We start from the raw sequence: 72,089 nt of genomic DNA, 5'->3' as shown, positions 1-72,089 counted from the left end.
GAAACATGGCGCCACAAAAACGATGGAAAATGTATTGAGTACAGAGGAAGGCAAACTTTATCTCTCCTTAATATTTTAATTGGAAAAAGTAACTTGCAATGCCTCTGGTCAGTCTCAAACACAGAATTGTTATTGTGATACCACCAAAAGAAATGGGTGATCTTGAATGGTTTTGTGATACGCTCAACTCTGTGGTATTAAGCATATTATAACTAACACCTCAAATTAATGTAACTTTATTTAAAGTGTCTGTGCACACTCCATAACGGCCTATGGCATGGTTATGACACCCATAATTACAATGAATATATTAATGTGACACAGAGTTTGATCAATTCTATAACGCGCCTGTTATAACATCTGGTACGTAGACACTTATGTAGCATGTAATAACATATGAAATAAGTTGTCATGCAGACTGTGTAATATCAGTTGTTATTAAAAGGTGACATAAGCACATATGACAACAGGATGAACAGTTCTCTATAAAACACATTATAACTAGTGTTATAACATCTAATGCCGTTAATCATAACTATTTAAAACTACTCATGACATTACATTACTTATGACAAATGTAATAATGTGTTATATAGCTGTTATAAAGGCTTTATTAATATATGAATAAGGTCACCTATAGTAAACTGTTACCTTTGGGACTCATTGGAACAAGCACTAAAAGTTACCAATTGTGTACAATTATTTGAAGTAAGTACCTGAAAGTACCCACTGATACCTTATAATGTCCTAGCAAATGTGTAATTTATATACCCGTAAAATAAAGTACTACCGAAATCACTTCCTACTGTGCTAGTTCAATTCCAGAGACATTTCTAGAAAAGATTACATTCTAGAAGTGATTAGTTAGTGTTACAAAGGCAGTACTTCAGTCATCCTGTTGAAGGCTTGTCGTTCATGGATATTTCAAGTTGTCTCATGTCAAAATGATTATTGCTTAACCCACTAGTATAAAAGATGAAAGACACAGTAATAAAACAATAACGCTGAATGGTTAGTCAGCAAGGGGAAGGGGGGAGAGAGAGAGAGAGAGAGAGAGAGAGAGAGAGAGAGAGAGAGAGTGAGAATCAAGGAAGATTCATTTCAGGACACTATGGTGTTTATTTTTCAGACACTTACCTTGTGTATATATGAATGGCCTGTTTTGTTGTATATGTACCACCTATAGTCTCAAATATTATTCATTCCAACTTCCCATTTACCAAATTGCTAATGCTAAAGGCTATTGAGTAGCCATAATTATGAAACAGAAATATTTGATAATGAGACAGCATGCTCTAGCTCCTCTGGTTAATGTGTAACCAGTCAGTTGAACCTTCCAGCAAGAATCACGTAGGGAAACAGGGAGGGTCCAGGTTTTATCAAGACATCTGTATCTTATTGGCTTCCTCATTACACTACTTTATAGGAAAGCTGCCCCTCTCCATGGCCAGTTTAGTTACTGCAAGCCAAATATATACTCTATGCCAGTGATCCGCAAACTTTTTTGTCCCACGACACCATTTTGATATTTGAAAATTATCGCCTTAAAACAATTAAAATGAACACCAAAAATGTTTGTTTTTCTAAATGCCATTTGGTGCATTTTATTTGGTGCTGTGGCAGTCAATTGAAAAACATTCTAAAAGTATTTCTGATTTCTGATTTTCTCAACTCACCCTCACATATTTTTAATGTGGGGCTATGACAGTGAATTGCAAATGAGACTGACATAATCAGTGGCAATTTTAGCGTGTAAATAATGGTGTGACATTTTTTTACTTTTGATTTATGCATGCCAGAAAAGCCACTACACAACACAACACAACAATAAACAAAACATTAATTGCAATATAACGGTGACAAACCGTGCTCACAAACTGGTAGGGCCTACATAAAGCTGTCCCAACAGCAGAGTTCCAACAGCAGTCCCAACACCTTACCACTGCTACACCTGGCTATCAGCAGAGCCTTGTCTGGCAGCGAAACAGTTCATTCAGCCTCATTTACTGCCTTTTAAAAAAGCATAGCTGATATGGCTGACTTGCTAAACAGATGTGGTGTCTTCTTGCAATTGAGATGTACAAACTATGGCATAAGGGGACAATGAGCGGATAAGAGGCAATCCATAACATTGATTAAGACATTAATGAGAGAGCTAGGACTGACGTAGTCAATATAACTATTTGTTCAGCACTTTTAAAATGTACTGCGACAGAATTGAGAACATGGGCCATTCTTACAGTGTTCTCCCTGACAACCAAGTCAATATTTGATTGTTATTTAATACTTTTATATTTAATACTTACAATATTTGATGGTAACATTTCTCTAAAACAGGCTATAGGCTGAATGTGCACCACCAAGTCAGAACAGTAGGCTAAGTTATGAGGGGAAAAGGGAGCAAATTATTATGGTGAAGCACATGGGCTACTAACAGCTTCCTACACAACAGACATTGTTTGCAAACTGATGTGTTACCTGTATTAAAATAACATGCAAAGCAGGCCCCCCCAAAAATAGGTGGTGGATCACCTGTCGTGGCTTCTGCCCCACCTGCCCTGAACGAAGGGTCCCCACTGGACATGATGTGTCTTATCTCACCAGCACTAATGAGATGGTTGTGCTTTATGCATGTCGTGTTGGAGCTTCTCAAAGTCAGTGGGGGTTGTCGACAGTGCGCAACTCATCTCTGCTGTCACATCCAGCCTGGATTGATATTTGGTTTTAAAGCAGATGAGAGCATTGAGTCAAGCATCACACAGATATGGCCTGGCGAAGGGTACCATGAGTTTTATAGTGCTTTCACGACAACAGGGAACTCAGACAAATACGAGGTCAAATCATGATGTCAGTAATCTTCAAGTCGGAAAGACAGAGCATTAATATATTAACAAAAAATATGGACACAACGTTGATACCTGGTTAGATGACAGCAAATTAACATAGAAAGTAATCCACAATTCTGGATATTACTTAATAAAAAATGTTTTGCATAGCTTTAAACCATGACAAGCTATTGACAGACAGGGAATGCAATCATTTATGTTTTTCTATGTTGCTGTGATGGACAAAATTGTGATTGGTTTTGCATCATTGTTCCAGGGTGAGAAAAGTGGCTTGACATCATCCTGATAACTTGGTCCATTAATAAATGAGTAGATGAGTGAATCTTCTTCTGCATTAAAGAAAGTCACCTTCCTTTCCTGATAATCTAGATAGATACCAACTTTACCTGGAATACCTTTGTCAAGAACGTGTTCTTCATCCTCCATGGCTTTAAGTCTTTGCCCATTGGATAGTCTGATTACCCAGAAGCCATTAGTTGGACTGAAAGCCAACGGCCCCTTCCTGTTAGCCATTGCCTTGGCAACTCCAAGCACCCAGTCTTCCTTCTCCTTCACATTCACCTCCCAGTAAGTCTTCAAAGGACTGCCCATTTTGCCCAACACAAAAGGCTCTTCATTAAAACAGTTCTCATTGTCAATGTTTCTTTGTGGTGATTCATCTATCCACTGTAGTGAGTTCCCATGTATCTTCAGCTTAGGGTGAGCTGTGTCCACATCCAGAGTAACATCCACTGTGGAGAATAGGAAAACAATATATTTTATTCACTTATTATTTTCATTGTAATTTAACCTTCAGTGGTTTAAGTATTAGTATTATATTTTATTTTAGTAAGTATTTTAATTTAGTTGAAAAAACGATTATGTTGGCAGAGCCCATTACCTTCATGTGAGCGTGCTTGATTTATATCTGGAGAAATATATATATATATATATTTCAATATATACTCTACATTAATATATACTCTACATGAGTATCACATTTCATATTAATATTTTCTGAAATTATATTGTATTTAAAAGAGATGCATTACCGAACTCAACTCACCTTTTTCTGGAGATAGTTTGAGCTGAGTTTCTGACTGTGAAGGGTTTTCTTTGTCTGCAGTTGAGTCATAACATTCATATCAACAAAATAATAGAATTCTCCTTAAGTAATTTAAATAAACATTCTTCCTCTGAAATTTTTTGTCAGATCCTATGCTTTCCATCAATGTCATGTTTTTGTTGTTTATTAGTTAACAAATGTTAGGTTAAAACTTCAAACACCAACATATTAAATCCTTATGAGTCAGAAATCATGTATTTAAATATACCAACTCATGACTATCTTTTTGTAAAAAAATTCCACTAAAAATATTTAAATTAAGAGATTAATAGCTGACCCTTCGTTGTTGAATCCACCGGGCTCTGTACTGTATAAAGTAATATACTGTTGAATAACACATTTTCTTCTTTTGAAAGACAAATATGCATATTTTTATGGCAAGGACAAGAAAACTAACTTACTCTGTTCTTCTGTTTTTGATTCCAAACATCCTGTAAATGAAGGAAACAGTTTTTGACCCAGTGGTATATGTACTATAGCTGTAATCAATATTGTAGTCAGGGGTAAATTAATGTATTTAGGGTAATGATTTAGGTTTGTATACGCGAGCAAGCTCTACCCATGGTGATAGTGGCTATTGCCATGGTGATGGTGGCTGTTGCCATGGCTTGTCATGATGGTGGCTAAATGGTAACAGCTAACAGTCAAATATTCACCAATATATCACATAATGCATTTAGGGGTAATGATTGAGGGCTGGATTCAATCTATATTGCAGAATTATTGCGGATCGGCGTTATGGCTTGATAGAAATTTAACTGCAATGTTCCAGAATTTGCGGTGGCTGCATTCACGGTAAATGCTGCATACCGTATGTGGGCTCAATCGGAAATTTGCTTTTAAATTTGAACGTATAGCTTCCACGATACGGATTGAATCCAGCCCTTAAGTATATATATCCGGGCAGCTTTACCCATGGTGATGGTGGCTAAATTGTATTCGTTAACAGTCAAATAGTCCCAGAACAACTCTGTGTCTTGTCCTTCTCCAATACTCAGCCACGGCACCTATAAAGAAATGATCAGCCTTATTTAACGTCTGATAGGCCCGATTCACGATGTTAACAAAAAACCAAGAGACAAATGTAAAGGAATCATGATTCCACAAAAACTATGGAAAAGTTATTGAGTTGGGAGGAAGGCAAACTTTATATATTATTAATTGTTTAATTGGTGAAAGTAACTTGCAATGCCTCTGGTCAGTCTCAAACGCAGAATTGTTATTGTGATACCACCAAAAGAAGTGAGTGATGTTGAATGGTTTTGTGATACGCTCAACCCAGTACATTCATAACTGTTTTATAGCACCTCAAATTAATGTAACTTTATTTAAAGTGTCTGTACACACTCCATAACGGCCTATGGCATGGTTATGACACCCATAATTACATTTAATATATTAATGTGACACAGAGTTTGATCAATTCTATAACGCCCCTATTATAACATCTGGTACGTAGACACTTAAGTAGCTTGTAATAACATATGAAATAAGTTGTCATGCAGACTGTGTAATATCAGTTGTTATTAAAAGGTGACATAAGCACATATGACAACAGTTTTATAACATCTTATGCCGTTACTCATAACTATTTAAAACTACTCATTACATTACATTACTTATGACAAATGTAATAATGTGTTATATAGCTGTTATAAAGGCTTTATTAATGTATGAATAAGGTCACCTAAAGTAAACTGTTACCTTTGGGACTCAGTGGAACAAGCAGTAAAAGGCATTTGGTATCAGGTAGTTATCAATTGGGTACAGTTATTTGAAGTAAGTACCAGAATGTACCCATTGATACCTTAAAATGTCCTAGCAAATGGTGTCATTTAAATACTGTAAAAGAAGTACTACCCATATCACTTTCTACTGTGCTAGTTCAATTCCAGAGACATTTGAAGAAAGGATGACGTTCTAAACGTGAGAATTTTGTTTCAGAAAGGCAGTATAGTTATCCTGATGAATGTGTTCTGTTCCAGAGATATTTCAAGTTGTCTCATATCAAAAGGATTATTGTTTAAAACTTTAGTATAAAAGCTCTAAGACCCAGTAATAAAACAATACCGCTGAGTGAATCAAAGAAGATTGATTTCAAGACCATATGGTGATTATCTTTCAGACACTTACCTTGTGTACAAAACCTGTCCTGTTATGTTGTATATGTACCACCTATAGTCTCAAATATTATTCATACCAAGTACCCATTTACCAACTGACTAATGCTAAATGCTAGCGAGTGACCATAACTACGAGAACAGAAAGATTTGATAATGCGACAGCATACTGCAGCTCCTTTGGTTAATGGGTAACCAGTCAGTTGAACCTTCCAACAAGAATCACGTAAGGAAACTGGGAGGGTCCAGGTTTCATCAAGACATCTGTATCTTATTGGCTTCCTCATTACAGTACTTTAATAGGAAAGCTGCCTCTCTCTCATGGCCAGTTTAGTTACTGGAAGCATTATATATACCAGGGGTTCCCAAACTTTTTTGGCCCACGACCCCATTATGATATCTGAAAAGTATCGCGACCCCAACCATGTAAAAAAACATGCTATTAACAGCCTTTGTTTACTTTAGATTTTGGGGCTATGGCAGTCAATTTAAAAACATTCTAACAGTGTTTCTGAATGTCTTCTCAACTCACCATCACATATTTTTAATGTGGGGCTGTGACAAATCAGTCTGACATGATGTATCTCACCAGCACTAAGGAGATGGCTTCATGCATGTCGCGCTGGACCTTCTCAAAATCAGGGGATGTGGTCGATAGTGCGCACCTCATCTCTGCTGTCACATCCAACCTGGATCGATATTTGGTTTTAATGCAGATGAGAACACTGAATCTAGCTTCACACAGATATGAGCTGCCGAAGGGTACAATGTATTTTATTGTCCTTCTAAGACAACATGGACCTCGAGGTCAAATCATGACATCATTGACTTTCAAGTTGGATATTCATGCTCTAGAAAAAAGCCTGAGTTCTCGAGCTTGATGCCCTCAATCTCACACAAATTATCAATGAACCCACCAGGTACAACCCCAAATCAGTAAACACGGGCACCCTCATAGATGTCATCCTAACTAACTCACCCTCCAAATACACCTCTGCTGTTTTCAATCAAGATCTCAGCGATCACTGCCTCATTGCCTGCATCCGTAATGGGTCTGCGACCAAACAACCACCCCTCATTACTGTCAAGCGCTCACTGAAACACTTCTGCGAGCAGGCCTTTCTAATCGACCTGGCCGGGGTATCCTGGAATGACATTGACCTCATCCCGTCAGTAGAGGATGCCTGGCTATTCTTTAAAAGTGCCTTCCTCACCATCTTAAATAAGCATGCCCCTCTCAAAAAATGTAGAACTAGGAATAGATATAGTCCTTGGTTCACGCCAGACCTGTCTGCCCTTGACCAGCACAAAAACATCCTGTGGCGTTCTTTATTAGCATGCAACTTTTCAGGTAAGTTTGGAACAAATATACACAGGCAGTTAGAAAAGCTAAGGCAAGCTTTTTCAAACAGAAATTTGCATCCTGTAATACTAACTCAAAGAAGTTCTGGGACACTGTAAAGTCCATGGAGAATAAGAGCACCTTCTCCAAGCTGCCCACTGCTCTGAGGCTAGGAAACACTGTCACCACCGAAAAATACACTATAATTGAGAATTTCAATAAGCATTTCTCTACGGCTGGCCATGCTTTCCACATGGCTACCTCTACCCCGGTCAACTGCCCGGCACCCTCCACAGCAACCCGCCAAAGCCCCCACCATTTCTCCTTTACCCAAATCCAGATAGCCGATGTTCTGAAAGAGATGCAAAATCTGGACCCTACAAATCAGCCGGGCTAGACAATCTGGACCCTCTCTTTCTAAAGTGATCTGCCGAAATGGTTGCAACCCCTATTACTAGCCTGTTCAACCTCTCTTTCGTATCGTCTGAGATTCCCAAAGATTGGAAAGCTGCCGCGGTCATCCTCCTCTTCAAAGGGGGTGACATTCTAGACCCAAACTGCTACAGGCCAATATCTATCCTACCCTGTCTTTCTAAGGTCTTCGATAGCCAAGTTAACAAACAGATTACTGACCATTTCGAATCCCACCATACCTTCTCCGCTATGCAATCTGGTTTCAGAGCTGGAAATGGGTGCACCTCAGCCACGCTCAAGGTTCTAAACGACAGCATAACCGCCATCGATAAGAGACATTACTGTGCAGCCGTATTCATCGACCTGGCCAAGGCCTTCGACTCTGTCAATCACAGCATTCTTATTGGCAGACTCGATAGCCTTGGTTTCTCAAATGATTGCCTCGCCTGGTTTACCAACTACTTCTCTGATAGAGTTCAGTGTGTCAAATCGGAGGGCCTGTTATCTGGACCTCTGACAATCTCTATGGGTGTGCCACAGGATTCAATTCTCGAGCCGACTCTCTTTTCTGTATACATCAATTATGTTGCTCTTGCTGCTGGTGATTCTCTGATCCACTTCTACGCAGACGACACCATTCTGTATACTTCTGGCCCCTCCTTTGACACTGTGTTAACTAACCTCCAGACGAGCTTTAATGCCATACAACTCTCCTTCCGTGGCCTCCAACTGCTCTTAAACGCAAGTAAACTAAATGCATGCTTTTCAATCGATCGCTGCCCCCCCTGCTCGCCCGTCCAGCATCACTACTCTGGACGGCTCTGACTTAGAATACGTGGACAACTACAAATACCTGGGTGTCTGGTTAGACTGTAAACTCTCCTTCCAGACTCACATTAAGCATCTCCAATCCAAAATTAAATCTAGAATCGGCTTCCTATATCACAACAAAGCATCCTTCACTCATGCTGCCAAACATACCCTCGTAAAACTGACCATCCTACCGATCCTCGACTTCGGTGATGTCATCTATAAAATAGCCTCCAATACTCTACTCAACAAACTGGATGCAGTCTATCACAGTGCCATTCGTTTTGTCATCAAAGCCCCATACACTACCCACCATTGCGACCTGTATGCTCTCGTTGGTTGGCCTTCGCTTCATACTCGTCGCCAAACCCACTGGCTACAGGTTATCCACAAGTCTCTGCTAGGTAAAGCACCACCTTATCTCAGCTCACTGGTCACCATAGCAGCACCGACTTGTAGCAGGCGCTCCAGCAGGTATATCTCACTGGTCACCCCCAAAGCCAATTCCTCCTTTGGTCGTCTTTCCTTCCAGTTCTCTGCTGCCCATGACTGGAACGAATTGCAAAAATCTCTGAAGCTGGAGACTCACATCTCCCTCACTAGCTGTAAGCACCAGCTGTCAGAGCGGTTTACAGATCACTGCACCTGTTCTTAGCCTATCTGTAGACAGCCCATCTATCTACCTACCTCATCCCCATACTGGTATTTATTTATTTATTTTGCTCCTTTGCACCCCAGTATCTCTACCTGCACATTCATCTTCTGCCGATCTACCATTCCAGTGTTTAATTGCTATATTGTAATTACTTCGCCACCATGGCCTATTTATTTCCTTAACTTACCTCATTTGCACTCACTGTATATATACTTTTTGTTTTCTTTTGTTCTACTGTATTATTGACTGTATGTTTTGTTTATTCCATGTGTAACTCTGTGTTGTTGTATGTGACGAATTGCTATGCTTTATCTTGGCCAGGTCGCAGTTGCAAATGAGAACTTATTCTCAACTAGCCAACCTGGTTAAATAAAGGTGGGGAAAAAAAAGAGAGAGTGTGCAGAGGAAATGCTATGAAGCTCATCTGTTTGTACTGAGTTAGAGCCAACATTAGGCAAGTGTTCCCCCCCCCCAAAATACACACACACACACACACACACACACACACACACACACACACACACACACACACACACACACACACACACACACACACACACACACACACACACACACACACACACACACACACACACACACACACACACACACACACACACACAAACTATAAACTCAGATGCTCAACAGTTGTTCAGTATATAGACTTTTTGTTTTCTTTTGTAAGTTGAACTTTCCAGCAAAAATCACGTAGGGAAACTGGGAGGCTCCATGTTATATCAACACAACAGGATCTTATTGACTTACTCAGTACAGTGCTTTATAGGAAAGTGATTCTTGCTGGAAAGTTCAACTTACTGGTTACACATTGACCAGAATAGCTGCATTATGTTGTCTCTTTATCAAATCCAGAAGAAGTCGCGACCTCTAGTTTGTGAACCGCTTACTCAATGACGATTCAGGTATGCAGCTGAATGAGAAACAGTGTAAGATTTGGCTGGTTGACTGCTTAACCAGCATGGCTACCACAGCATTCTATAGTGATATGCCATCCCATCTGGTTTGTGCTTAGTGAGACTATAATTGTTTTTTCAACAGGACAATGACCCAAAACACACCCCCAGGCTGTGTAAGGGCTATTTGACCAAGGGGAGTGATCAGATGACCTGCCTCCACAATCACCTGACATCAACCCAATTGAGATGGTTTGAGATGAGTTCGACCGGAGAGGGGAGGAAAAGCAGCCAACAAGTGCCCAGCACATGCGGGAACTCCTGTTGAAAAAGCATTCCAGGTGAAGCTGGTTGAGAGAATGCCAAGAGTGTGCAAAGCTGTCATCAAGGATTATGATGGCTACTTTGAAGAATCTCAAATATAAAATATATTTTGATTTGTTTAACACTTATTTGGTTACAACATGATTCCATATGTGATATTTCATAGTTTTGATGTCTTCACTATTATTCTGCAATTTTGAAAATAGTACAACTAAAGAAAAACCCTTCAATGAGTAGGTGTGTCCAAACGTTTGACTGGTACTGTATAAATGTATATATAATTATGCTCTTTGGTTGTCAGTGTTCCAAACTAGACATTATTTTTCTTTTTACCTACACGTGCAAACACCGTCAGATGGAATTCATAGCAAGCAGTGGACTGGGTTAATCAGATTTGATTAAATAGAACAGAACAGATGAACTGGAATGATATTCACTCTCATGGGAAGGGTTTCCAAAAATACATACCCCCCCCCCTCCCCCAATAAGCCACGAATATGACTGCATTGAAGCATAGAGTGCAATCAGAAAGTATTCACACCCCTTGACCTTTTACACATTTTGTTGTGTTACAAAGTGTGATAAAAATTCTCTACTGTCAAAGTGGAAGAATGTATATATATATTTTTTTTAATTAATGGAAAATAAAACACGTTTATTTTGATTAGATTGGATATATAAGTATTCAACCCCCTGAGTCAAAACATGTTAGAATCACCTTTGGCAGCAATTACATCTTTGAGTCTTTCAGGGTAAGTCTCTAAGAGCTTTGCAGGCCTGGATTGTGCAATATTTGCCCATTATTCTTAAAGAAAATCTTTAAGCTCTGTCAAGTTGGTTGTTGATCATTGCTAGACAGCCATTTTCAAGTCTTGCCATAGATTTTGAAGCAGATATAGTCAAAATTGTTACTATGTAACTATGGAATATTCTGTGTTGTCTTGTTAAGCAACTCCAGTGTAGATTTGACTTTGGGTTTTAGGGTATTTTCCTGCTGAAAGCTGAATTTGTCTGTTGGAGAACAGACTGAACCTGTTGGAGAACAGACTGAACCCCCATTACGCTGTCTGTGCTTAGCTCCTTTCCATTATTTTTAACAAAAAAAATATCCAGGGGCAGCAGGTGGTGGTAGTGGTTAGAGCTTTGGGCCAGAAACTGAAAGGTTTCCTTGAGCAATGGAAAAATCTGTCACTCTGCCCCTGAACAAGGCAGACAACCCACTGTTCCTAGGCTGTCATTGTAAATAAGAATTTGTTCTTAACTGACTTGCCTAGGTAAATCAAGGTTAAAGAAAATAAATCTGGTCCTAGTCAATGAAAAGCATACCCATAACATGATGCAACCACCACTGTGCTTGAAAATAGGAAGAGTGGTACTCAGGGATGTGTTGTGTTGGATTTGCCCCAAACATAATGCTTTGTATTAAAGACCAAAATATACTTTCTATGCCACATTTTTGCAGTTATAAATGTGGTGCCTTTTTACAAATCGAATCTATGTTTTTGAATAAATGTATTCTGTCCAGGCTTCCGTCTTATCGATCTGGCATTTAAGGCAAGGGTTCTCAAACCTCTGCTCAGGGACCCTAAGCCATTCCATGTATTGTAACTGTTCCACAGCTAGCACACCTGATTCAAATGGTCAACTAATCCTCAAGCCCTTGACTAGGTGAATCAGGTGAGTTTGTTTCAGGGCTACTACAAAATTGTGAAATGTTCTTGATCCATCCTGTTTTTTCCTACATAGCCATTAAACTCTGTTTTAAAGTCACCTTCCTCTCCAGCAACTGACTTAGGAAGGACACCTGTATCTTTGTAGTGACTGGGTGTATTGATACACCATCCAAAGTGTAATTAATAACTTCACCATGCTCAAAGGGATGCATATTCACCAATAGGTGCCCTCCTTTGCTAAGCATCACACGTCTTTGTGGTCAAATCTCTGCTTGAAATGTACTAAGTGATTGTGGGACCTCACAGATCATTGTATTTGTGTGGTCCAGAGATGGAGTAGTCATTGAAAAATCATGTTAACCTCTATTATTGCACACAAAGTCCATGCAAAGTATTATGGGATACTTATTTAGGCTTGCCATAACAAAGGGGTTGAATACTCAATATATTTCAGCTTTTTATTTTTAATTAGTTTGTAAACCTTTCTTAAAAACAAAATTTAACGTTGACGTTATGAGTAGATCAGTCACACAAACTGTAACAAAACAAAATGTGTAAAAAGTGAACAGGAATGAATACTTTCTGAAGGTATTTCTGTATATCATGTGTTTTATGCCTCATCAAGGCAGTAAAATACTCTCTGGGACAGATTTACGAAATGTTTGCTCCTGTGAGAATTTTGCACCTTTTAGTTTTGTGGAGCCATGAAAGTTGCCACAGTCTTGTCTCTCTGACATTCTCAAGAGTCTTGAATTAGATTATATTTGATGTGTAAAGCTTCACCATCATCAAAATATGTACTGGTTCTTATAGGTTTCACAATTATGTAGCTTTCGTTTGTAGAAATGTTGTTGTGTCACAAAAACACAAAGACACTTCCACATTCATATAGAAATTATGACAAACAACAATATTACATTTTTAATTGTTTGTTTTTTCATTTTTTTTCCAATATTGGACCAGAAACAATCAAGTTATTTTGTCTTTTTGTGAATTCCAAGATCTTCATAATCACTCTTCGAAACTGATTTTTTCTTAAGACATGTCAAGACATTTCAGTGAGGTTAAGTTTCCTTCTCTTTAAAAAATAATACAATATAGTAAAATATAGTACAATGTTTCTTCTCTTTACCAGTAGAAAACATGTAGATGTTACAGAGTACAGACAAATGGAACAAATGAGAGAGGGGAAAGGGAGCAACCCTGATTGTGAAAAACGAGATAAAACTAAGTCAAACATACTAGTTTTCCTCAAATTTGTCCTCACATACACTCACAGTTATAACCACATGAAGAGAGAGACAAACGTTTCATACTGAACAAGGAACACTGATCTTACATTTGAGCCGCAACCCATTTTCTTTTCACAGACAAAAATTTCCCCCTGCTTCCATGTCTTTTCTCACCCAGTGAAATCAGTTGCGGCTGCTGAGGGTTGGGCAGCTCATAATAACGGCTGGAACAGAGCGAAGGGAATGGCATCAAACCATGTGTTTGATGTATTTGACACTATTCCACCTAATCCGCTCCAGCAATTACCACGAGCGCTCCTCCCCAATTAAGGTGCCACCAACCTTCTGTGAGTCAATTTGATTTAGGTGTTGCCCTTTTGGCATATCACCGGACTATCTGATCAGGGCTTTGAGAAAGAGATACAGGAAGCAAACAGGAAGGGACACAACATGTGTTTGACGAGATGTTAGGAAACTGATGATTGGTACCAGCTTTCGGCCACTGTTGGCTAAAGCCGAGCCAACCCAAGGATGGCAAGTAAGCTTTTATTCATCATCGTCATCATCATCATCATCGTCGTCGTCGTCATCTTCGTCGTCATCATCATCATCATCGTCGTCATCATCATCATCATCATCGTCGTCGTCATCATCATCATCATCATCATCATCATCATCGTCGTCGTCGTCATCATCGTCATCATCATCATCATCTGGATCGATCTTTCCGGACAGCACATCCTCGATCCAGTCCTCAAGCTCATCAGCAGTGGGCATGTCCTCATCATCATCCATCTCCATCCACACACTGTCGGCCTATGAGGGAACACACACACAGTGAGATCACAATTTTAATGTCACGAAACAAGATGGAGACTAAGTCTGCACAAGACAGAAAGACACTGAAATTCAAGAGAGGCTTGGATGAGAAGACAGTGAGAGTAGACCATCAAAAACCTGAGGTTCCCAGAGAAGATGGATGGATGGATGGATGGATGGATGGATGGATGGATGGATGGATGGATGGATGGATGGATGGATGGATGGATGGATGGATGGATGGATGGATGGATGGATGGATGGATGGATAGATAGATAGATAGGAGAAGAGGATAACACAAAGGAGACGACAGAGACAAAGTAGGTGGGAAGATCAGACTTACATCTTCCACATCCACAACACCGATCTGAGGGGAACCGAGGTCAATGCCGAAGGTCTTCTCCCAGTAGGGCACAAGCTAAAAAGAGAGAGGGAGGTAGAGAGGGGAGATAGAGAGAGAAAATAAAAATATAAAAATACTACATATAGGCTTATTCTGAGTCTTGGAAACTACAATTTAAAGTTCTGCTTTTCAAGTCCTTAGTGTATCTGTTGGACATTTCTAATATTCCCTTGTTAGACTGTTCGATACACATACAGGTGCAAAATTAATCATCTTGATCACATAATGAGTAGTTATTTGGGATTACAAAATGATTGCAGGATTCAGTGATTCTACACTGTCCAACTCCAATTTAGTCAGTCTCGAACACATGCAGCATATTCAGACGCCTTTACTTTCTTCACATTTTGTTACGTGACAGCCTCATTCTAAAAGGTATCAAATCGTTTTCTATTTCTATTTCAATCTACACACAATACCACATAATGACAAAGCAAAAACAGGTTTTTAGAGATTTTTTCAAATGTATAAAAAAACTGAAATGTCGTATTTACATAAGTATTCAGACCCTTTACTTAGTACTTTGTTGAAGCACCTTTGGCAGCGATTACAGCCTTGAGTATTCTTGGGTATGCCTCCAGAGTGGCACAGCAGTCTAAGGCACTACAGAACCTGGTGTCACTACAGAACCTGGTTCGTACCAAGGCTGTGTCACAACCTGCCGTGATCGGGTGGTGACAATCGAGTACCATAGGGTGGTGACAATTGGCCCAGCGTCGCCCGGGTTAGAGGAGGGATTGGCCGTGGGGGTAGGCAGTCATTGCAAATCAGAATTTGTTCTTAACCTCACTAGGGTTTGTAGGACAGTAGTGCCCCACCTTGTCAACAGCCAGTGAAACTGTAGGGCGCCAAATTCAAAACAATAGAAATCCCATAATTAAAATTCCTCAACTATACATGTATTTTACACAATTTTAAAGATACACTTGTTGTAAATCCAGCCACAGTGTCCAATTTCAAAAAGGCTTTACGACGAAAGCAAACCAAACGATTATGATAGGTCAGAGCCAAGTCACAGAAAAACACAGACATTTTTCCAGCCAAAGAGAGGAGTCACAAAAAGCAGAAATATAGATAAAATGAATCACTAAACTTTGATGATCTTCATCAGATGACACTCCATGTTACACAATACATGTATGTTTTGTTTGGTAAAGTTCATATTTCTATCCAAAAATCTTAGTTTACATTGGCGCGTTATGTCCAGTAGTTCCAAAACATCCGGTGAATTTGCAGAGAGCCACATCAATTTACAGAAATACTCATAATAAACAATGATAAAAGATACAACTGTTATGCAGTGAATTTTAGATCCCCTTCTCCTTAATGCAACCGCTGTGTCAGATTTAAAAAAATAAAAAATAAAAAAACCATGCAATAATCTGAGTACGGCGCTTAGACAACAAATCAAGCCAAACAGATATCCGCTATGTTGGAGTCAAAAGAAGTCAGAAATAGCATTATAAATATTCACTTACCTTTGATGATCTTCATCAGAATGCACTCCCAGGAATCCCAGTTCCACAATACATTTTCGTTTTGTTCGATAATGTCCATCATTTATGTCCATATTCCTCCTTGTTGTTCACATGTTCAGTACACAATCTAAACTCACGACACGCGTACAAGTCCAGCGGAAGGCACGGAAGAAAAGTCCAAAAAGTTATATTACAGTCCGTAGAAACATGTCAAACAAAGTATAGAATCAATCTTTAGGATGTTTTTAACATAAATCTCAATAATGTTCCAACCGGAGAATTCCCTTGTCTGTAGAATTGCAATGGAACAGAGCACGCTCTCATGTGAACGCGCGAGACTGAGCTTGTGCCTCTCTGGCAGATCTCTAACTCATTCCCCTCTCATTCGTCCCCACTTCTCAGTAGAAGCATCAACCAATTTTTTTCTCAGGTCTTTGCCTGCCATATGAGTTCTGTTATACTCACATACATCATTCAAACAGTTTTAGAAACTTCAGAGTGTTTCCTATCCAAATCTATAATTATATGCATATTCTAGCTTTTATGGCTGAGTAGCAGGCACATTCATTTGGGCACGCTTTTCATCCAAAATTCCCAATGCTGCCCCCTACCCTAGTGAAGTGAACTGACTTGCCTAGTATTTGGGGAGTTTATCCCATTCTTCTCTGCAGATCCTCTCAAGCTCTGTCAGGTTGGATGGGGAGTGTCGCCGCACAGGTATTTTCAGGTCCCTCCGGAGATGCCTGATCGGGTTTAAGTCCGGGCTCTGGCTGGTCCACTCAAGGACATTCAGAGACTAGTCCCGGAGCCACTCCTGTGTTGTCTTGGCTGTGTGCTTAGGGTTCGTATCCTGTTGAAAGGTGAGGCTTTGCCCGAGCCTGAGGTCCTTTGCCCTCTAGAGCAGGTTTTCATCAAGGTTCTCTCTGTAGTCTCCCAGTCCCTGCCGCTGAAAAACATCCCCACAGCATGGTGTTCCCACCACCATGCGTCACTGTAGAGATGGTGCCAGGTTTCCTCCAGACGTGACACTTGGCATTCAGGCCAAAGGGTTGAATCTTGGTTTCATCAGACCAGAGAATCTTGTTTCTCATGGTCTGAAAGTCCTTTAGGTGCCTTTTGGAAAACGCCAACTGGGCTGTCTTGTGTCTTTTACTGTGGATTACCTTCCGTCCGGCCACTCTACCTTAAAGGCCTTATTGGTGGAGTGCTGCAGAGATGCTTGTCCTTCTGGAAGGTTCTCCCATATCCATAGAGGAACCCTGGAGCTCTGTTAGAGTGACCATCAAGTTCTTGTTCACCTCCCTGACCAAGGCCCTTCTCTCCCGATTGCTCAGTTTGGCCGGGCGGCCAGCTCTAGGAAGTGTCTTGGTGGTTCCAAACTTCTTCCATTTAAGAATGAGGGAGGCCACTGTGTTCTTGGGGATCTTAAATTCTGCAGACAGTTTTTGGTACTATTCCCAAAATATGTGCCTTGAAACAATCCTGTTTCGGAGCTCTATGGACAATTTCTTCGACCTCATGGCTTGGCTTTTGTGCGACAGGCACTGTCAACTGATGGACCTTATATAGACAGGTGTGTGCCTTTCCAAATCATGTCCAATCAATTTAATTTAACACAGGTGGACTCCAATCAAGTTGTAGAAACATCTCAAAGATGATCAATGGAAACAGGATGCACCAGAGCTAAATTTTGAGGCTCATAGAAAATGGCATGAATACTTATGTAAATAAGTTATTTCAATGTATTTATTTTAATTTGCAAACATTTCTAAAAAGCTGTTTTTGCTTTGTCATTATGTGGTATTGTGTGTAGATTGATAAAAAAATGTAATCCATTTTAAATTTGTCTGTAATGTAACAAAATTAGGAAAAAGTTAAGGGGTCAGAATACTTTCCGAATGCACTGTACACAGTATGTTCAGCCAGTTCAAATATCTTCAGCCTGTTCTTACCAGGGGGAAGTCGTCGGGGTCGATCCAGATGATGCTGAGGTCGGGGTTGTCAGTGTTTTCACGGGCCACCTCTTTCAGGATCTCCAGGAACTCAAAACCGTCTTGGAAAAGTAAAAGGTTAGATACTGTAGTCTTTTAGCCACTTCTACACCCCAACATTGGAAGACAATTGACAATTGCATTTTTATTATCTAACTTTTACATGTTTTTATGACCAGATTTTTGAAAGAGCAGAGAATATATATATATATATATATATATATATATATACAGTGCCTTGCGAAAGTATTCGGCCCCCTTGAACTTTGCGACCTTTTGCCACATTTCAGGCTTCAAACATAAAGATATACAACTGTATTTGTTTGTGAAGAATCAACAACAAGTGGGACACAATCATGAAGTGGAACGACATTTATTGGATATTTCAAACTTTTTTAACAAATCAAAAACTGAAAAATTGGGCGTGCAAAATTATTCAGCCCCTTTACTTTCAGTGCAGCAAACTCTCTCCAGAAGTTCAGTGAGGATCTCTGAATGATCCAATGTTGACCTAAATGACTAATGATGATAAATACAATCCACCTGTGTGTAATCAAGTCTCCGTATAAATGCACCTGTACTGTGATAGTCTCAGAGGTCCGTTAAAAGCGCAGAGAGCATCATGAAGAACAAGGAACACACCAGGCAGGTCCGAGATACTGTTGTGAAGAAGTTTAAAGCCGGATTTGGATACAAAAAGATTTCCCAAACTTTAAACATCCCAAGGAGCACTGTGCAAGCTATAATATTGAAATGGAAGGAGTATCAGACCAATGCAAATCTACCAAGACCTGGCCGTCCCTCTAAACTTTCAGCTCATACAAGGAGAAGACTGATCAGAGATGCAGCCAAGAGGCCCATGATCACTCTGGATGAACTGCAGAGATCTACAGCTGAGGTGGGAGACTCTGTCCATAGGACAACAATCAGTCGTATATTGCACAAATCGGGCCTTTATGGAAGAGTGGCAAGAAGAAAGCCATTTCTTAAAGATATCCATAAAAAGTGTAATTTAAAGTTTGCCACAAGCCACCTGGGAGACACACCAAACATGTGGAAGAAGGTGCTCTGGTCAGATGAAACCAAAATTGAACTTTTTGGCAACAATGCAAAACGTTATGTTTGGCGTAAAAGCAACACAGCTGAACACACCATCCCCACTGTCAAACATGGTGGTGGCAGCACCATGGTTTGGGCCTGCTTTTCTTCAGCAGGGACAGGGAAGATGGTTAAAATTGATGGGAAGATGGATGGAGCCAAATACAGGACCATTCTGGAAGAAAACCTGATGGAGTCTGCAAAAGACCTGAGACTGGGATGGAGATTTGTCTTCCAACAAGACAATGATCCAAAACATAAAGCAAAATCTACAATGGAATGGTTCAAAAATAAACATATCCAGGTGTTAGAATGGCCAAGTCAAAGTCCAGACCTGAATCCAATCGAGAATCTGTGGAAAGAACTGAAAACTGCTGTTCACAAATGCTCTCCATCCAACCTCACTGAGCTCGAGCTGTTTTGCAAGGAGGAATGGGAAAAAATGTCAGTCTCTCGATGTGCAAAACTGATAGAGACATACCCCAAGCGACTTACAGCTGTAATCGCAGCAAAAGGTGGCGCTACAAAGTATTAACTTAAGGGGGCTGAATAATTTTGCACGCCCAATTTCTCAGTTTTTGATTTGTTAAAAAAGTTTGAAATATCCAATAAATGTCGTTCCACTTCATGATTGTGTCCCACTTGTTGTTGATTCTTCACAAAAAAATACAGTTTTATATCTTTATGTTTGAAGCCTGAAATGTGGCAAAAGGTTGCAAAGTTCAAGGGGGCCGAACACTTTCGCAAGGCACTGTATATATATATATATATATATATATATATATATATATATATACTGTAGTGTATATATATAGAGTAAATGGTAAATATAAGAAAAAATATATAGTGAAACATTGCTTTGGACTAGTGCACTGTACATACCAGGGTCATCCTCCTCAGCGAAGGCTACAATGTGCTCTCCATCAATGTCATCTTCCTAAAGGAAGTAGGAAAGAAGGAACGCGACTCAGGCCTACTGTACATCTCCATGAGAAATAGGCCCACCGGACAGTTCCGCTTTCTAAATGTTTTAATAGTGAGTGAATAAATCTTACCCAGGTCTCGTACATGCTGTGGGGCTCGAGCTTCCTCAGAGTGGGCCTGGAATGAGAATGATATCAAGCCCTTTTACATCGGCAGTCATAGAGTGCATTCACAGTAACACGGCCTAGACCCAAAAGAGCAAGCAAGGAAAGGCTGAAGCAAGAGCACAGTGGCTTGGGAAAAGAAGTAATGTCGTTTGAACCACACTTTGTCTACATAACATAGTATAGGCCTTCTGGCTGTAGTTTTTTTCTGATTGTAGTTCAGCTGAACTGCAGACCCTAACTCACCTGTCATGTTCCTCAATGTAGTCTACAAGCTCAGCCTCAGTGTACGGCTTTCCTGGGATGGTCACTGGTTCCTCCATGAAGGGCTCGTAGAAGTCAACCTCGTTCAACTTCATATTCAGCTTCTTGGCAATCTGGATATGGACAAAGAACATTCATTTGGCTATCAGAAATCTTGTTTCAACATGAAAAGATGAATTAACATTTTGAATTAAAGTATTTGCAATGTAACTAATATTATGTTTTGTGGACTAAACTTGATTTCCTAAGTTGACTTAACACTTCAAGGTAGCGCAGTAACTTATCTTTTCAAGTTAAAACTACTAAAAATGGTACACTGTATAGACAGTTGGTCTGCATTGGGGACAATGGAAATATTCCAGAATGGAGTTTAGAATATAGTTGTAGTGGCTTCCTTTCCTTTTTACCATAGCCACTGCCCAAGCCTGAAGCGGGGTTGTTTGGTACGCATACAGTCCACACTGAAGGTTCCCAAACGGCCAAACATTCAATGACATCCAGGGATATGGTGCAACAAAAAAGTTTATTCTTCTTATATCTAACAAATACATTATTCTCCAATCAACTTAAAGCATAGATTACTTAATATGGAAAATACATATTATGACCTGTATGTATGTCTGTATGGTCAAAAAACTATACCGGTCCCGCATCTAGCAAGGACTCAACTTCCTGCCTTTATCCTAACACACTTACCACAATACAATGAATGGGCAAGAGGAGGGGTCCAAAAACTGAGTTACACTAACAAATTAATATATCTCAATCAGGTAAATATAAATCATAAAAGGTACGTACCTAATATTTCATCATATACATTAATATTTAATATATTTACATAAATATACATGGAGCTCCATGTCCGTACAAATATGTCCAAATCGGCCCTAACAATAGTCAACTCTAATTTTACGCTCTGTGGTTCCGTACCTTGGGGTCAAAGGTGGCGAAGAACTTGATGAATGGATGGAACTCCTCGGCAGCATCGTCATACTCAATGAAGTCTGTAAAAGAGAAAAATAACATTAACCTAATGTGATATTGTCATTGACATACTTGATTGACAAAATTGTCAGAATTCAGGCATAGAATACCTGCATGTGGCTCACAGAAATAGTTGTGACTAGCAACTCATTAGCCTGATCCCAGATCTTTTTGTGCCAATTCAGTGACAATGAGCATAGGAGTTGGCATGACAGCACAAACACATCTGGGACTAGGCTAGTAATTTCAGTCATGATTTCTCTGTTCTTTCCCACAGAGTTTGTTGGCTGTACTTACGGGGCGATTTTTCACTCTTGAAGTAGCCGACCAGCTTGATGTCCTCGTCAATGTTGTGGAAGCCCTTCAGCTCACGCTCATTATCAATTATCTCCACGGGGTCCTCAATCACCTGGACAGAGATTGCATGAGGGAGAAGAGATTAGAAGAGAAGATTTTAGAAGGTCGAGAAAGATTTTACTGGCCTTATTTTTTCGATCCTTTTTTTACCTGTTAATAGACTACACTTCCGAGAGTGTTTACACAGTAATAAAAACACGTTAAAGTGAAGTTACAACCAAATGACTGAGAGCAAAATGAGGTGGCACGACAACTAAATGACTATGTAATGTTATAACAGTTACTCACGTCGTAGAGGAACTCCACTAGGGTGTCAGCGGCCAGCTCACCGTCATACTCAATGATCTCATTATCAATAAAGATGTAGATGCTCTCCACCTCGTCCAGACCTGAGGAGGGATTTGGACAGGTTAGAGATGCTGTTTAGGGGCTAGGGAGGGGGCTAGGGAAGGGAGGGGGCTAGGGAAGGGATGGGGCTAGGTAAGGGAGGGGACTAGGGAAGGGATGGGGCTAGGTAAGGGAGGGGACTAGGGAAGGGATGGGGCTAGGTAAGGGAGGGGGCTAGGAGAGGGATAGGGCTAGGGAAGGTTGGGGGCTAGGGAAGGGAGAGGGCTAGGGAAGGGATGGGGCTAGGTAAGGCATGGGGCTAGGGAAGGGAGGGGCTATGTAAGGGATGGGGCTAGGTAAGGGATGGGGCTAGGGTAGGATAGGGCTAGGGAAGGGAGGGGGCTATGAAGGGATGGGACTAAGGAAGGGATGGGGCTAGAGAAGGGATGGGGCTAGGTAAGGGATGGGGCTAGGTAAGGGATGGGACTAAGGAAGGGATGGGGCTAGAGAAGGGATGGGGCTAAGTAAGGGATGGGGATAGGGAAAGGATGGGGCTAGGAAAGGGAGAGGGCTAGGGAAAGGATGGGGCTAGGTAAGGGATGGAATGGGGCTAGGATGGGGATGGGGGCTAGAGAAGGGATGGGACTAGGGAAGGGATGGGATGGGGCTAGGGAGGGGATGGGGGCTAGGGGCTAGGGAGGGGCTAGGGAAGGGATGGGGCTAGGGAAGGGATGGGGCTAGGGAAGAGACTAGAGAAGGGATGGGGCTAGATAAGGGATGGGGCTAGATAAGAGATGGGGCTATGGGCTAGGGAAGGGGCTAATGAAGGGATGGGGCTAGGGAGGGGATGGGGGCTAGAGAAAGGATGGGGCTAGAGAAGGGATGGGTCTAGGTAGGGATGGGGCTAGGGGATAGGGAAGGGGCTAGGGAAGGGATGGGGCTAGGTAGGAGATGGGGCTAGGGGCTAGGGAAGGGGATGGGGAAGGGATGGGGCTAGGGAGGGATGGGGCTAGGTAAGGCATGGGGCTAGGGAAGGGAGGGGCTAGGGAGGGGATGGGTTTTTGTAAGGGAGGGGGCTATGTAAGGGGTGGGGCTAGGTAAGGGATGGGGCTAGGGAAAGGATAGGGCTAGGGAAGGGAGGGGGCTATGAAGGGATAGGACTAAGGAAGGGATGGGGCTAGAGAAGGGATGGGGCTAGGTAAGGGATGGGACTAAGGAAGGGATGGGGCTAGAGAAGGGATGGGGCCAGGGAAGGGATGGGGATAGGGAAAGGATGGGGCTAGGTAAGGGAGATGGCTAGGGAAAGGATGGGGCTAGGTAAGGGATGGAATGGGGCTAGGATGGGGATGGGGGCTAGAGAAGGGATGGGACTAGGGAAGGGATGGGATGGGGCTAGGGAGGGGATGGGGGCTAGGGGCTAGGGAAGGGATGGGGCTAGGGAAGGGATGGGGCTAGGGAAGAGGTGGCGACTAGAGAAGGGATGGGGCTAGATAAGGGATGGGGCTAGATAAGAGATGGGGCTATGGGCTAGGGAAGGGGCTAATGAAGGGATGGGGCTAGGGAGGGGATGGGGGCTAGAGAAAGGATGGGGCTAGAGAAGGGATGGGTCTAGGTAGGGATGGGGCTAGGGGATAGGGAAGGGGCTAGGGAAGGGATGGGGCTAGGTAGGAGATGGGGCTAGGGGCTAGGGAAGGGGATGGGGAAGGGATGGGGCTAGGGAGGGATGGGGCTAGGTAAGGCATGGGGCTAGGGAAGGGAGGGGCTAGGGAGGGGAGGGGTTTTTGTAAGGGAGGGGGCTATGTAAGGGGTGGGGCTAGGTAAGGGATGGGGCTAGGGAAAGGATAGGGCTAGGGAAGGGAGGGGGCTATGAAGGGATAGGACTAAGGAAGGGATGGGGCTAGAGAAGGGATGGGGCTAGGTAAGGGATGGGACTAAGGAAGGGATGGGGCTAGAGAAGGGATGGGGCCAGGGAAGGGATGGGGATAGGGAAAGGATGGGGCTAGGTAAGGGAGATGGCTAGGGAAAGGATGGGGCTAGGTAAGGGATGGAATGGGGCTAGGATGGGGATGGGGGCTAGAGAAGGGATGGGACTAGGGAAGGGATGGGATGGGGCTAGGGAGGGGATGGGGGCTAGGGGCTAGGGAAGGGATGGGGCTAGGGAAGGGATGGGGCTAGGGAAGAGGTGGCGACTAGAGAAGGGATGGGGCTAGATAAGGGATGGGGCTAGATACGAGATGGGGCTATGGGCTAGGGAAGGGGCTAATGAAGGGATGGGGCTAGGGAGGGGATGGGGGCTAGAGAAAGGATGGGGCTAGAGAAGGGATGGGTCTAGGTAGGGATGGGGCTAGGGGATAGGGAAGGTGCTAGGGAAGGGATGGGGCTAGGTAGGAGATGGGGCTAGGGGCTAGGGAAGGGGATGGGGAAGGGATGGGGCTAGGGAGGGATGCGGGCTAGGGAAGGGGCTTAGGAAGGAATGGGGACTACGGAAGGGATGGGGCTAGGGACTATAGGGAAGGGGACAGGTAAGGGATGGGGCTAGGTAAGGGATGGGGCTAGGTAAAGGATTTGGGCTAGGGAAGGGAGGGGGCTAGTTAAGGGATGGGACTAGGGAAGGGATGGGGCTAGAGAAGGGATGGGGCTAGGGAAGGGATGGGGATAGGGAAGGGATGGGGCTAGAGAAGGGATGGGGCTAGGGAAGGGATGTGGCTAGGTAAGGGATGGGACTAGGGAAGGGATGGGGCTAGGGAGGGGATGGGGGCTAGAGAAGGGATGGGGGTAGGGAAGGGATGTAAAGGGGCTAGGATGGGGATGGGGCTAGGGAAGGGGCTAGGTAAGGGGATGGGGGCTAGGGAAGGGATGGGGCTAGGATAGAGGTGGGGACTAGAGAAGGGATGGGGCTAAATAAGGGATGGGGCTAGGTAAGGGATGGGCCTATGGGGGGATGGGGGCTAGAGAAAGGATGGGGCTAGATAAGGGATGGGGCTAGGTAAGGGATGGGGCTAGGTAAGGGATGGGGCTAGGGAAGGGGCTAGGGAAGGGATGGGATGGGGCTAGGGGCTACGGAAAGGATGGGGCTAGGTAAGAGATGGGGCTAGGGAAGGGATGGGGCTAGGAAGGGATCTGGGCTAGGGAAGGGATGGGGCTTAGGAAGGAATGGGGTCTACGGAAGGGATGGGGGCTAGGTAATAGGTAAGGGATGGGGCTAGGAAAGGGATGGGACTTAGGAAGGGATGGGGGCTAGGTAATAGGTAAGGGATGGGGCTAGGAAAGGGATGGGACTTAGGAAGGGATGGGGGCTACGGAAGGGATGGTGCTAGGTATAGGTAAGGGATGGAGCTAGGGAAGGGATGGGGCTAGGGAAGGGATGAGGCTAGGGAAATGATGGGGGCTAGGGAAAGGATTGGGGCTAGAAAAGGGATGGGGACTATGGAAGGGATGGGGCTAGGTATAGGTAAGGGATGGGAATAGGGAAGGGATGGGGCTAGGGAAGGGATGGGGGCTAGGTAATAGGCAAGGGATGGGGCTAGAGGCTAGGGAAGGGATGGGGGCTAGGTAATAGGCAAGGGATGGGGCTAGAGGCTAGGGAAGGGATGGGGCAGGTTAGAAACTCTGGGAACTAGGGTTTAGAGGACAGGTTTGGAACTCTACTTAAGGTCTAGAGGACAGATTAAGATCTTTACTTAGGATCTAGGGTTTAGGGGACATGCTAGGAACTCTGGTTAGGGGTTATGGTTTAGGGGACAGGTTAGAAAATATACTTAGGGTTGAGGATTTAGGGGGACATGTTAGAGACTCTGGCTAGGGGCTAGGAGATAGGGGCTAGGGAAGGGATGGGACTAGGTAAGGGATGGGACTAGGGAAGGGATGGGGCTAGAGAAGGGATGGGGCTAGGTAAGGGATGGGATGGTGCTAGGGAGGGGATGGGATGGGGCTAGGGAGGGGATGGGGGCTAGAGAAGGGATGGGGCTAGGGAAGGGATGGGCAAGTAAATTGGTAACAAGACATTCTTCTCACCTGTAAAATAATGTATTATTTTATCTGCACAGTATGAACATAAAGTGAGTTACTCCCTCCTGAAGTAGAATGCTTTAGTTGTTTAATTGCATACCGGTGACTGAGCCACCTATAACTTTTTTTTCTTCCATGGCAGTGACAGTACAAGATAAGGGTGTCTGTATTAGACAGAGGGAGCTGCAAGTCAGTTAGAAAATGAAAGTGTGAAATAATCAGATCTCTGCAAAGGAATGTTTTTTCAGTTAGAAACTGAGTGTGAAACTCAGATCTCTGCAAGGAATGTTGCTGGACAACTACAGCTCTCTCTGGTGGCTGAATGATCTACTGAGGGTGATAGTGAAGCTTGTACGTGTCTAGGCTGTAGAGCCCTGACTTCTTCCTGAACATGTAACATGACAATAACCTTTCCTAACCAGAACTAGGACAGATTTTATTCCTTGTTTGAAAAACTCTGCCCTTCCCATATAATATGTTCTGTGTTATAAAGATATCTTACACAGTTACTAGATTGGGTCCAGAGTTCTGCCTACTGTAAATGCAATGGTTTCTTTTCAATCTTTTTTTGCCCATCGGCAAACCTTTGATTAGTGGAATCAGGTGTGTAGGGACTGAACTTTAGACATGTATTTGTTCAAGGCAGTGACAGTACGAGATAAGCATAAAATATTACATGGTATTATAAGGACAAAGATACAGAGAGCTGCAAGTCATTTAGAAACTGAAAGTGAGACTCAGATCTCTCTGTGAGGAATGTTTGTTGACCACTACAGCTCTCTGGTGGCTGAATGATGTACTGAGGGGGATACTGAAGCAATAAGGCCCGAGGGGGTGTGATATATGGCCAATATACGACTGCCACGGGCTGTTGTTAGGCACAACGCAAAGTGGGGTGCCAGGACACAGTCCTTAGCCATGGTATATTGGCCATATATCACAAACCCGAGGTGTCGTATTGCTATTATAAACTTGTTACCAAAGTAATTAGAGCAGTACAAATATATGTTTTGTCAAACCCGTGGTATACGATATGATATACCACGGCGGTCAGCCAATTAGCATTCAGGGCTCGAACCACCCAATTTATAACGAGGCTTTTATGTGTCTGTAGGTCTACTACTGTAAGTCTACAACTGTACGTCTACTACTGTAGGTCTGCTATTATATTTAGTTTAAACTTGAAAATAGGTTTGGGTCCAATCCAATACAACACTACACAGAGTGAAACCCTCTGTATTTTGAATGGTGGCAGCATCATATTATTTTTTATGCTTGTCACTTGCAGGAGCTGGGGAGTTTGTCAGGATCAAAATAAAAATGAGCAAACCCCAGGTAAACGGTTAGAGGGAAAACCTCCCTAAAATCTAACCCTGGGATGGAGTTTTTATTTTCAACGGGACAATTACACAACATTTTAATGTTAATTCCAAAGCTCATGTGTTGAGTAATATGTGTTGAGTGTTTCTGAATGGTCGAGTCAGTCAGGAACTCAGAGACAAGCTTTGAATATTGCTGTCCATCAATGACTCCCAACCAAATTGTCTGAGCATGTTGCTTTAAGAGTTGTGCAAAGTTTGTAGAATCTTATTCAAAATGATTCACAGCTGTAATTGTCTGCCAAACGTGCTTCCAACAAGTTGTGTGTCACATTGTTGTGTGAAGACATACGCAATCAAAACATCTTCATATTTGATTAATTAAGAACATTTTCTATAATTTTTCTTTCACTTTCAAAATGTGGAGTAGGTTGTCTAGAACAGCAGGAAAAACATCTAATGTAATCCCTTTTTACATTTAATATTAAGATAGCAAAATGTGAAGAGTGTGCGAGGGGTGTCTAGACTTTCACTAGGCACTGGCTGTGAATCATTTGAGTTAGTTCAGGGCTACAACAAAATTGTGAAATGTCTGGGGGTCCCGAGGAGAGATTTGAATATCACTGCTCTCATGTATTTCAACAGGAAAGATACCACACCTCGGGCAGAAGAGGGCAGGAGAGATCAGGATTCTATGTGAAGTCAGACAGAAAGACTGAGGTTTAATCGATGATGAAAAGGGGGTCAAGAGATGAGTGAGCTTTTACCCAGCTTCTTGGCGACAGAGAGGTCCTTCTTCTCATCCACAAGACCAAATCCAATGTCTTCATCATCGATATCATCAAGAACCTGGGCTGCAAGCTACAGAGAAGAGAGAGAAGAGAGAAAGAAAGAAAGAAATAAAGAAAGAAAGAAAGAAAGAAAGAAAGGAAGGAGATGGAGCTGTATCAGAGCACATGGACCCTAGCATCCTAGCGTCTGTTTTACGCTCCATTTTTGGATTTCTAGATCTTACTTATTTGAACAACCTTGAATGGATCTGACAGGTATCAGCAATATCGCTATAGCTCAACTGTGTCCTCTGATAGGCTAGGTGACATTTTCAACATATTGCTTATCCAATCATTAACCTATCCAATCATTTCAGATCTACACAACTGCCTAAAGGGACAGGGGGTTGACTTAGAACGGAAAAGATATGTGTATGCCCCCCCTATGTTAATAGATGTGCCATACCTCAGGAATGAGGTGCTCAGCACTCCAGTCCTAGACACATATGACCACATTGCACTCCAATGGACTGCATGGAAAATATATTTCCCACATACTCTGTAAGCACTCACACCCCCAACCACAGCATTTCCTCCCTCTTTCAAGGCCTTAAAAGCAAAAGCCTTAGAGCGCTGCCTTGCACTTTCTAAATCTGTGTGAAACTGGACCTATTGATGGATAGTTAGCCCAGCGAATGAGAGGTCAGAGAGAGAAGAGAAGGGGGGGCATGTTCCTAGTGTGTCATCAGGAAGAGACGTGGTCACGACAGGTGCAGTGGACTGGTGGAAAAGGAGAAGGGCTCACGCTTTGTGAGAGTAAACTTACATACACACGCTCACTAACACCTACTTGCAAAGACACACACAAACACACACACACTCCCACACACACAGATGCACAAACACACATACTTTGTTCTCATTTTATAGCAGTCTATGGCAGTACATGGAACAAAATATCAGTAAAAAAAACATTGTACTCCAATTGATGTCTAAGAATCAAATAATTACAAATGTCTTAATTACAAATGTCTACAGAATGGGTATCATTCAAAAGCAGGCACTATCCATCAAGGAATATCCATTGATATGTCCAGCCCACACAGTCAAGCTAGGCAACATCCACCATAGCCAGGTCACGGTTCGGTCCCAGCCTCAACTCCACCTCAGCCATAACAACAGCCCTGAGATCCATTTTGGTTTGGACTGTGCTACCTGGTATCCTTGGGACGGCCTTATCCTAAACCCTGACCACAACCCTTACCTACCCCATTTTAAATGTCAACTTCAAATGGGGTTGGGAAGTCCCCAGGATCCCAGATAGCACGGACCATTCCCGGATAGCACCAAACCAAGATGGGCGACAAAACAAGAAGGCCAACGTTATGTGGCTCAATCCGGTTTACAATAAAGCCAGTGTGACAAGTCCTGCTCTCGTGCCAAGCAATTGCTTTGGGCCAGCATCTATGTTTTGCATGAAATTGTTGAAAGGATGAATGAATGATTGAATGAATGAATGAAAGGATAAAGGGGTTAGACTGTAGACTGTTTCCATTTGTTTTGTTGTTTCGGTGACCTTTATTTGCAACATTACTTTCACTGCTGTAGTACAGAGAAGCAGTAATAGTCTGCTTCCCAAATGGCACCCTATTCCCTGTATAGTGCACTACTTTTGAACAGAGCCCATAGGGAATATAGTGCCATTTGGGACGCTGCGATAGAGCAAGCTGCTGAGGGTTTTGCTGTAGGGCAGCAGCTTTGTTGAGGGCTGGTTCGAAGGCCTGGACATACCTGGAACGTCAGGGCAGCTGGACTGGTGAGTAACTGTAGAGAGAAGTTATGCTTTAGCACAGGACATTGACGCGTAGTCCGGGATTCAATCAAAGGTGCATTGATGACAAGAGCACCGCTCTAGACTCTTAAGGTAATTTATGCTTGAGCCAACATCCGCAGAGTTACCATGAATGCAATCTCCACGAAAGACCGGAGAAATTGCCTTTAAAATGTGCGTTGTTGACAATGCGTCTTTGATTGATTGTATAACCACTACAAGACTGAGTAAACAAGGGACAGTAAACAAGGGATGGTAAACAAAGGATAGTAAACAAATGGACCAAGGACAGTGAACAAAGCATAACATAGTGTATGTGTCCCAATATCCATATTCATGTAGAGTGCATTGTCACTATATTACTTTTTACTTTATAGTAAATATATACTATTCACTAATATCCCACTGGGCACAGACTTCACTTAAACATCTATTCCATGTTGGTTCAACGTGATTTCGTGGAAATGACGTGGCAACAACGTTGACTCAACCAGTGTGTGCCCAGTGGGATTACTTGCCGATTTCATTACGTCATCATAAAACATATTATGTTAGTATCATGAATATGGATATTAAGACATACGGACAGAGTCATGACATCACAGGACAGTGAATAGAATGTAGAATACTTCCACTATACAGGACAGTCCATAGAACACAGAGATGGTGACGGGTCAAGAGGCAGAGTACAGAACAATCTAACTTCAATGGAGGTCGGAGTTCAGACATTAGAATAAGCACAAATGCTCTTTGAACCACAAAGATTCACAAAGTGTCTTAAAAACCTGTTGAGTGTAGGGGGCAGTATTTTGATGTTTGGATGAAAAACATACCCAAATGAAACGGCCTATTTCTCAGGCCCAGAAGCTAGAATATGCATATAATTGTCAGATTAGAATAGAAATCTGACACTCCAAGTGGATTAACAACAAGCTAAGCTGTGTCTTGCTATATAGCACTTGTGATTTCATGAAGATTAAATATTTTTAGTAATTTAATTTGAATTTGGCGCTCTGCAATTCAGCGGATGTTGACGAAAATGATCCCGCTAACGGGATAGGTGCATCAATAAGTTTTAAAGTAGGAGTACTGATTTAGAATCAGTACGGCATTTTAGATAATAATAAATAAGACAGGAGGGACCTGATCTAGAAGCAACACTTCTACTCTGAGACACTTTTTGAATGAACATTTTGCTATGCAACATACAAAGGATCCATTATGACATGCAGTTCTGCTGTATAGTAAACCACTAGCCAGCCCAGTCGTCCTCCCACAGGTTGACCATTTGATCTCCTAACTTTCTATCTAGCCATATCTGATCATTTCCACCTATATCTCTGATATGTTAGACTATCAATAATCTCCTCACAGAGAAATCACTGTCACTTCTGTTTCTCTCTGACTTGCATTTCCTATCTGATTCATTGTGACTATCACTTTCGCTCTCTCTCTCGCTGTCTGTCTGTCTGTCTGTCTGTCTGTCTACAGTAATAATAATAACAGTAATAATAATAACATTAATAATAATAACAGTAAGAATGACAATAACAGCAATAATAATAATGAATAATAATAACAGCAATAATAATAACAGTAATAATAATAACAGCAATAATAATAACAGTAATAATAATAACAGTAATAATAATAATAATACCAGCAATAATAATACCAATAACAATAATACTAGTAATGATAATAACAGTAATAATAATAAAAGTGTTAATAATAACAATAATAATGATAATAGTAATCATAATTACATCAATAAAAATAACAGTAATAATTATAATATAAGTAATAATAATAGCATTAATAATAATAACAGTAATAACAATAACAGTAATAATGATAATATCAGTAATAATAATAGCATTAATAATAATAACAGTAATAATAATAACAGTAATAATGATAATACCAGTAATAATAATACCAGTAATAATGATAATACCAGTAATAATAATACTTGTAATAATAATACCAGTAATAATGATAATACCATTTATAATAATACCAGTAATAATAATACAAGTAATAATGATAATACCAGTAATAATAATGCCAGTAATAATAATAACATGAATAATAATAACATGAATCATGATAACAGTAATAATAATACAAGTAATAATGATAATACTAGTAATAATAATGGCAGTAATAATAATAACATGAATAATAATAACATGAATCATGATAACAGTAATAATAATACAAGTAATAATGATAATACCAGTAATAATAATGCCAGTAATAATAATAACATGAATAATAATAACATGAATCATGATAACAGTAATAATAATACAAGTAATAATGATAATACCAGTAATAATAATGCCAGTAATAATAATAACATGAATATTAATAACATGAATCATGATAACAGTAATAATAATACAAGTAATAATGATAATACCAGTAATAATAATGCCAGTAATAATAATAACATGAATAATAATAACATGAATCATGATAACAGTAATAATAATACAAGTAATAATGATAATACCAGTAATAATAATGCCAGTAATAATAATAACATGAATAATAATAACATGAATCATGATAACAGTAATAATAATAACAGTAATAATAATAATACATTTGTAGAGACACTCAATTTGATATTGTTGATGAATGATGGGGTACAATTCCTCCTAAGATCTTGGATCAGATTAATGCATCCTCATTCATATTCTATGGGTGAATGAAGGACAGTCTAAGTGCAAACAGGGGAAACAAAGAGGTAGTACATCCCTAGTTTCCTGTAAATCGTGCATTAACGTCATGTCCATAAATTAAAATAGCTCCATTGTTAAAGTAAAGCGGTAGTTCTAGCAGGTCAACTCAACCTTGCTGAAACTGATCTGGGAGCTGAATCGTTTATCTTCAACCTTGCTGTGTGGCTGACCTTTGATGTAAAGAAAACCTGATCTGGGAACTGAACGCTGCTCGTTGTTTGATGAGTCACAACCCGTCTGTGTATGCGTCACATCTGATTTGAGTGAGTCACTCACAGAGTGGAGAGGCTCATTGGACGTCTGACGGCCTCCATGATGTTATTATAGCATCGTTTTTTGGTCTTAACAGCGCCAGTATATTGTGGTTGTCCTGGTGTAATTAGGTAGGGCGAGGAAGGAGGCTGTGTTTATGACTGTGTGTATGCTTATTACATCCATCCCTTCTACCTCTCCGTTCCGAAGGAAAGAAGAAGACAAACTGATACAATTACTAACACAACCGACTTCTCATTTGTGTCAAAAGCCATTTTTTTCCTTGCACCAATGTTATGATTAAACCACTTAGTTTTGATGCAGAGAGATTTGAGGTCTGTATGAGACCCCAGGACAACGAAGAGTCACATTTCTACCCATAGCTACTGAATAACTGTTAGGAGTTCACAACTCAATCCCCGTATGCTAATACACAAAGAAACTCAATAGCAAGACTGCCTTGTTAAATTAGAGATTTTCTCCCCAAGTGATGCAAAAACAGAACGTGTCACAGCACAACAGGAACCGATCCTAGCATGGGATGTGGTGAATCGCTCATGACACGTGTGTGTGTGTGTGTGTGTGTGTGTGTGTGTGTGTGTGTGTGTGTGTGTGTGTGTGTGTGTGTGTGTGTGTGTGTGTGTGTGTGTGTGTGGCACTCTTTTTTTTAGATTTAGTCTCTAGTCTTAGTCATTTTTACTAAAATATCATTAAATACTGATTTAGTCTAGTTATTGTCAAAATTACGAAAAGTGGGCCATTTTTTAGTCAACTAAATGCTCTTTCATTTCACCTCAATAACCCATAGTAAACATATTCACTGACTTCCACGTGAACAAACATACATAGCCTGGTCCTACCAACATATTTTTCTGTATAACATCCTATACTCTTCTCAACAGCAGACATATATTTAAGAATAATAATATTATATAGGAATTATCTGGCCATGTGAATTACTAATTCAGCCTAAATAGATATTACACATTACATAAAAAACAAACAGACATACACAAGCAGAGAGAGAGAGAGAATGAGTGAGAGAGAGAGAGAGAGAAAGAGAGAGAGAGAGAGAGAGAGTAGGAGAGAGAGAGAGAGAGAGAGAGAGAGAGAGAGAGAGAGAGAGAGAGAGTAGGAGAGAGAGAGAGAGAGAGAGAGAGAGAGAGAGAGAGAGAGAGAGAGAGAGAGAGAGAGAATCCCCAGATGGTGTCACAAAGTATTGGTAAAGAAGATTGTTGCTTTACTATTAAACTTAATGCTGCTATTGCTTTTAATTTTGTAAAGCAGCTTATGTTTCTTAACCAGGCAAAAGTTAGCTAACTAGAAGGCTGGTGGTGACTGCTTAGCCAAGTTGAAACAAGAAAGTCGCCTGGGCGATGTGTATAAATCGAAGGCGGAGCCGGAGTCTAATTTTAGTCACAGAGATAATTTAGTCTGGTCTCGTTTAAGTCAACTGAAATGAAAAATATTTAGTTATAGTTTTTCCTGGGTCTATTTAGTCAGTTGTCGTCTCGCCACTGAAAAATAGTGCTTCACGAATATTTTAGTGACAATTTTTGTTGACAAAATTAACACTGTGCTGGACACACCAGGACATCCCTAAGAGCCCAGGGATGCAGAATAACAAGGCCTTCCAATTCTATCCCATCGACTCCCAGCTATAGTGTAAATAAGTCATGGATGTAGCTGTAAAATACCAGTGTGTGTCTGAGTATGTGTGTGTGTGTGTGTGTGTGTGTGTGTACAGTATGTTTGATGCTGAACACATCCCTACAGCCTACAGCGATGTGTTACATAACTGGGTGGGCATTAAAGATTCAAACAACAGATTTAAACGTGCTGAGCAAAAGGAGCCAGCAGAGCTTTGTTTAAAGGCAACACGTGGGTGTGACTTATTAAGTCAGAGTTGAGTGGCAGTTTTGTCACAATTTTAATCAAAGTTTAAGTCCGTTTTAAGTAACAGTTTGAATCAGAGTTTAAGTCAGTTTTAAGTCACAATTTGAATCAGAGTTTAAGTCAGTTTTAAGTCACAGTTTGAACCAGAGTTTAAGTCAGTTTTAAGTCACAGTTTAAGTTCCACTGGGGGAATCAAATGAATTGAAAGTTACAGAATGCACATTTAATAGCCTAGCTTTGCATGCCATTGAATATCAATTCTAAATCATATCAGACTTAACACCAACAAAACTACAGTATCTGCTGGAGGGCTCCGGGGTTAAGGTTCCTCTAGGTACAGATCTAAGGTCAGCTTCCCCTCCCTCAATCTTACGATGAACCATTAGAGGGGAAAATACAAAACTGACCCAAGATCAGCGTCTGGAGGAGTGTTAAGGAGCTCTGTTTGTCACCATTGTTGAGTGACTCATGCTCACTACATGAACTCCATCGCAGCTTTGTCACACACCAAACCAGCCAACCAGCCAATACCCTCCTCGCATCACACATCACCCTGCAGTCGTCAGGGGTTGGTTAGCCAAGAAGGATAGATCTATCAAAGAGAGGCCTTGTGGCACAGCTTTATCAAACACGGTCTATTCTCCTGGAGTACCTCATTCTGGCTATTCTGCCTGTATTTAAGAGGCAGAACACAGGCCTAAGATGCACAATAACACACAGTAAACCATACTACAATACTAGGTGTTTTTTCCTGACCACATGACCTTAACCGACAATACAATACTACTAACTGTATAACTACAGCTCCTATTAGTAGCCATGGTACAGTAGTATACTGTATATCTATAAAAATGTGCTCAATCCTGTGTACATATTAGGCCCAAGATGTTACAACATGATCCTCCAATAAACAGGTATTTATATATGTTAATACTTCAGAGTAACAATGACAACAGCAAGTGAAAACCATGACAACGTACACTTCCCCACTTTTGCCTCTCCCTCTAGTTCCGATCTATAAAGCAAGAAATAAAATAACTTTAAACTTTAACCAGGCTTTTTGCTCCCCTGTCTTTCAGTGTGTGTGTGTGTGTGTGTGTGTGTGTGTGTGTGTGTGTGTGTGTGTGTGTGTGTGTGTGTGTGTGTGTGTGTGTGTGTGTGTGTGCTTTCCCGGCCTTAACATTACCTCTCCTATGAATAAGATATAAAAATACATTCCAACATTCAGTACGCCTACAGAGAGGGAGGAGGGTCATTCATTAATCATTAGGCACAACACGAAGTACAGACTATTATAACACAACAGCAACGTGTGTATGCCTCTTCTCTAAGCCTCCCAGTAGAAACACAATGGAACAACAGTGTGTCACGTTGCCTGTCGCTTGTGACTAAATCTGGGAACGACAACCTCAACGAGGTCAAATCCACCTCAAAGGAACACAACAGTGATCATCCACCTCATAGAAGCACAATAAACAGACCCGCATAGAAGCACAATAACAGGAATGTATTCTCTTTGAGACATTAAAGAGATTCCAAGGCTTTGATGTCCCACATTCTTCTGAATTCTACCTCCGATTCTACATATGATGTTCAGACAGCAATGATGAGGCCCAAAAATGTCCTGAATGATTCTAGAATGAAACTCTATTCCAGTGCACACAGCATAAGTTAATTATAGAGCTCAGCAACCTAGTAGTCACAACTATCAACTGTACCATACTGTAATCTCCAGAAGGGGGCAGATTCAGTGCAAACCCACACAGGAAATAGTGAGAAACAAGAAGGGGATGTAATAAAACTAAAAGACAGTGATAGCACCCAAATCATCTCTGATACAAGACCACTCAGAAGAACTTCCTAGCTTAAATACGTGGGCCTAAACAGACTAGATAGGCTAGACTGGGGGAAGTGTTAAAGGGTGAAATGTCAGTGTCATTGGGTAAATTTAGCCCGACATAGACAGAGAGAAAGCAGCCGGCCGGCCGCTTCAACAGGGACTATTTTGGCAAGGCTTTGGGGACTTGCTGACAAGTACAGTATCAAACCCGCATAGCTGTCTGCTACAGGCTGCAGCTAGCCAACGCTGCAGAATCAGTGAGTGTGTGTGTGTGTGTGTGTGTGTGTGTGTGTGTGTGTGTGTGTGTGTGTGTGTGTGTGTGTGTGTGTGTGTGTGTGTGTGTGTGTGTGTGTGTGTGTGTGTGTGTGTGTGTGTGTGTGTGTGTGTGTGTGTGTTTTGCCAGAATCTGGGGATAGGAGTCTGATTATCTGATAGGTTAGAAAACTGCTGTGTGCTGTAGTGTAGGGGGAAAACAGACTGTTGCTGGGATGGAAGAAGATGGAGACTGCGTAAGGGCCTGACACCAATATCCTGTTGTTTTTTGTAGCAATGACCAAATAAATCGCTAGGACTGGGGTGTAGCCTAGAGGGTTCTATCTGGAACCAAAAAGGGTTCTACCTAGAACCAAAAAGGGTTATCCTGTTGGGACAGCCGAATAACCCTTTTGGAGCCTTTTTGTCTAAGAGGATCTGTAGAGAAGAATGGAAGAAACTCCCCAAATACAGGTGTGCCAGGCTTGTAGCGTCATAACCAAGAAGACTAGAGGTTGTAATCGCTGCCAAAGGTCATTCAATAAAGTACTGAGTAAAGTGTGATATTGTGTGATAAAATGTGATATTTCAGTTGTTTTTTTAAAATACATTTCTAGAAACATGTTTTCACTTTGTCACTATGGGGTAGTATGTGTAGATTGAAAAAAAATATGATTTAATACATTTTAGAATAAGTCTGTAACGTAACAAAATTTGGAAAAAGTGAAGGGGTCTGAATACTTTACGGAATGCACAGTAAACACATCGTTCTATGACTGACAGTAACCTTCTATACCATGCAACCTATTTAGGTCACACTTATTTAGATAGTCCCCCATAGATGATCTACAGACGTTCATACCATCAACAAACTGACAAACTGCATATCTACTGTTAGAGTCGTGTTCAGAGTTAGAGTATACACACATATCTTTTTATGACTCATAGGCTGCGTTTACACAGGACGCCCAATTATGATGTTAATTTTTCATCAATTGGTCTTTTGACCAATCAGATCAGCTCTGAAAAAAGATCTGATGTAAAACGATCTGATGTGATTGGTCAAAAGACCAATTGGTAGAAATAATATCAGAACTGGGCTGCCTGTGTTAACGCAGGCATAGTAACCTATGCCATGTACAGTACCTACTTAATCCTAGATATTTTGGACACAGCCTGACTCTCATGCAAAAGTATATTCATGTCACATTAAATGTCTCTGACATCATATGCTGTATACATTACATATACCCACGCAAATGCATAGTCATCCGAATGATTGATGTGCAATAAATCTCTCTAGTGCAGAGTCCGTCTTGCTCAGAAAGGTGTACAGTAACAGCATCAAAGGTAGGATATTTGTCCACATGTTTTCCCATACCTCTCCTGTATATTACACATTTCTAGACCTGGGTTCAAATACTATTTTCAACTACTTTAGCTGCACATGATTGAGCTTGCCTGTCGCAGAGGAAACAATAGAATAGTCCCGCAAACACTCAATGTTTTTGATTTTGAATAGTATTTGAACTCAGGTCTGGAAATTATTAATATCCTAGAAAGGTGTGGAAACGCAGTAGAATCAACATTGGGTAAGAGATGTCTCACACACACACACACACACACACACACATACACACAAACACACACACAAGGAGAAACTGTAGTTGTTGAAGTTCTAGATTGTGCTTATTCTAAATAACAGGATGTGCATAAAGTTGTTTCCCTCCTGTCACATGTTGTCACGTGGGGGTGAATCAAACACACTCTCACACACACACACACACACTGAGAAAAAGAAAGAAATCTCTGTGTGAATGTATTCTTCAATCCCCGTGACATCATACCCCAACCATTGGAGCTGTGAGATGATGACGGAATGTGTCCTCCTAACTTGGATGTGTCTCAATAACTTAAATAGCTTCCTCTCCTCGCGCCCTTTCCTCGAAGACTAGGGCCATCTTTAGAACCAGGAGTTTGTCATGACCAGAATAAACTCTACAGGATATAGCCTAGCGTTTCCCTCTCAGTTCATGCCTGATGACACTGCCCACTGGGCACAGACGTCATTTCAACGTCTAGTTTTGATTTACATTTGGATGAGTTGTCAACTAATGTGAATTCAAAGTGAAATCAACAACAATTTGTCTTTTTTTTGTTGGGTAAAAAAAAATGAAATTCCCTTATTTTGATGACATTTTGCAAATCCAATCAGTTTTCCATGTTGATTCAATGTCATCAAATAGATTTTTTGTTGTTGAAATTACATGGAAACAACATTGATTCTGCCAATTTTTGCCCAGTGGGTCTGTTGCAGTCAGGGTCAGAGTTAAAGAGGCTATGGTCTTCTAGCCGGCTGGCTGGCTGTGGTCTCCAGTCTGGCTGATTGGCACAGAGTCGCCAGGCTTTGGAAAATCCTTTCAACGAGCTCCTAATTCATTCACTCATTAACTAAGCTTATGATCTGGACCTGGTCCACGTTGTGCTGTTGATCTGTTAATTCCAAAGTGTCATCAGAGGAAAGGTATGTATGGACTGTAACAGTCAGGAAATAGAGAGCAGGACTGAAAGAAAAGTTTGATTATCACTTTTCAGAACAAGGAACAGAGTATAGGAAATGCAAACTATGACACACAAGAACACTGCACAACTTAACCATAGGCTGCTTCATCCTTTGTAGCATTTTAATCGTCCCCAAATGTTCTACTCAGCTCTAAAACGTTTTTACATTTCTTAGTTAGTAGCAGTAAGGCTTGCATAACATCGTTACTCTCGTGAGAACTTGCAGTAATCAAAGTCTGAAGCTTCTTGTTGTTCCCGCTGCTGCCTAATGAACAAGCAGTGATTATGTTATTTTGCATAAACGGCATGGCCCCCCATGAAGAGTGACACGGTTGCCATGATGACAGTCTGACCTTTCAACTCCATACTACAGAGATCGTCTACTCCACAAGGTACTGTAGAAGATGTGGCTAGTCATGCAAGGAAGATGTGTAGACGAACAAGGTAATGTGGTATTGTCCATGGGTGGCCGATAGTGGCTATGGATGTCCACTGTGTGTTCAACTAGTGCAACTGATCTGGACAATAATTAGTTGAACTAAATATGTTTGCGCTGTGCTGGAGCAAAAGCCTGCACTCACTGCAGCCTGTTGATGCCGCAATACTCTACTAATGTTTGCAGAGTAGGGACTGTGAGCTCACTGTTTGCTGGGTAGGTGCTGTGAGTTCACTGTTTATAGGGTAGGCGCTGTGAGTTCACTGCTTATAGGGTAGGCGCTGTATGTTCACTGTTTACAGGTTAGGGACTGTGAGCTCACTGTTTATAGGGTAGGGACAGTAAGCCCACTGTTTGCAGGCTATCTCAGTCCATATCTCAATCCATGTCCCAAAGGAGGGTTAAAACTACACTGCAGTTTGAAACCAGAGACAAAGTTAAATACAGTATCACGTGTGAACTCATGTACCAATTACTTTTCATACAAACTATAAAGTACATTTATATTTTCAAAGACATAGACCCATAAAACCTATAGCTGCCCGCTGCCCCTTAGTGTCCCACTTCATGTTAGGCCAGGTCAGTCCTGTTCCATAGAAGAGATAAAACTACACCCTAACTTGACCCAAGGAAACTTCAGTATCATGTGGACCTTACTACAGTGGATGCATCTCTTGTTCACTCTATTCCCCTCTTTTGAAAGCCATTGAGCCATAAAAGCCTAACTGCCCACTGTCCCCCTTCTATGACATGAAGAACCAGATGTCCTGCTGCCCCCTTTAGCCAGTATCCCATTCAGCCTATGAGGTTGACCCTTGACCTTTCTGCTTCGAGTACATTCCTAGATGCATAAATCAAGGCACTCCTCAGGCTTTGGGTTACAGTATTCCTTTACTGACCAGACCTCGACCACTCTCTGTCTCCCCACCTTAGATACATGGTATAGACCTAGCTCACAGTCCCTACCCTGCAAACAGTGGTAGAGCAATGGTGCCCAATATTGGCTATGTAGGTCCAAGGAGCGTTAGTCAGACAACGACTGAAAAGTCACTGTAAAGTTTGCAGAGTTATCTGATGTCTGGTATACCAACATTCTTCATGTTCTTCTTCATGGGTATAACCCTGAGGTCTGGTCAACATAACGGCTTTAGAGTCCCATAGTGAAACTGAAAGTACACTGCAAAACCATGTTGTAGGCTACTCAGGTACTTTACTATGCTTAGGTGCCTTAGCGAGGACTCAACATATTAAGTCTTTAACTTTGGATGCAATCCTGTGAGATTTGGATGTGTATACCCAGTAGATGTATTGCACCATTAAAATACCCTGACAGGCAGACATAGATACTTTCAGGGTAGAATGTTACAAATTCAAGTACAGCTACCCCTAACCTAACCACTGGGTAAAAACTGGTTGAATCAATGTTGTTTCCCACGTCATTTCAACCAAATCAATCAATGTGACGACGTTGCCTCAATGTGGCATTTCGTCTTATCTTTACCCAACTACACAGAGTCCACCATAGTGTAGTGTGCTAAACTGTCATGAGTCACTGACAAATATATTCTCTATAGAATACCACATAGCTACCACTTCCCTAGGCATAATGTAGTGTAGAAATGCTAGCTCACCAGTACTACACATAGTGCAGCAATGCTACACATTCTCAATAGAATCCACCATGGAGCCAACCAGTTCCCTATGACTTAAGGTAGTAATGCTAGCTTAGCTTACATTAGTCATTGTTGTTTGAGCCTAGTAAAGTACAGCAATGCTAGCTAGCATGAGTCACTGTTGTTAGGCCTAGTGCAGCAATGCTAGCTTTTCCTAGCATGAGTGATTGTTAGCTAGCATGAGTCGATGTTGTTAGGCCTGGTGCAGCGATGTTAGCTAGCATGAGTCACTGTCGTTATGCCTCGAGCAGAAATGCTAGCTTTTGTTAGCATGAGTCATTGGCGTTTGAGCCTATTACAGTACAGCAATTATAGCTAGCATGAGTCAATGTTGTTAGGCCTACTGCAGCAGTCACTGACTGACTCAAGTTAAGACACATCTCCATAGTGACCAAACAGCTGCGATCTGGACCCATTTACAGTAGGCTTGGTACTTTCCTTGAGAACAAAGAACTCTCTCTATTCTTCTCTCTTGCTCCCTCTCACTATCAGCATTTCTCAATCAGGATTGTTATAATCACACCTCATGAACACTGATACTCTCCCACACCCAAATCATCCTCAAGCAACATCATATACTCCTCAACATCACATCAACCACAAAACCGATACGCCCAAACACATATAGATATAGCATCTTCCTCTCAGTGGTCTTGTTTTTCAACCCAGAGAGATACACTATAACCTGACTCCAGCAGGGTTAGAGGGGTGACAGACCAGGATGACTCTCGCTAGCATTTTGACCTTTGATCTCTCTGAGAAGAAGATGCTGAAGGTGTCGTCCGCGACAGCCACACTTAGACGAGGATGGTTCAGTCTCGGGCGGCAGTAAAACCAGGGGTCCTATTTGCTATGGACACAAGAGGACATATTTGCGATCTCGTACACATGGAGAGTCACACTACCTGTCTTAACTGTCAGTGTTTCTAGTGTGTCTCTCGTTCTCTCTCTCTTTATCTCTCACTCAGCAGTCTTAACAGTTAACCTCTAGACTACCAATTCAATAAGCTTTTCACATAAACACTGCTTTTGAATCCAGACACTGTCACAACCTCAACAACAACGCTCAATCTAAAGAAAGAAACAAACCTCAACAAAAATGAAGTCATATGGCTAGACTGCTGTAATTTGTATCTAACGGTTAAATCAATCGTATCCACGCTGAGCCTCTTTATGGTTTTGGGATATCCATGAGGAGACAGCAGTTTCAGAAGTCTGATCAACACAGTTAGAGCTAGATAGAGAACATTAGATTACACATCGTATGCTACTCATCTGTCCAATAGCATTACAAGACATCACACAGACGAAGAGAAAACATATGAAATGTTCCCAGCTATGAAATGTGTCAGAGCATGTCACACAACCTAAACCACCATGAAAAACCATTCCTCTGATCAATATCTTGAGATTGTAGGGTCTTCACTGCAATAAAACCAATAACATATTTTTCTATTGGGTCCATCAATTGGGTTCTATTGGGTTCATCATCAATTAATAATGAATGAATCCCATTTGGTAGTAATGACCTGCTATTTTCAGTATTTATTTTAGACCCCTGAGAGCTAGTTACCGATTGGCTAGGAGTCCGCAGTGTGAAAATAGGGGTCTAGCTACTCAACAACTCCTCACACTCGCAAACATGCTCAACTCAGGCACATTCACCCAGTCCACCGATCATATCCAAAGCGTGATAGGTACAAAAACAATGATTTAAGACACTAACCTGAGAGCAAGCATTGTGTGTTATGGCACATAAACAGCAGTTAATTTTTAAAACCAGGCAAGTCAGTTAAGAACAAATTCTTGTTTACAATGACAGCCTAGGAACAGTAGGTTAACTGCCTTGTTCATGGGCAGAACAAGCTATTTTTACCTTAACAGCTTGGGGATTTGAGCCACTAACCTTTCGGTTACTGGCCCAACACTCTAACCACTAGGCTACCTGCCACCTTGCAGTTAGAGCTATGAGATATGCTCTCTCTCTCCCCAGAGGCCTTCTTCCTAACCACGTCACCCCTTTCCAGAGCAATTTAGAGTCGTGGTTTACAGATAGCCCTACTCTAGACCTGGAAGAAGACACTGTCAGTCTCTGAGTATGAGTGCAAATCTAGGATCAGTGTTTCCTTTTTAATTACAATGAATAAGATTAAATGGATGGGGGGGGTCCTGATCCTAGATTAGCAATCCTACTCTGACGATTGATACATACAGCCCCAGGTCCCTCGTGTCCATGTAATTGATTAGGATCTAAAAAACTGACCCTAGATCCAACTCTGAGACGACTGATGCATACAGCCCCAGGTTTAGCCTGGTCTGCTGTGCACATTCTAACCAGGTTAGAATGACTTGGGATAGACAATAGACTTGGTAAAGACTGATCGACGCAGCTATTTTCAGCATCTCTCAGCATTTAGTCTTCTCCCCTGCCATCTTGTCTCCCCTCTCTCTCCTCCTCTCTTCCCTCAATATCTTCTTGCTTGAGGCTGACTTCCTGAGATGTACCTACAGCTCCACTGATGCCGTGTGTCTCTCCCTCATTGTTGCCCCTCCTGCATCTCCCTCATTCCTCCACCCTCAACCCTTCATCCCTCCATACCCTTTTCCCCTCATCCCTCCACTTCGTCATGCTGTCCCAACACCTACCTACAGGGTCATGTCCTCCATCTCACTCATCCTCACATCCCTCCATCCACTCTGTGCCTCTACAACCCTTATACCCCTCATCCCTCCGATTGTTCATGCTCCTTGGGACACACCTTGAGGGCCAACTCCATCTCAAAGACTCTTAACTGTTCCCTCACTACCTCACTCATCCTCTCAATCCACCCACCCTCCATCTTTCCATTCATTCCCTTTATAGCACCTACCTCCAGGGCGAGTTCCTCCATCTCAAAAGCTTTCTGGGCGTTTTTGTTGTTCTCCACATGTGCATGGTAGTAGATCACCATCACATCGTACTTCTTCATCACAGATTTGTAATTCTTAGCGTTGAGATCATGGACGCGGTCTTTCCCATCATACTCAGGGATCTCCAGACCCTTCTCCCCCCAGGACAGGGACCCCAAGGAGAGCAGGGCCCCCAGAAACACCCAACCCCACTTCATGGTTCCAGGTTATTGTTGGTTCCCGACACTCAAGTCTCCCACGACTCGGACGTCAATGGATGAATTGTTTAATGTTTCGTAAAAAAATATATATATATATGTTTTACGTTGTTCCTAAAATACACAAAACACTACACCCAGGAACAAGGTCCACTTCGTTTCGACGCCGGCCAGAGAAGAGCAGGTCGGAGTGTTGAATCCCCCTTTTAAAAAAATGGCGCGTGGGCTTAGACGCTACTGGCCAGGGGGGTGAGGGAGGGGAGTGGTTCCAATAACGAGAGTGAGTTGGAGGGAGAGAGAAGCAGGCTGAAGACCCAGGGAGAGTTGACCGCTGAAAAGTAGGGAGAGAAAGTAGAAGGGGGGGGGGGGTCTTACTGACGAGGGGTTTGGGGGGTTTAGAAAATAGCAAATGGGTGGACACGTGGGAGGGGCTATCTTAGGGCCACCTGTTGGATGCCATGGCTACGGAGCGAGAAGAGAGAGAGACATACCTAGTGTCAGGGAGGGGAGAAGGTATGGGTGACAGAGAGAGGGAGGATTCCATTCCCATATTAAGTTTTGTAGAGGTCCCTGACCATGCCTAAAAATACTGACACCGAAGGTGTGAGCATTCACAAGATGGCCACCATTGAATTCTGAGGGTTGATGAGCTATGAGATTGGGTTGATGGAGGTGTACTGTAGAGACATATTGAGAGAGTCATATAATCATCAACATTCATAATTATTATTTTTTTTACCTTTATTTAAGTAGGCAAGACAGTTAAGAACAAATTCTTATTTACAATGACAGCAGGGGTAGAATGACAGATTTTTACCTTGTCAGCTAAGGGATTCAATCCAGCAACCTTTCAGTTACTGGCCCAATGCTTTAAGCACTAGGCTACCTGCCACCCCTGATAATATCCTGAAACTAATACTCTGTGCCATAGAACCTGTTGAAATATATACAGTTGCATACTGTTGCCTGCATACTGTGTTCTGCCAGTGCAGTCCTTAGCTAGCTAGCTAGCTAGCTAGCAGGCAGGCAGGCAGACAGACAGACAGACAGACAGACAGACAGACAGACAGACAGACAGACAGACAGACAGACAGACAGACAGACAGGGCACAGATTCTATAGAACAGAGTACAGGGCACATATTTATAGTTATGGTGATATCCCCTATGAACAATTTTAAGAATATCAATAACCCAATATCCCTTGATGGACTACAAGATAAATATTTTAATGGCCATTTTGCGACTGTGGTTATTATATTTGCTCAAACCTGGCAAACCTGTCAGTGAATAAAGGTACTGCGAGAGCGAGAGAGAGAGAGAGAGAGAGAGAGAGAGAGAGAGAGAGAGAGAGAGAGAGAGAGAGATCAACATCCAGAAAAGAGCCGTTAAATTCCACAACCACATAAATGGAAGTGAATCCCAAACCTTCCATAACAAAGCCATCGCCTACAGAGAGATGAACCTAGAGAAGAGTCCCCTAAGCAAGCTGGTCAATGGGCTCTCTCACAAACAAAAACTAACCCCACAGAGCCCCAGGACAGCAACACAATTAGAGCCAACCAAATCATGAGAAAACAAAAAGAGAATTACTTGACACATTGGAAAGAATTAAAAAAAACTGAGCAAACTAGAATGCTATTTGGCCCTAAACAGAGAGTACACAGTGGCAGAATACCTGACCACTGTGACTGACCCAAACTTAAGGAAAGCTTTGACTATGTACAGACTCACTGAGCATAGCCTTGCTATTGAGAAAGGCCGCTGTAGGCATACCTGGCTCTCAAGAGAAGACAGACTATGTGCACACTGCACACAAAATGAGGTGGAAACTGAGCTGCACTTCCTAACCTCCTGCCAAATGCATGACCATATAGAGACACACATTTCCCTCAGATTACACAGATCCACAAAGAATTAAAAAACAAACCCGATTTTGATAAACTCCCATATCTACTGGGTGAAATACCACAGTGTGCCATCACAGCAGCAAGATTTGTGCCCGGTTGCCACAAGAAAAGGGCAACCAGTGAAGAACAAACACCATTGTAAGTACAGCCCAAATGTATGTTTATTTATTTTCCCTTTTGCACTTTAACCATTTGCACATCGTTATGACACTGTAAATATACATAATGACATTTGTCATGGAACTTCTGTGACTGTAATGTTGACTGTTAATTTTTATTGTTTATTTCACCTTTGTTTATTATCTACTTCACTTGCTTTGGCAATGTTAACATATGTTTCCCATGCCAATAAAGCCACTTGATTTGAATTGAATTGAAAGAGAGAGCTGAAGCCAGAGCGAGAGACAGTAAGAAAAAGGGGAGAGCTAAAAAGAGAGAGGGAGCATGTCAGATATTAGTTTACAGAGAGAGAAAGCCTAACGTTTCCATTTTTTTTTAGCTTTGGCTGACTGTGACATATGTTTGCTAGTTTTGCGTGTGTGTCTGCATGCAACACTATATTAGTGAGTGTATATATATTTAGGGGCTTGGAGAGCCAGAGAGAGAGAGAGAGAGGGGTATTTACACTAGAGCTGGGATGATAAAGCGGAAATTTGAGAAGGAAGGAGAGCTAAAGAGGGAGAGCTTGTCAGATATTAGTTTACAAAGTGAAACAGGAGAGGAGAGTTATTAATAATGGTGTAACCTGACCTCTCCTGACCTCTCCTGCACTCTCCTGCAGTTTAGGCCTATTTAGATCCCAGGCCAAGAGGGTGCAGGAAGATGGTACTGTTGGTATCGGGTAGGTAACTATAGCAAGGTTGGCGGAACATCTGTTTTATTGGTGGTGAGTGTACGAGAGAGAGAGAGAGAGAGAGAGAGAGAGAGAGAGAGAGAGAGAGAGAGAGAGAGAGAGAGAGAGAGAGAGAGAGAGAAAGAGAGAGAGAGCGAGAGATAGGCAGACTGGGTGTGTGTCGACCAAGCCTGTGTGCTTGTGGTGTGTGTGTGTGTGCGTGCGTGTGTGTGTGCATGCGTGCATGTGTTAGGGGTGTGTGTACTAGGACCCCCCCCCTCCAGGATATGACGACCACCGACAGATAGCGTGTACTGTATTGCACCTCAGTGGACAACAGCACCCTCACCTGGCCGTAGCAGTAATGGCACCAAACCTGTTGAACCCCCATCACTATGATTCACATCACACCTGCTTTGCACATATCTACAACCCCAGGAGGTTGGTGGCACCTTAATTGCGGAGCATGGGCTCATGGTAATGGCTGCAGCAGAATCAGTACAATGGTACTGATGCCATTCCATTTGTGCCGTTCCAGACATTATTATGAGCCGTCCTCCCTGCAGCAACCTCCACTAGTTGTTTACTCCAGGGATATGTCCACTTCTACTGTTCAAAAGTTTGGGGTCACTTAGAAATGTCCATTAAAATAACATAAAATTGATCAGAAAAACAATGTTGTAAATTACTATTGTAGCTTGAAACGGCAGATTGTTAATGGAATATCTACATAGGCGTACAGAGGCCCATTATCAGCTACCATCACTCCTGTGTTCCAATGGTACGTTGTATGAGCTAATCCAAGATTGTCATTTTAAAAGGCTAATTGATCATTAGAAAACCCTTTTGAAAACTGTTTTGCTGATTAAAGAAGCAATAAAAATGGCCTTCTTTAGACTAGTTGAGTATCTGGAGCATCAACATTTGTGGGTTCGATTACCGGCAAGAAACAAATACCTTTCTTCTGAAACTCGTAGGTTTATTCTTGTTCTAAGAAATGAAGGCTATTTAATGCGAGAAATTGCCATGAAACTGAAGATCTCGTACAACGCTGTGTACTATTCTCTTCACAGAACAGCGCAAACTGCCTATAACCAGAATAGAAAGAGTGGGAGGCCCCGGGGCACAACTGAGCAAGAGGACAAGTACATTGCAGTGTCCAGTTTGAGAAACAGACGCCTCAAAAGTCCTCAACTGGCAGCTTCATTAAATAGTACCCGCAAAACACCAGTATCAAAGTCAACAGTGAAGAGGCGACTCCGGGATTCTGGACTGCAGTTTCTTGGAAATAACTCGCATGGAATAGCCTTAATTTCTCAGAACAAGAATAGACTGACAAGTTTCAGAAGAAAGTTCTTTGTTTCTGGCCATTTTGAGCCTGTAATCAAACCCACAAATGCTGATACTCCAGATAGTCAACTAGTCTAAAGAAGGCCAGTTTTATTGCTTCTTTAATAAGCAAAACAGTTTTCAGCTGTGCTAACATACTTGCAAAAGGGTTTTATAATCATTAATTAGCCTTTTAAAATGACAAACTTGGATTAGCTAATACAACGTAGATTTTCCATTTAAAAAATCTGCCATTTCCAGCTACAATAGTCATTTACAACATTAACAATGTCCACGCTGTATTTCTGATCAATTTGATGTTATTTTAATGCTTTTCTTTCAAAAACAAGGACATTTCTATGTGACACCAAACGTTTGAACGGTAGTGTACATACATTGTTTTAAATGGAACTTGGACTGGTCACACAATAGAACTTACACATCAGAATCAAAGTTGTTGCCCTCAGCAGCCTCCACCGGTCTACGCAGATACGTAATAGGATAATATTACTGCATCTTAATGTCCAAAACAAAATCTAGCAATTTCTGTTTGGCCTCTGAAGCTAAGCGGGGTCGGTCCTGGTCAGTCCCTGGATGGGAGACCAGATGTAGCTGGAAGTGGTGAAAAAAGTCACAGGTGGGGAAATTATTTTTCACATTAGGGAAAAACATGTGAAAAATGTAACCGTGTGTCTGACTCGTGAAAATATCAAATGTGAATTTTTCTTTTTTTTTCTTTTACATGTGACATTCTTCACATTTACTTGTTCATGTTGTTTTTTCTAAGGGTCTCTCTAAAACCAATTGTATTGCTTTTCTCTTATTTTCCTTTTTCTTTCTTTCTCTACTCTCTCTCTCGCTCTCTCTCTCTCAGTTCCCACCATGCATCTGGTCTGAGGGAGGTGACATTATGTACAGTACATATCATACTGTGCATTTCACAAGGCTTGATTTAGAAGAACCGATTACATGCAATCACTTATTGAAGGGATACATGAGATGATGAAAACCTCCTCTTTAGTAGACCTGGTGTACTTGCATGATTAGTGATATGACACTAACACATATGTGTAAACTAACACCTTCTTTGTTTAAGGAAGTGAGATCCTCCAATCACGGTGGAAACAGCACACACACAATTTACAATGTAAATCTTGATGGGGCAAACTGACCAACATTTTTTACAATGATTACATTTCTCTAAAACAGGCTAAAGGCTACATGTGCACCACCAAATCAGAGTAGTAGAATAAAGTATGAGGGGAAATGTTATGGTGAGTGAATGAGGACCCAAAAGCGAACTAACTTAAACAGAGCTTCTTTAATAACCAAACATAGGTAGGCTCAGATAGACCGGCAGATTCCGACAGGACAGGACAAGGTTACAGCAAACATGACGATAGTCTGGCTCAGGCATGAAACACAACAAACAAGAATCCGACAAGGACAGGAACAGAAACAGAGAGAGATATAGGGACCTAATCAGAGGGAAAAAGGGAACAGGTGGGAAACGGGGTGAATGGGTAGTTAGAGGAGACAAGGAACAGCTGGGGGAAAGCGGGGGAGAAAAGGTAACCTAACAACGACCAGCAGAGGGAGACAGGGTGAAGGGAAAGGACAGAGACAAGACACAACATGACAGTACATGACAGTACCCCCCCACTCACCGAGCGCCTCCTGGCGCACTCGAGGAGGAAACCTGGCGGCAACGGAGGAAATCCTCGATCAGCGCACGGTCCAGCACGTCCCGAGAGGGAACCCAACTCCTCTCCTCAGGACCGTACCCCTCCCAATCTACGAGGTACTGGTGACCACGGCCCCGAGGACGCATGTCCAAAATTCTACGGACCCTGTAGATGGGTGCGCCCTCGACAAGGATGGGGGGGGGGGGGGGGGAGACGAGCGGGGGCGCGAAGGACGGGCTTGATGCAGGAGACATGGAAGACCGGGTGGACGCGACGAAGGTATCGCGGAAGAAGAAGTCGAACTGCGACAGGATTAATGACCCGAGAAATACGGAACGGACCAATGAACCGCGGGGTCAACTTGCGAGAAGCCGTCTTAAGGGGAAGGTTCTGAGTGGAGAGCCAAACTCTCTGACCGCGACAATATCTAGGACTCTTAGTTCTACGCTTATTAGCAGCCCTCACAGTCTGCGTCCTATAACGGCAAAGTGCAGACCTGACCCTCTTCCAGGTGCGCTCGCAACGTTGGACAAAAGCCTGAGCGGAGGGGACGCTGGACTCGGCGAACTGAGATGAGAACAGCGGAGGCTGGTACCCGAGGCTACTCTGAAAAGGAGATAGCCCGGTCGCAGACGAAGGAAGCGAGTTGTGGGCGTATTCTGCCCAGGGGAGCTGTTCTGACCAAGACGCAGGGTTACGAAAAGAAAGACTGCGTAAGATGCGACCAATAGTCTGATTGGCCCGTTCTGCTTGACCGTTAGACTGGGGGTGAAAGCCGGAAGAGAGACTGACGGAAGCCCCAATCAAACGGCAAAACTCCCTCCAAAATTGAGACGTGAATTGCGGACCTCTGTCCGAAACGACGTCTGACGGAAGGCCATGAATTCTGAAAACATTCTCGATGATGATTTGTGCCGTCTCTTTAGCAGAAGGAAGCTTAGCAAGGGGAATGAAATGAGCCGCCTTAGAGAACCTATCGACAACCGTAAGAATAACAGTCTTCCCCGCTGACGAAGGCAGTCCGGTGACAAAATCTAAGGCGATGTGAGACCACGGTCGAGAGGGAATAGGAAGCGGCCTGAGACGGCCGGCAGGAGGAGAGTTACCGGACTTAGTCTGCGCGCAGACCGAACAAGCAGCCACGAAACGACGCGTGTCATGCTCCCGGGTGGGCCACCAAAAACGCTGGCGAATGGAAGCAAGCGTACCCCGAACGCCAGGGTGGCCGGCTAACTTGGCAGAGTGAGCCCACTGAAGAACGGCCAGACGAGTAGGAACGGGAACGAAAAGAAGGTTCCTAGGACAAGCGCGCGGCGACGGAGTGTGAGTGAGCGCTTGTTTTACCTGCCTCTCAATTCCCCAGACAGTCAACCCGACAACACGCCCCTCAGGGAGAATCCCCTCGGGGTCAGTGGAGGCTACTGAAGAACTGAAGAGACGAGACAAAGCATCAGGCTTGGTGTTCTTAGAGCCCGGACGATAAGAAATCACGAACTCGAAACGAGCGAAAAACAGCGCCCAACGCGCCTGACTCGCATTAAGTCGTTTGGCAGAACGGATGTACTCAAGGTTCCTATGGTCAGTCCAAACGACAAAAGGAACGGTCGCCCCCTCCAACCACTGTCGTCATTCGCCTAGGGCTAACCGGATGGCGAGCAGTTCGCGGTTACCCACATCATAGTTACGTTCCGACGGCGACAGGCGATGAGAAAAATACGCGCATGGGTGGACCTTGTCGTCAGAGAGGGAGCGCTGAGAAAGGATGGCTCCCACGCCCACCTCTGACGCGTCAACCTCGACAACGAACTGTCTAGAGACGTCAGGTGTAACAAGGATAGGAGCGGATGTAAAACGATTCTTGAGGAGATCAAAAGCTCCCTGGGCGGAAACGGACCACTTAAAGCACGTCTTGACAGAAGTAAGGGCTGTGAGAGGAGCTGCCACCTGACCGAAATTACGGATGAAACGACGATAGAAGTTCGCGAAGCCGAGAAAGCGCTGCAGCTCGACGCGTGACTTAGGGACGGGCCAATCAATGACAGCTTGGACCTTAGCGGGATCCATCTTAATGCCTTCAGCGGAAATAACAGAACCGAGAAATGTGACGGAGGAGGCATGAAAAGTGCACTTCTCAGCCTTCACAAAAAGACAATTCTCTAAAAGGCGCTGGAGGACACGTCGAACGTGCTGAACATGAATCTGGAGTGACGGTGAAAAAAATCAGGATATCGTCAAGGTAAACGAAAACAAAGATGTTCAGCATGTCTCTCAGGACATCATTGACTAATGCCTGAAAGACAGCTGGAGCGTTAGCGAGGCCGAAAGGAAGAACCCGGTATTCAAAGTGCCCTAACGGAGTGTTAAACGCCGTCTTCCACTCGTCCCCCTCCCTGATGCGCACGAGATGGTAAGCGTTACGAAGGTCCAACTTAGTGAAAAACCTGGCTCCCTGCAGGATCTCGAAGGCTGAAGACATAAGAGGAAGCGGATAACGATTCTTCACTGTTATGTCATTCAGCCCTCGATAATCTATGCAGGGGCGCAGAGACCCGTCCTTCTTCTTGACAAAAAAAACCCCCGCTCCGGCGGGAGAGGAGGAGGGGACTATGGTACCGGCGTCAAGAGCTACAGACAAATAATCTTCGAGAGCCTTACGTTCGGGAGCCGACAGAGAGTATAGTCTACCCCGGGGGGGGGGGGGTGGTTCCCGGAAGGAGATCAATACTACAATCATACGACCGGTGTGGAGGAAGAGAGGTGGCCCTGGACCGACTGAACACCGTGCGCAGATCGTGATATTCCTCCGGCACCCCTGTCAAATCACCAGGCTCCTCCTGTGAAGAAGAGACAGAGGAAACAGGAGGGATAGCAGACATTAAACATTTCACATGACAAGAGACGTTCCAGGAGAGGATAGAATTACTAGACCAATTAATGGAAGGATTATGACAAACTAGCCAGGGATGGCCCAAAACAACAGGTGTAAAAGGTGAACGAAAAATTAAAAAAGAAATGGTTTCACTATGATTACCAGAAACAGTGAGGGTTAAAGGTAGCGTCTCACGCTGAATCCTGGGGAGAGGACTACCATCCAGGGCGAACAAGGCCGTGGGCTCCTTTAACTGTCTGAGAGGAATGTCATGTTCCCGAGCCCAGGTCTCGTCCATAAAACAGCCCTCCGCCCCAGAGTCTATTAAGGCACTGCAGGAAGCTGACGAACCGGTCCAGCGTAGATGGACCGACAAGGTAGTGCAGGATCTTGAAGGAGAGACAGGAGTAGTAGCGCTCACCAGTAGCCCTCCGCTTACTGACGAGCTCTGGCCTTTTACTGGACATGAAGTGACAAAATGACCAGCGGAACCGCAATAGAGACAGAGGCGGTTGGTGATTCTCCGTTCCCTCTCCTTAGTCGAGATGCGGATACCTCCCAGCTGCATGGGCTCAGCACCCGAGCCGGCAGAGGAAGATGGTAGTGATGCGGAGAGGGAGGCGACGGAGAGCGCGAGCTCCTTTCCACGAGCTCGGTGACGAAGATCAACCCGTCGCTCAATGCGAATAGCGAGTTCAATCAAGGAATCCACGCTGGAAGGAACCTCCCGGGAGAGAATCTCATCCTTTACCTCTGCGCGGAAACCCTCCAGAAGACGAGCGAGCAAGGCCGGCTCGTTCCAGCCACTGGAGACAGCAAGAGTGCGAAACTCAATAGAGTAGTCTGTTATGGATCGATTGCCTTGACATAGGGAAGACAGGGCCCTGGAAGCCTCCTCCCCAAAAACAGATCGATCAAAAACCCGTATCATCTCCTCCTTAAAGTCTTGATACTGGTTAGTACACTCAGCCCTTGCCTCCCAGATTGCCGTGCCCCACTCACGAGCCCGTCCAATAAGGAGAGATATGACGTAGGCGACACGAGCAGTGCTCCTGGAGTAAGTGTTGGGCTGGAGAGAAAACACAATATCACACTGGGTGAGGAACGAGCGGCATTCAGTGGGCTCCCCAGAGTAACACGGCGGGTTATTGATTCTGGGCTCCGGAGATTCGAAAGCCCTGGAAGTGGCCAGTGGATCGAGGCGGAGATGGTGAACCTGTTCTGTGAGGTTGGAGACTTGGGTGGCCAGGGTCTCAACGGCATGTCGAGCAGCAGACACTTCCTGCTCGTGTCTGCCTAGCATCGCTCCCTGGATCCCGACGGCTGAGTGGAGAGGATCCGAAGTCGCTGGGTCCATTCTTGGTCGGATTCTTCTGTTATGGTGAGTGAATGAGGACCCAAAAGCGAACTAACTTAAACAGAGCTTCTTTAACCTTTCTGATCTCCCCATCCCGGATCCGGGTTCGTGAATACAGACTCAAGCTCATTACCATAACGCAACGTTAACTATTCATGAAAATCGCAAATGAAATGAAATAAATATGCTAGCTCTCAAGCTTAGCCTTTTGTTAACAACACTGTCATCTCAGATTTTCAAAATATGCTTCTCAACCATTGCAAAACAAGCATTTGTGTAACAGTATTGATGGCTAACGTAGCATTTAGCATTAGCATTCAGCTGACTCTCAGATAGCAAATGTTCAGTTTTTCCTGAAAGATTATTTGTTTAGGACAAATCGCTCCGTTTTCTGCGTCACGTTTAGCTATGAAAAAACCCCTGTATCCAGGATTGTGTAAATCTATCAGCAAGCTCATTAGCATAACACAACGTTAACTATTTATGAAAATCGCAAATGAAATGAAATAAATATGCCATCTCTCAAGCTTAGCCTTTTGTAAACAACACTGTCATCTCAGATTTTCAAAATATGCTTCTCAACCATAGGAAAACAATCATTTGTGTAAAAGTAGCTAGCTAGAGTTAGCATTTCGCGTTAGCATTTAGCGTTAGCATTAGCGTTAGCATCCAGCACGCAACATTAACAAAAACATAAAAGCCTTCAAATAAAATAATTTACCTTTGAAGAACTTCTGATGTTTTCAATGAGGATACTCTCAGTTAGATAGCAGATGCTCAGTTTTTCCAAAAAGATTCCTTGTGTATTAGAAATAGCTCCGTTTTATACATCACATTTGGCTACCAAAAAAAATCCATAAATTCAGTCCTCAAAACGCAAACTTTTTTCCAAATTAACTCCATAATATCGACTGAAAACATGGCAAACGTTGTTTAGAATCAATCCTCAAGGTGTTTTTCACATATCTCTTCATTGATACATCGTTCTTGGAAACATGCTTTCTCTCCTGAATCCCAGGAGAAAATGCCTGCACCTGAAGATTACGCACAAATTTAGACAAAGGACACCGGGCGGACCTCTGGAAAATGTAGTCTCTTATGGCCAATCTTCCAATGATATGCCTACAAATACGTCACAATGCTGCTAAGACCTTGGGCGAACGACAGAAAGTGTAGGCTCATTCCTTGCGCAATCACAGCCATATAAGGAGAGAATGGAAAACAGAGCTTCAGAAATTCTGCTAATTCCTGGGTGATGCATCATCTTGGTTTCGCCTGTAGAATGAGTTCTGGGGCACTTACAGACAAAATCTTTGCAGATTCTGAAACTTCAGAGTGTTTTCTTTCCAAAACTGTCAAGAATATGCATAGTCGAGCATCTTTTCGTGACAAAATATCGCGCTTAAAACGGGAACGTTTTTTATCCAAAAATGAAATAGCGCCCCTAGAGCTCTAAGAGGTTAATAACCAAACATAGGTAGGCTCAGATAGACCGGCAGATTCCGACAGGACAGGACAAGGTTACAGCAAACATGACGATAGTCTGGCTCAGGCATGAAACACAACAAACAAGAATCCGACAAGGACAGGAACAGAAACAGAGAGAGATATAGGGACCTAATCAGAGGGAAAAAGGGAACAGGTGGGAAACGGGGTGAATGGGTAGTTAGAGGAGACAAGGAACAGCTGGGGGAAAGCGGGGGAGAAAAGGTAACCTAACAACGACCAGCAGAGGGAGACAGGGTGAAGGGAAAGGACAGAGACAAGACACAACATGACAGTACATGACAGGAAAGGGACCAGATACTAGGGTGAGGCACATGGGCTTCTAACATCTTACTACACAACATGCACTTAGTATTACTGTCTTAGCTACAGTATAGACTCCTCCCTGGCATATTGCATCATTTATGCAGCAGCATACAATACATGGACTCACCTTGTGGTGCTGTGCTCACATGAACAGGAAGTTGGCATGGCGGTCCTTCTTGTGGGCAAATTTAGTCATCAAACTTTGCCATCAAAGTCTGGCATTCTCTTGATTTATGGTGCTTTCAAGACAACTGGGAACTCTGAAAAAAAACAAGTTTTAATCATGACGTCAGTGATCTTCAGGTCGGAGCTCTAGAAAGAGCCCCAAGTTTCCAACTTGGAATTCCGAGTTGGATGACCGTTCAAAATGTTTGTTTTTTTCCCGAGTAAGTAATCGTTTTTTTCAGAGTTCCCAGTTGTCTTGAACTCACTGAAGTCTGAGATTTCCCCGTTCCAATTTTCCTGCCCTGAATGTCGGGTCGCCACTGCATACATACATACATACATTAATACATATCTATGAGAAAATTTAAATCATTATGAGGCAAATGTAAATTGTCTCTCTGACTTGTATTGCCCATTCACCCTCTAAATGGCATGTCTAAATTATCTCAAGCCTTGAAAATCATTCTTTAACCTGTCTCCTACCCTTAATTTATACTGATTGAAGTGGATTTAGGAAGTGACATCAATAAGGGATCATAGCTTTCACCTGGATTCACCTGGTCAGTCTGTGTCATGGAAAGAGCAGGTGTTCTTAATGTTATGTGCACTCAGTGTATATTCACACACATGCTCAAACACACAAACATTTGCATAGACGCAAGCTCAAAAATGCTTCTGTGTGCTCACACACATAGATAGAGACAAACACACACACACCTTTCCGAACATTCCCTTCCATATTGATGTTGGCTTGAACCTGAGCTCCATCAGATCATTAAACCCTCATACACTCTCTCCTTTTCCTACCATTAGATCTCCATAACCTGCTCTAAAATCTAACAGGAACACAGTGTATAACATACCAAACACATACACACAAACATACCCTGCTGGGACTGTAATGGCCCTAGTACCTGCTCCCCCTCTGCAGCTCGCCCACAGTCCGTATGTTAGTCTAAACGTTGCTAAGCTGTGTGTGTGTGTGTGTGTGTGTGTGTCTTTCCCCTCTGCTGTGAGCTCACCAAATGGGTTTGGGAAACCTGTGCCAGCCTTTTACACTGGTGTCCAGGCAACCAGGATTGGCTGAGAAGTGTGTGGGTAAGACACACAAACACGCACGTCAGCCTGAGGAGTATTACTTTGACATTTTAGAGAGATTTTGAAAAGGGTATTGCGTGTGAAGGAACACAAATGATTTTGTATGCTTTGTATTGTTATCAAAATCACTATTATTCAATACGCCTTCTATTGGCTTTACTCATATCCGACCTGGATCCAAATACTATTTAGGACATTTCAAATACTTTTTTGTGCTTGATTGAGCTTGCCTGGTTTAATTGACCAATACAATAGGCCCCAAACTGCTAATCCTGTTCACCTGGCACTCCAGGCATGCTAGACCAAACACTGAAAGTATTTCAAATATTTACAATAGTATTTGAACCCATGTCTGACACATATTGGCATTTCAGGATGACAAGAAGATGACAATGTGTAGCCACTGTTTGCATCCCAAAAGGCACCCTAGAGTACCCTTGCCCATAGGGAATAGGGTGCCATTTGGGACAAAGCAAGTGTAAAAATGGAAGGATTCTTTGACAGTTTGTTAACGACTCAGGGTCATGCTGCTTGGTAACTGCAGAACCTTACAGAATGTCAAAATCTAAACTCAAAGTGTGTGTGTGTGTTTTACACACTCTCTCTGTCTCTTTCTCTCTATCCACACACACTAAAGAGCTGTATCTGAGGCAGATGGTGCTTCAACCAAAGAGCAATACAGAGGCCCTTTCTTTTTGTTTATCTTAATTCTCTGTTTATCTTGTTCTGTGGAAAACAACTTTGTCCAATTAGTCACTTCAGTTCCTGAAATTGTAATTGCTTTCCTTTAGTCTACATGACCTTGAATCAACTTGATGCAGCCATTTTATAGTCAAAAAACATACTGTAGGCCTACTGTAACAACCTCTTCATTGTTTTTGTAAATTGTTACAAAGTCAATCAAACGGATCACAAAGAAACAGAACATTAATTTAATCCGCTCTAGTTTTGCAACCCGCCATTACTGTTCTTCTCCCTGACCCACACTGAAACTGCAACCATTTTGGATCTTCTCCCTCCAGCTGTGCCACACTGAAAATGCAGCCATTTTGGATCTTCTCCCTCCAGCTGTGCCACACTGAAAATGCAGCCATTTTGGATCTTCTCCCTCCACCTGCACCACACTGAAAATGCAGCCATTTTGGATATTTTCCCTCCAGCTGTGCCACACTGAAAATGCAGCCATTTTGGATCTTCTCCCTCCACCTGCACCACACTGAAAATGCAGCCATTTTGGAAATTTCCATCCCCCTGCACCACACTGAAACTGCAGCCATTTGGGAACTTCTCCCTCCACCTGCAACACACTGAAACTGCAGCCATTTGGGAACTTCTCCCTCCACCTGCAACACACTGAAAATGCAGCCATTTGGGAACTTCTCCCTCCACCTGCAACACACTGAAACTGCAACCATTTTGGATACAGATGAATGAGGTAAAAGCTGTAGCTCAGCAGGGGTTCTGTGCTACAGTTGCCAGGGCCTAGTAGCTGCTTAATCGGGTCTGTAATTACAGCGTGGCTTCCAGTCACAGCCCCCGGGGGAGGGGCCTAATTAACGAGCTTCTGGTAATATATACTAATTAGTGTTGCCGTTAGTGTCCCACTCGGGTCTTAGGCCGGTTCTGTGTGGCACCCTATTCTCTATATAGTGCACTACTTTTGACCAGAGCCCTGAGAGCCCCAGGTCAGAAGTACTGCACTATAAAGAGAATAGGGTGCCCTGTGACCTGGCCTCGTCGACTCTCACGCAGCACTGGGGAGAACACAAATTGGTGTTGCTGCATGGCTATGAGACACTCAGGGTCCCATCCAGTTAGTTAGAACGTTTTGCTACGTTTTCTAGCTGTGCATTCTGAATAACACATTCTCTCTGAATAAGGCTGGATAAATTCCGCCTACCGAACATGGTCTCCCAGGGTTTTAAGCAGAAAAGGTCAACTCAAAAAGCTGAAGTACCTCAGAAGGTAATCCAGGAGCAGGGTTGCCTTTCCAGCCACTGCACTGGAACACACATCTCTAAGTACTAACTAGATGTCAATATTAAGCGCTCTTTACTTCCTTATGCTTGTTATTGACGTCCAATTAGTACTTAGCGACGTGTGTTGGCCAGCATGTACTAAGAGACACGCACGTGCACACGTATGCACACACACACACACACACACACGCACACACACACACACACACACACACACACACACACACACACACACACACACACACACGACTGTCCAGTCTCTAATCAGGGCTGTCAGATCAGTGTCAGACAGGAAAAAAGAGAGTGGTTTAAAACAAGAGAAAGAGCAAGAGTTAAAAGGAGAGAGGGGCAGAATGACTCCGCATTTTCACTTTTTGTCTTTTCTGTCGACTCCACCCCCACAACAAGCGTTCCTTTCAGCGACATCACAGCCAGTGGTCAGGGAGAGGACACACACACAGACGCTCTCTCTCTGTCCTTCTCCTTCTCCCTGTCTCTCTCTGTCCTTCTCCTTCTCCCTGTCTCTCTCTTGCTGGCCTTCTCCTTCTCACAGTCTCTCTCTCTCTCTGTCCTTCTCCTTCCCCCTGTCTCTCTCTATCTCTCCTTCTCCCTGTCTCTCTCTGTCCTTCTCCTTCTCCCTGTCTCTCTCTCTGTCCTTCTCCTTCTCCCTGTCTCTCTCTCCTTCTCCCTGTTTCTCTCTCTGTCCTTCTCCTTCTCCCTGTCTCTCTCTGTCCTTCTCCTTCTCCCTGTCTCTCTCTGTCCTTCTCCTTCTCCCTGTCTCTCTCTCTGTCCTTCTCCTTCTCCCTGTCTCTCTCTGTCCTTCTCCTTCTCTCTGTCCTTCTCCTTCTCCCTGTCTCTCTCTCCTTCTCCCTGTCTCTCTCTCTGTCCTTCTCCTTCTCCCTGTCTCTCTCTGTCCTTCTCCTTCTCCCTGTCTCTCTCTGTCCTTCTCCTTCTCCCTGTCTCTCTCTGTCCTTCTCCTTCTCCCTGTCTCTCTCTCTGTCCTTCTCCTTCTCCCTGTCTCTCTCTGTCCTTCTCCTTCTCCCTGTCTCTCTCTGTCCTTCTCCTCCCTCTCTCTCTCTCTCTCTCTCTCTCTCTCTCTCTCTCCCTCCTTCTCCATCTCTCTCTTCTTCTCCCTGTCTCTTTCTCTCCTTCTCGCTCCATCAGATGACTAGCAGAAATGTGTTTAGGCTGTATTGTACAGGCTGCTCTCAGAATCCACAATAACAAAGCTACTTTTGTATCTACAACAGTAAATCTTTGTCTTTATAAATTAAAAACATATATATTTATCTCCTCTATCTCTCCTACTAATCATTTAGTTTTATCTTTGTATCTAATATTTCTTCCTTACTTTCCCTTCCTTTGTTCTCAAATGGCCTTGATAAGCATAGCTCCTAAGGGAGGGTTGTTTTTGAAGAGTTCCTCTGTGTGTGTGTGTGTGTGTGTGTGTGTGTGTGTGTGTGTGTGTGTGTGTGTTCGTCTCTGATAGTCACTTCTTCTTCTCCCTAAATGAGTTGATCTTGTGATGGGAAATGAGAACTTCCCTTTTAGACTTTCTCCTGGGTGTGAACACACAAACACACACACACACACAAACAAACAGACACCCACCGCACTATGCAAAACAAACATGCTCTCTCACACATAATACACACACACACACACACACAAAACAGACACACACACACACACACACACACACACAAAGACAGAAACAAGCACACACAAAGACAAACAGACACACACACAGACAGGGCCTTGTTTCCTAGTGTGTTCTATATCTCGACCCAGGAACATGCAGTCCCTGTAAACACAATCCAGACCAGACAGGGAGAGCCAACACAGCACTCCAAATGCACTTAAAAAACACACATTTGCATACATGCAAACACACTAACAAACACATATGGATTCACACGCAAGTATGTACACATATCTGTGCATGTGCATAAACTCACACACACATACGCGTGCACACACATGCACATATACACACACAAGCACACATATACTCCTGAATAGCACACACTAGCACACACACACACACACTTCTGAATAGCACACACTGGCACACACACACGCACACATACACATGAACATGGCAGGACACGTGCTGTGTTTGTCAAACAAACACAATCAAATATTAATATATGTGAAAAACAGGTAAAAACACAATCCAGGATCCAGTCAGAATCTCTTGGGAACATTATGTAAAACCACTGCATGAATATTCCAACACCAAGGAGTCTGCGTTTCTCTATAATACTTCATAGTAATTACTTTTGGGTTACTCTGTAGATCTGCTGTGCTATACAAACGCTGGGTAACTCTTCATTTAATTAAAGAGTATGGAACAAGATCTGTAAAAAACATACTCATTATCCATTGCAAAGTCACAGAGAAAACACGGATACTTTCTATATTACATACAGTTGAAGAAAGAAGTTGACATACACCTTAGCCAAATACATTTAAACTCAGTTTTTCACAATTCCTGACATTTAATCCCAGTAAAAATTCCCCGTCTAAGGTCAGTTAGGATCACCACTTTATGAATGTGAAATGTCAGAATAATAGTAGACAGAATGATTTATTTCAGCTTTAATTTCTTTCATCACATTCCCAGTGGGTCAGAAGTTTACATACACAAAATTAGTATTTGGTAGCATTGGCTTTAAATTGTTTAACTTGGGTCAAATGTTTAGGGAATCCTTCCACAAGCTTCCCACAATAGGTTGGGTGAAATTCGGCCCATTCCTCCTGACAGAGCTGGTGTAACTGAGTCAGGTTTGTAGGCCTCCTTGCTCGCACATGCTTTTTCAGTTCAGCACACACATTTTCTATAGGACTGAGGTCAGGGCTTTGTGATGTCCACTCCAATACCTTGACTGTTGTCCTTGATCCATTTTGCCATTTGAGCCAGTAGGTACATCCACAGGTACACCTCCAATTGACTCAAATGATGTCATTTAGCCTATCAGAAGCTTCTAAAGCCATGACATTCTTTCTGGAATTTTCCAAGCTGTTTAAAGGCACAGTCAACTTAGTGTATGTAAACTTCTGACCCACTGGAATTGTGATACAGTGAGTTATAAGTGAAATAACCTGTCTGTAAACAATTGTTGGAAAAATGACTTGTGTCATGCACAAAGTAGATGTCCTAACCGACTTGCCAAAGCTATCGTTTGTTAACAAGAAATTTGTGGAGTGGTTGAAAAACGAGTTTAAATGACTCCAACCTAAGTGTATGTAAACTTCTGACTTCAACTGTATTTCTTTGTTCTGTTTTCTGCTTGGCCATTGTGCTGTATCGGCTTCAGCAACAAGGGACCACCAATCAGCCCTTTTCTGTTAGATGTATGCAAATATAGAACGGGAAGATGATTTGCATAAGTCAAAAACAATATGCAAGTGTTATTCTTGAAACCAACTGTCAATATGATGAAGAAAGCCATGGGCCTATAAGGTAGTTGAACAGTGCAGACGCAAAGTTTGGTAACAGAACGACGGCACAAACAGCAGAAACCGTCATTCTCTCACCAAACTTTGCACTTTGGTATAATGATTCCAACTTAAAATAATCAATCTATGCTTTATAGCTACCTATTTTTATTATGTCACATCCGATATTATTGTCATGGAGATATGTAATTATAAAGTAATTGGTCTTGTGGAGTCGAGCTTGTACTTCGTATTGTCATTTTGAATAATACAATAAAGATTATACGTGCAATTACTTGTCTAGTGTCATCCATCCTAACACACACAAGTCCTTTCACATAAAACATGTCAGGGGTGTGAATTCACATTTCATATTAGGATACCAGATGATATTCAATACCATAATGAGTTTGGATGTAAAGACATGGGGAATAGGGTCAAACGTAGTGCACTACTGTATACAGAGAATAGGGTGCCATTTGGAATGCAGCCTCTGTTCATTTCTCACACTTTCTGGCACAGTTCTTAGAGTACTAATGCTGCTTTTAAACAGATCAGGGCATATTCAGATATGGCGACATGCCCTCTTCAACACACACACACACACACACACACACATACACACACACAGAGAGAGGCAGATACACAGAGAGACAGGAGACTGAGAGAGAGAGAGAGAGGTATTTACACACTAGAGCTGGGACGATAACGCAAAAATGATCGACACTGACCATAATGATCACTTATCCCAGGCATTTGTTGATATCATTCATTATGATAAGTAGTCTATGCTAGATAAATGTTAAGTTTGAAAATAAATATATGGGTGATTGTTAGTGGGACATTTTATGGCTACATGTCACGACTTTCGGCTCCTCTCCTCGTTCGGTGGTCGAGGTCACCGGCTTTCTAGCCATCGCGGCTCCACTTTTCATTGATCCATTTTTGTCTTGTTTTGCACACCTGGTTTTCATCCCCCAATCACACTGCATGTATTTATTCCTCTGTTCCCTCCATGTGGTTGTGTGATATTGTTGTGTGTTACGTGTCGTGTTTGAGGCGCCAGACTGGTGTTCGTATTTCCCATGTTTTGTCATGAGGTTTATTTGTTTGAACATAATTATTGTGGCGCGCTTTGCACTTTTGCCTTATTGGCTGGAGGTTTTGACTCAGTGGCGTCCGTCTGTTGGTTTTATTCCTGCCTCAATAAAGTGTGCGCCTGTTCAAAACTCTCTGCTCTCCTGCACCTGACTCCGCTACCAGTACACACACACCTGACTCCGCTACCAGTACACACACACCTGACTCCGCTACCAGTACACACACACCTGACTCCGCTACCAGTACACACACACCTGACTCCGCTACCAGTACACACACACCTGACTCCTCTACCAGTACACACACACCTGACTCCGCTACCAGTACACACACACCTGACTCCGCTACCAGTACACACACACCTGACTCCGCTACCAGTACACACACACCTGACTCCGCTCCCAGTACACACACACCTGACTCTGCTACCAGTACACACACACCTGACTCCGCTCCCAGTACACACACACCTGACTCCGCTCCCAGTACACACACACCTGACTCCTCTACCAGTACACACACACCTGACTCCGCTACCAGTACACACACACCTGACTCCACTACCAGTACACACACACCTGACTCCACTACCAGTACACACACACCTGACTCCGCTACCAGTACACACACACCTGACTCCACTACCAGTACACACACACCTGACTCCGCTACCAGTACACACACACCTGACTCCGCTCCCAGTACACACACACCTGACACTACAACCATCAAACTAGTAGTAGAAGTTCAAAAGATAATTAAGAAAAACTGCGGTGCACATTGTTATATTTATTCATTTTATTTAACCTTTATTTAACCTTTATTTAACCTTTATTTAACCTTTATTTAACTAGGCAAATCAGTTAAGAACACATTCTTATTACAATGATGGCCCACCAAAAGGCAAACGGCCTCCTGTGGGGACTGGGATTAAAAATAAAGGACGAAACACACATCACAACACCACAACACTACATAAAGAGAGACTTAAGACAACAACACAGCATGTTATCATTCTACATATCGTTTTCACATCTATTCAAGATTTTTTTCCATATCGCCCCGGCTCTAATACACACACACACACACACAGTCACATCTCTACCTCCATTAAACACCCCTGTGAAAGTGTGGCATGTCTGCGTCTAAAGTTACACTTTTAAATAAAGGAGGACATTCCATTCTCTGTTCTCTCTAGTCAAAAACAGCTGTCCCTTCTCTTTCCATCTCTGTTCCTGCCATCTCACTCCTCTGCTTCTCCCATAATACTCAACCCACCACATCCCACCCACATAGCCTGGGTCTAGGATAGCTAGCTACAAGATGACAGTTTAAAGGTGGACTTAGCTAAAGAGCATTGCCACGAGAAGCACCACAGATATTGAGATGAGCAAGATGCAAGACTTCGCACAGTATCTGCACTGGTTTTCTTTGTAGCCAGGTGATCAAAACAGTGGAGAAGTTGAGCCTGGGCTTCAACCCTATTAGTTGTTGTGCTGTGCTGTTTACTTTCTGCATCTATGTCATATTTCGGAGTCTACTTGTAATAAACCCTATAGTAGGCTAACCTCACCCCCAGGATAATCACGTATTAAGAGGAAGTGGCTGGTGAATAACAGCAGGCCTACAAATTTGGCTACAACTGCATCAAAGTTGAGAGAAAATTGTAATTCTGATGTTTTTTAACTGTGATAAACAAACCTATTCCGCAGTCTAGAGAATTCCATGCCATCTCCCCAGCGCTTTTTCTGGCATCTCGCGCTTCCGATGGCACACTGAGATAGTAGAAAAAGAGTTGGATGGGAATTGTGTAGGGGATGGAGGGAGGGAGGGAAAACGAGTTAGGATTTACGAACCGGATAGCACGGTGACATCAGCTTGGAAAAATGCGAGTGTCTGCAAAGCAACATTATCAGACGGTTTCCACTAGTTACCAACAAACTTGGCTGATAATTTAAGGTTAGGGGTTAGGAATAAGGTTAGCAGTGTGGTTAAAATTAGGTTTCAGGTTAGGGTTAAGTTTAAAATCAGATTTTAAGAAGATAAATGGTAGAAATGGGCGGGGTTTATGACTTTGTGTTCATGGTAACTAGTTAGGTCCCTGACAGCGCGTGTGACCGGGAACGAAAACCGAGAGATGATAGCGATAGTGTAATATTTTCTGTTAATTTTTTATTGTTTATTTCACTTTTGTTTATTGTCTACCTCACTTGCTTTGGCAATGTTAACATATGTTTCCCATGCCAATAAATCCCTTGAATTGAAAGAGAGAGAGGGGGGATTTCCGTTTTCTTAGCAGCAGGATATTATGATGGCAGCACGAACGCGAAATGTATCTTTTCAAAATACGAGTTCCTCTGCAAAGACATGCTAAACTTTGGGAATGTCGAGAGAAAAAAGGTAGTGGAAGTGGAATTAGTGTATCCTCTTATTCTCTTTCATACTGGCTTAAGGAATCCATAATTGTTACATTTGATGTAATGCTAGTACCGCTAGCATATGCTGCATATCTATGGCTGGCTATAACTGTCCAATGTGACTTCAAGATCACAGGCACTATTGCATGATCAAAACACCAGCAGTTTTGGGCCGTGCCAGGCACATTTGGCATAACCTTTTCGGTTTTGGCGGATTTCTTTTGATTTTCCCATGATGTCAAGCAAAGATGCACTGAATTTGAAGGTAGGCCTTGAAATACATCCACAGGTACACCTCCAATTGACTCAAATAATGTCAATTAGCCTATCAAAAGCTTCCAAGCTGTTTAAAGCCACAGTCAACTTAGTGTATGTAAACTTCTGACCCATTGGATTTGTGATACAGTGAACTGTAATTTAAATAATCTGTCTGTAAACAATTGTTTGACTCCCCGTACTTGCTTCTCATCCCCAGCGTCGGTCCTTACGGTAATTTGTTAGATATTACTTGTTAGATTTTATTGCACTGTCAGAGCTAGAAGCACAATCATTTCGCTACACCCACAATAACATCTGCTAATCACGTGTATGTGACCAATAAACTTTGATTTGATTTGATTGAACTGAATGCCTCGATGCCTGTCAGCCTGCTTTATATAGCAAGCCACGCCCGGTGACTCACTGTTCGTAGGTGTGTTCCATTTTCATGAATGGGGTGCGTTACCTAATAAACTGTCCGGTAAGTGTATAACTGTTGCAGTGGCCTCAATATTTGGGTCTTCTATAGAGAAAGTCTTAATATTAAATGAGTCAAATATAAACTGGGCCCAATAGTGTCCTTTCTTGGCTTTTATCCCTGAATGACAGATTACTGAGCTCAATCTGTAGGTCAACCTCTCATTGAAAACTGCTAGAAGATCAATAAAGCGAAATGGGGATACAGGGTTTTGAATTACAGTGGTGACCTTTGACCTTACACAAGTAACAAAAAGTACAAGAATATCTGGAGTGCCGGTGTAAATTGTTTGTCTACTGAGTACTGCTGCACATTTCACTGCATGTGTGTGGTGCTTCTCCCTTTGTAATCATTTGCTTGAAAATAATGTTGAATCTTTTATCTTTGTTCGTGGAATGCTAAACATGGAAGATTTTAATAAGACAAAGGCCAAGTAATAATCACTTGTATTTCTCACAAATTGCAATTTGGAGAGATGATCAATGATCTATGAATCAGTCCAAGAGGCAAACCTTTGATTTGATTGCGACCAAAGTGTGTTTAAGTCAATCATTGGAAGGCTTTGCATAATTGAGGTGATGTAAACCGATAGCAACATGATTCTCCTAGGATACTACCACAAAAAAAAACATTTTATTTGTCAGGTCAAGCGATTGACTTGATGCATTTTTTTGGCACATGTCAGGGCTTGCCTTAGGCTGATTTCAATGTGTAATGGTTAGTCTATTACCATCACCATTAGGTTAATCTAGGTATGTCAGTCCATCATTGACATTGTGTCTTTGTTTACATTTTATTTCACGCTGGGAGAACAAAGTAAGCAACAACATAAAAGTGTTCAGTCTTTACAACTGATATTCAACAGAACAACAGTAGATTCATTTATTGTTTTGGAATTCATATAACATGCATGACTAAATACATACGTGTATAACACAGTCCCCCTCCAAAACCAACCATATTTGGTTAGTAGAGAGTAGAAACTCTACTGAGTATTTTCCATCCCACTTTAGCTGAAACAGGTAGAAAAGCTTTCTCTCTTCAAGTCAATATGTATCCCATGTAAAGTATATTACATTGTATTGCATTGGAGGCTCTGGATTGGTGGACAAGGAAGTGCTGCTGGGTATGTATGACACAGTCCCCCTCTAAAACGACACATATTTGGTTAGTTAGACCCCACTGAGTATTCTCCACCCACTTTAGCTGATACAGGTAGAACAGTTCTCTCTCTACAGTCCCATTTTCTCAACATACCAGTGTCCAATTTCATTTTTTTCATCATTGGCCTTAAAACATGTTTTTAAAACCATAATTTTTAAATTTGTTTTCTCAAATTACTTATTGCATTCACTTGTTGGCACAATAAACGTGGCCATTAATTAACATGCAATATAATTTGAATGAGTTATCCACATTGCAATGTTTTGAAATGTGGGCTTTTATTTTTGAAGGATTCTTTATTAGCATACAAAGTAACATTATCGTTTGTGCTGCTGCCAGAATACCAGTAGGAAAAGGCGTTTCCATCCACGATCCGGCAAGACTGTGTACTTTATCCTACTTACAACCTGACGGACGGATCAAACTTGCCTGGACCAAAAAACAACGCATTTATCCACACTAGCCAATATAATTTCAACATAAGAATTGCTTTTGTAATCGCTTTTATATATTTAGGCTATACAATAAAATCCATTACAAGACAGCGGTCTACAACTAACAACATCCTAAACCAACTACATTCTGGATAGAGGAGCTGACTGAGGAAGAGTACTTTGCAGCAAGATTGTACGCGTGTACATCAAATATAAATCACATTTTAGTAAAGTTTTGTGATAGAAGTGAACACTTTCTCTTACGCACAGACACAGATCGTCTCTCTCGCTTCGCTGACTCATAGCCTACACAGAACCCAGGGTAAGTCACCAAGTCATCTTTTCGTTTCTGTCTTCACTCATTCGTTTTGATGTTATAATAATGTTGGTGTTATATATTGTATTGTGTGCGAATGTGTTCGGCTGTAGTTTTGCTTGTGGAACTTTGTCATGATCAAATAATCAATAATCTATCATTGGACTTGCGGTAAACAATAGCCTATCGTCATGTTTGCACCATCGGTGTGCATTCCCACACACAATGGACCATAAACCATGATACTTTCATAATGGTGTTTCAAAACGCTTGACATGGTTCATTTTCATTTAGTTGTCGTTGTTTTTTTGTCTGGGATGATGACACATTTCCCAACAAGTTAACAATGCCGGTCATTTTCCTTGGTTTGAATGATGGCTGGTTACTCGGAAGAGAACCCGGCTTGAATGAACCGGTTTACATGGACCTGACGGTTGAACCGTTAAAGGAGACGGCCCTATCCTCCAACTAATGACCATTTCATTTAGTTGATTTATGGATTAATCGTTGTGATGATATTGTGTAGGCTGGCACTCCTGCTTTCTACACATTGTTGCGTAGACAAGGTTAACCTCTTCAAATAAAATAAAATGTTATTTGTCACATACACATATATAGCAGATGTTATTGCGGGTGTAGAGGAATGCTTGTGTACATAACTCCAACAGTGCAGTAGTATCAAATCCCATCCTTTTAATAAAAATATTTTATTTTAACATCGAATGGCAACCCATACATCTGGAACGTTCTATGATGTTCAATATCGGACGATAATAATCGATATTAAAATAACAACCTCTGATCTAGTTAGTGTCAGTTGGTGTTCATCGGTGCCTCGTGAGTAGGAATGAATGGGGCAAATGTCGAGCCTACATCATTCTTAATCCCGAGTGTTGCGCGAGTCCAGCATCACCATGCACGAATGTGTGCACGACTCGCGAGTGAGAAATTGGTGGGGAAAAGTGAATGCCTGCTTGCTGAATGACTACTGTTGGGCTATACTGTAATGAATAAGGATGATTATTGAGACAATAGTGTTATTACTAACACTACTGTAATGAAATGATAACAACATTATTAGGTGGTTAATTAGTACTAATGCATTACTGATGTATTATCATCAAGATATCATTTTTGTTCGATTTCATTCTCATTTCCGTCTGTGATTTGGTGCACAGTGTTTATATTTTCGTTGCACTACTAGGCTACAGAGCTGCTGCCATATAGGTAGCGTCTCAGAGTAGGACTGCTGATCTGGAATCAGTTTATAATTTTAGCTCATATTGAATACCATTAAATGGAAGGTTTGGGGGGGGGGGCTGATCCTAGATCTGCAATGCTACTCTGAGACACTTGATGAAACATACGGTTCCTGATCCTCCCTACAGTAAGTATAGTGATCCAGATTGAACCATTCTGTACGAGAATTAGCCAAACATGGTGGAATACGCTGTAAACATGGTTAAGCAAAGGATGACAGCTGTCACTGCATTTCCTGTCACTGCATTTCCTGTCACTGCATTTCCTGCCATTGCTTTTCCTCTCAAAAGTGACATTCCAAATATACCAAGTACACTTCCACTAGTTTGACTAATGATATGTATGTGCACAATACTTGTGTACAAAAAAGTGTACAGATAAACTCATAAAATAATATCTGTTGTAGGCTACCATAACACGTGTCAAATGTTTTATACGTCTGTTGTACCTGAGTGTGTGTACTAGGCCAATTATATTTGGTTAAAAGCACATATTTGGTAACAGGAAATATTTATATTGTCCAAGGTCATTCTGTAACAGGGTATAACACTTAAACTGTCACAGCAAAGAAAGTTCTGCTCTGATCTGTGCTATTAGAAAAGGACCAGTTGTTTTTGTGTTTAATGTTTTTAAATGTCTTCCTGAAACCCCTTTTAGTTGACTCTGAGACTGCTGCAAACATTCGACCACTAACATTCCCACAGACACAGACAGGAAGTAGCCAAGGGGAAGCACATTTCTGCTGCACTGGCCAATTTTGTCCACCGAGCAAAAACACTGAAATCAATAGATCAAATGGGAGCACACTGCCCGGCCTGGCAGAGAGAGACAGAAACAGAGACAGAGAGAGAGAGAGAGAGAGAGAGAGAGAGAGAGAGACAGACAGAGAGAGGGGGGGGGGGGGGGGGCAGAGAATCATTCAACCAGAAAGCTGACTCAATGTCACATATCTACCACCACGTCCAGGAGACACACCCTGTTGTTATTTTGGCTTTACAGATCAGAGCAGAACTTTCTGTACTGTGACCATTGAGAATTTTCTGACTGACTCACTTCACTTGTGGATTAAGGAATTCCCCACTCTCTTCCAGAAGGAAAGGACTCTATAAATGAAATGCTTTGTCATGATATGATTTAAGATACAGCAGTGTTTTTGTATTGGTGTTGGCAGTCTCTGCACATATTTTTTGTTTCCGACAGACAGTAAGGGAGTCGGGATGTGTTCGTGACAATGCACAGTATCCGTT

General features: G+C 42.5%; 4 protein-coding genes across 8 annotated transcripts in view; 1 reads left to right on the top strand and 3 right to left on the bottom strand.

Annotated features, from left to right (window-relative positions):
* The window catches only part of LOC110531520 (butyrophilin subfamily 1 member A1), an 8,853-nt gene extending 6,594 nt beyond the window's left edge, over nt 1-2,259 (bottom strand). For all 3 annotated transcript variants that reach the window (XR_005053422.1, XM_021614730.2, XM_021614731.2), the window contains exon 1: nt 1,138-2,259. The gene's annotated coding sequence lies outside the window, so the exon portion shown is untranslated. The remainder of the gene's footprint in view (nt 1-1,137) is intronic.
* A 48-nt stretch (nt 2,260-2,307) lies between these two features.
* On the bottom strand, nt 2,308-6,298 carry LOC110531521 (butyrophilin subfamily 1 member A1). 2 transcript variants are annotated; one of them, XR_002474711.2, is made up of 8 exons: nt 6,085-6,298; nt 4,865-4,958; nt 4,353-4,382; nt 4,229-4,258; nt 3,892-3,945; nt 3,727-3,753; nt 2,954-3,577; nt 2,308-2,562 (listed from the first exon to the last, which is right to left on the bottom strand). XR_002474711.2 is itself a non-coding variant. In XM_021614734.2 (7 exons), exons 2-7 carry the CDS (start codon nt 4,866-4,868, stop codon nt 3,051-3,053), a joined length of 672 nt encoding a protein of 223 aa, XP_021470409.2. In that variant the 5' UTR covers nt 4,869-4,958; nt 6,085-6,298; the 3' UTR covers nt 2,776-3,050. The 2 variants fall into 2 exon arrangements, 1 of the variants encoding a protein (XP_021470409.2); XM_021614734.2 differs by lacking the exon at nt 2,308-2,562 and having other exon boundaries at nt 2,776-3,577.
* A 6,346-nt stretch (nt 6,299-12,644) lies between these two features.
* Nucleotides 12,645-45,275, bottom strand: LOC110531519 (calsequestrin-1). 2 transcript variants are annotated; one of them, XM_036989198.1, is made up of 12 exons: nt 44,702-45,275; nt 30,131-30,163; nt 28,337-28,430; nt 22,204-22,304; nt 21,856-21,967; nt 21,505-21,578; nt 20,557-20,687; nt 20,278-20,323; nt 20,105-20,159; nt 18,086-18,186; nt 14,596-14,670; nt 12,645-14,248 (listed from the first exon to the last, which is right to left on the bottom strand). In XM_036989198.1, the coding sequence occupies exons 1-12, from the start codon at nt 44,936-44,938 to the stop codon at nt 13,979-13,981; spliced, it is 1,329 nt and encodes a 442-aa protein (XP_036845093.1). In that variant the 5' UTR covers nt 44,939-45,275; the 3' UTR covers nt 12,645-13,978. The 2 variants fall into 2 exon arrangements, with proteins under 2 accessions (XP_036845093.1, XP_036845094.1); XM_036989199.1 differs by lacking the exon at nt 30,131-30,163 and having other exon boundaries at nt 44,702-45,273.
* A 23,895-nt stretch (nt 45,276-69,170) lies between these two features.
* Nucleotides 69,171-72,089, top strand: part of LOC110531518 (astrocytic phosphoprotein PEA-15) — a 47,441-nt gene continuing 44,522 nt past the window's right edge. The window contains exon 1 of the mRNA XM_021614726.2: nt 69,171-69,588. The gene's annotated coding sequence lies outside the window, so the exon portion shown is untranslated. The remainder of the gene's footprint in view (nt 69,589-72,089) is intronic.

The sequence above is a fragment of the Oncorhynchus mykiss genome, chromosome 9 (assembly GCF_013265735.2).
Source record: "Oncorhynchus mykiss isolate Arlee chromosome 9, USDA_OmykA_1.1, whole genome shotgun sequence".
Lineage (NCBI taxonomy): Eukaryota > Metazoa > Chordata > Actinopteri > Salmoniformes > Salmonidae > Oncorhynchus > Oncorhynchus mykiss.
This window is presented reverse-complemented; position numbering and strand designations above follow the sequence as displayed.

Excerpts from the sequence above, each read along its gene's own strand:
- LOC110531519 (XM_036989198.1), bottom strand. The coding sequence starts at position 44,938 with ATGAAGTGGGGTTGGGTGTTTCTGGGGGCCCTGCTCTCCTTGGGGTCC. Across the intron at positions 22,305-28,336 it reads CTCTGTCGCCAAGAAGCTGG|GTCTGGACGAGGTGGAGAGC; the intron begins GTAAAAGCTCAC and ends ATCCCTCCTCAG. Across the intron at positions 20,324-20,556 it reads TACATTGAGGAACATGACAG|GCCCACTCTGAGGAAGCTCG; the intron begins GTGAGTTAGGGT and ends TTCTCATTCCAG.
- LOC110531521 (XM_021614734.2), bottom strand. Across the intron at positions 3,946-4,228 it reads GGTGGATTCAACAACGAAGG|ACAAAGAAAACCCTTCACAG; the intron begins GTCAGCTATTAA and ends ACTCAACTGCAG. Across the intron at positions 3,578-3,726 it reads TCAAGCACGCTCACATGAAG|TGGATGTTACTCTGGATGTG; the intron begins GTAATGGGCTCT and ends TATTCTCCACAG.